This window comes from Setaria italica, chromosome III (genome assembly GCF_000263155.2).
Source record: "Setaria italica strain Yugu1 chromosome III, Setaria_italica_v2.0, whole genome shotgun sequence".
Classification (NCBI taxonomy): Eukaryota; Viridiplantae; Streptophyta; class Magnoliopsida; order Poales; family Poaceae; genus Setaria; species Setaria italica.
Genome location: NC_028452.1, coordinates 24,337,309 through 24,408,021, shown reverse-complemented (window position 1 = coordinate 24,408,021; position 70,713 = coordinate 24,337,309). Strand labels below are relative to the sequence as shown.

At 45.4% G+C, this 70,713-nt stretch overlaps 4 protein-coding genes across 7 annotated transcripts; 2 read left to right on the top strand and 2 right to left on the bottom strand.

The window, feature by feature from the left end:
• Positions 1 to 19,864: 19,864 nt before the first annotated feature.
• Positions 19,865 to 26,632, top strand: LOC101784306 (caffeoylshikimate esterase). Its single transcript, XM_004963778.2, has 8 exons — positions 19,865 to 20,115; positions 20,210 to 20,303; positions 21,163 to 21,195; positions 25,132 to 25,278; positions 25,452 to 25,582; positions 25,687 to 25,824; positions 26,018 to 26,116; positions 26,216 to 26,632. The coding sequence occupies exons 1-8, from the start codon at positions 20,095 to 20,097 to the stop codon at positions 26,630 to 26,632; spliced, it is 1,080 nt and encodes a 359-aa protein (XP_004963835.1). The 5' UTR covers positions 19,865 to 20,094.
• On the bottom strand, positions 25,870 to 30,634 carry LOC101772398. Of its 3 annotated transcripts, none has more exons than XM_022825407.1 (5): positions 29,294 to 30,634; positions 28,096 to 28,187; positions 26,759 to 26,994; positions 26,506 to 26,621; positions 25,870 to 26,435 (listed from the first exon to the last, which is right to left on the bottom strand). In XM_022825407.1, the coding sequence occupies exons 1-2, from the start codon at positions 30,411 to 30,413 to the stop codon at positions 28,117 to 28,119; spliced, it is 1,191 nt and encodes a 396-aa protein (XP_022681142.1). In that variant the 5' UTR covers positions 30,414 to 30,634; the 3' UTR covers positions 25,870 to 26,435; positions 26,506 to 26,621; positions 26,759 to 26,994; positions 28,096 to 28,116. The 3 variants fall into 3 exon arrangements, with proteins under 3 accessions (XP_022681142.1, XP_022681141.1, XP_022681140.1); XM_022825406.1 differs by having other exon boundaries at positions 25,928 to 26,435; positions 27,087 to 28,187; positions 29,294 to 30,633; XM_022825405.1 differs by having other exon boundaries at positions 25,928 to 26,435; positions 26,759 to 28,187; positions 29,294 to 30,633.
• Positions 30,635 to 33,515: 2,881 nt separating this feature from the next.
• Positions 33,516 to 39,315, top strand: LOC101771318 (caffeoylshikimate esterase). Of its 2 annotated transcripts, XM_004962263.4 has the most exons (8): positions 33,516 to 33,786; positions 34,040 to 34,133; positions 34,387 to 34,419; positions 37,216 to 37,362; positions 37,657 to 37,787; positions 37,863 to 38,000; positions 38,114 to 38,212; positions 38,735 to 39,315. In XM_004962263.4, exons 1-8 carry the CDS (start codon positions 33,766 to 33,768, stop codon positions 39,140 to 39,142), a joined length of 1,071 nt encoding a protein of 356 aa, XP_004962320.1. In that variant the 5' UTR covers positions 33,516 to 33,765; the 3' UTR covers positions 39,143 to 39,315. The 2 variants fall into 2 exon arrangements, with proteins under 2 accessions (XP_004962320.1, XP_012700245.1); XM_012844791.2 differs by lacking the exons at positions 33,516 to 33,786; positions 34,040 to 34,133; positions 34,387 to 34,419 and adding an exon at positions 34,423 to 34,555.
• Positions 39,316 to 39,362: 47 nt separating this feature from the next.
• On the bottom strand, positions 39,363 to 43,461 carry LOC101771995 (UDP-glucuronic acid decarboxylase 2). The gene is made up of 6 exons (XM_004962265.4): positions 42,650 to 43,461; positions 41,497 to 41,644; positions 40,527 to 40,606; positions 40,347 to 40,430; positions 40,167 to 40,241; positions 39,363 to 39,964 (listed from the first exon to the last, which is right to left on the bottom strand). Exons 1-6 carry the CDS (start codon positions 43,286 to 43,288, stop codon positions 39,647 to 39,649), a joined length of 1,344 nt encoding a protein of 447 aa, XP_004962322.1. The 5' UTR covers positions 43,289 to 43,461; the 3' UTR covers positions 39,363 to 39,646.
• Between the last annotated feature and the right edge of the window lie 27,252 nt (positions 43,462 to 70,713).

Here is a 70,713-nt window from a genome sequence, read left to right as displayed (position 1 = left end):
AGAAGAGGCCAAGACTCTAATGGGAGAAATCCATGAAGGGGTATGTGGAGCACACCAATCGGCACATAAGATGAAGTGGATGATCAGGAATAACGGGTACTATTGGCCGACGATCCTTGAAGACTGTTTCAAATATTATAAGGGTTGTCAGGAGTGTCAAAAGTTTGGAAATGTCCAGCGTGCACCCGCATCGGCCATGAATCCCATCATTAAACCATGGTCGTTCAGAGGATGGGGAATAGACCTTATCGGCCAAATTTACCCACCGTCTAGCAAGGGGCACAAATTTATTCTGGTGGCTACTGATTACTTTACCAAATGGGTAGAAGCTATCCCGTTAAAAACCGTGACATCGGCTATCATGGCCGACTTCGTAAGGGACCACATCGTCTACCGATTCGGTATCCCTCAAACTATAACAACCGATCAAGGAACAATGTTCACATCGGGGGAATTTGAGGAATTTACGACCGATATGGGAATCAAATTGTTAAATTCTTCTCCGTATTACGCCCAAGCCAATGGCCAAGCAGAGTCTTCCAATAAAGGGATAATCAAATTGATCAAAAGAAAAATCGAGGAACAACCGAAAAAGTGGCATCTATGTTTGACAGAAGCCTTATGGGCGTACAGGATGGCTTGTCATGGGGCAACTAAATTATCCCCCTACCAGTTGGTGTACGGCCACGATGCAGTACTGCCATGGGAATCGAGAGCGGGATCAAGGCGTATTTCGCTCCAGGACCAGTTAACGGCCGATGAGTACTCATCGCTTATGAAAAGGGAACTTGACGATTTGGCTGGCCAACGCTTGAGGGCTCTGATAAGCATTGAAGAAAATAAAAAGAGAGTAGCTAGGTGGTACGATAAGAAGGTTAAAGTCAAACAATTCTACCGCGGGGACTTGGTATGGAAGTTAGTATTGCCGATCGGGTCGAAAGATCCTAAATTCGGAAAATGGTCCCCTACCTGGGAAGGGCCGTATAAAATCGGCAGATGCGCTCCAGAAAATGCCTACATTTTGGAAACAATAGAAGGGGAGGAATTTACTAGAGCTCTGAACGGAAGGTACTTAAAAAGATACTACCCCAGTATATGGGTCGGGGCGTAGGAAATTAACCATAACACGACCACACTTAGCCGATACAAATCGGTTCAAACGCATAACCGATGCAAATCGGTTCAAATACATAGTCGACCGGATCGGCCGATTGCATTCATTCGGTACGGGCGATGGGTTACACGGCCGACAAAACATTAGTCGCCCTTAGAACAAAAAATACATAAAAAAAACTAGTTATTCTTCTTCTTGGACGCCTTCCCGTGACGCTCCAACTCGCTCATGACGCGAAGGTATTCTTCTTCTATCGCCTTCATTGAAGTCTCCGCTTCAACTTGATGAGGGAGAAAATGACTCCGATCCATGGGAGGGCGCGAAGTCCCTGCCGCCGCAAGAACGACTGGCCGAGGAAGCAGACGGCTTCTGTCGGTGGGAGGTTGCCGGCTGCCGTTCCTCTCCACGAAGTCCAAGATCGTACGGGCTGCCGTGGCGACGTCATCTTCAAGAGCGTCACAATGATGGCTCCTGACGGTTGGAGATCGACGATTACTTTCACTCACCACGAAATCCAAGACCACACGAGCCTCCGCAGTAACGTGGTCCTGGAGTTCTTCTCGGTGAGCCAGGATCAGCGCCTTGTCCTCCGACGACAACGGGTCCTCGGAGTGAATGCGCTCAATGGCGCGCACGAGCTCGGAGCTAAGACGTTGAGGCTGAAACAAAGAAGGAATAAGAAGGGACATTCTCTTCCTAGGATCTAAGGGAAGGTAGAGGTCAGGACTTCACCTGGTTAACAGAAGAAGAAGAAGCCGACGAAGCCATGACAGAGAGTCGCACCGACGAGAGGAAGAAGAAAAGTAAACCAAAAGCCAAATTGGTGCTATCGGGAGTAAGCGCCGAGGTCGGTATTTATGGAAAAAGATGCGTGGAAATTTGGTAAGGCCACGTCCCATCGGTAATAAGAAAGGCAATAAATAGAAAGGGCGTCGCGAGAGACGGTCAAAGAAGATAGTAAATATTCGTACAAAACGGTCAGTGTTTTACAGATTACCCAGAAGGGTATCGATAGCCGTGATGGCCCGACGCCGGATCTGATCGGCAGAGTCAAGAACCCATTGGTCTTCATCTGCCGATCCAGGGACTTCTGATGTACTGCGATGGAGCTTTAGGGCCTCGTGAGCAAAGCGCTGCCTCTCCCGTGTCAAATCGGCAATGACAGAGGGTAGCTCTTGGAGTTTTTTCTCTTCAGCACTGATTGCTTTAGTCACTTGCTCCATCTCCTTGGCAAGCTCCGCCCTCCGACGCTTGAGGCGGTCTATCTCACCGATGATCGCCGGGCGGGAATCTTCTAGAACATGGATACGACGATGCGCTTCTTGAGCCTGACGCTTGAAAGTGTCTTCCTCTTCACGAGTCTTGGCCAGCTTGGCGCGATCGGCCATATGACGAAGGGCCCTGAAGACTGGGATCCTCATGGACTCGATGAAGGCCGCCGGCGCCAGGGCCTCCTCCGCCTCCTCTGGTACTCGTCCGCTGACGTCATTGAAGAGCTGCCGAATCGGCGAAGCGTCTTCTACTAGTCGGCCGATGTCCCCTTGAAGGAGGGATCGGATGCTGGAAAGTTTAGCTCGGACGTCATCAGGAACGGAGCTTAGGGCGACTTGGCGAGAAGCAACTTCTTCGTCGTCGGAAAGGGCGACCGCAAAGGAAAAGAGGCTGTTGTCGGGGGTGTCTTGTTCCTGGAGAAAATAAAGAGAAAGGATAAATCGGCGGGGAGTAAGAGCAAATCGGCTGGATAGAAGCCGAAATAGAAACTTAACATTTTGAAGCGAATTTCCTCATGCTGCACTTGTGAAGCCGTCACGCCTTGCTCAGGAGCCTGCGCCATGGGTTCATCGGATGAAGAAGACTCCACGATAATCGGCGCGGTGCTTGGACCAGCTCCCTGAGAAGAGATCGGTGGTCGAGGAGCGCTTGGTGTGCCGATGGCCTGTGTCAGAGGATTGAATAAGTACATTACGCAAATACCCAAAGGAAATCGGTAAGATAAGTACTATACCTTAACGGATGGGAGCGGGGGCACGTCGATGGCTGGTTGAGTTGCTGCCGATTGTTGTATTTCCATAGGGGTGCTCTGTGCGGTCTAAAGTTAAGAAGGGTTAATATCAGAATAACAATCGGAGACAGTGAAACTCAGGTTTACCTGTATGGCTTCCAACAACAACGATGCGGCGGCCGCCCCAGCTTGCGTGATGGCTTGAGTATCGGCACCTTGAATGACCTGAGAAGGTGGTGCGGCCGAAGTTTCTGCCGATACGAGCACAGGAGGATCCGCCGATTCCGTACGAGCCCGGACTCGGCGACTGGTCTTCTTAGTGGTCCTCTTAGGAACTTGTTTTGATCGGCCAACAATCACGTCAACAGACGGGGCGTCATAGCCGATAAGAGGATAAGTGGTATATGGATGACTCTCTATTAGCCGTCCGCTGCGGCTGTGTGTTGGAGGGGTCCGATTCTTGGCCTGAAAAAATAATAAAATCATTAGTACTCAATCATGTTAAGAGGAATAAAAATCGGCTAAGTGAAGTACCTCGGCGTTCGGGTCGATGTTGGCCGGGTCCAGAAGGTTGCAGTATGCCGATGCTGAGTTGCAGAAAAGAAATTGCTTCCAATCGGCCCACCAGAGTTTGAACGGCTGGACAGCAAATGGAGCTACTAGCCAGTCGTTCAAGTTAATTGTACTGGAGTCCGGAATTCGGTCTCGCAACCGACTGTAATCCAGGCCAGATGTGAGCTCATCTCTAAACTTGATTCGGCCAGCAAAGTACACTTGAATCGGCAGCTGACCCATGCCGAATTGACGTGCTGCAGCGGAGGGGTTGTAGAACTCGTACGTAGGGGTATCCTTCCCCGAGAAGAAGTTGGCTGGTAGGAGTCCTGGCTTGATCAACTCTTCATAGAGATCTTCATCAAATCGGCCGGAAGCCGAATCGAAGCAAGTGGGGAGTTCAAAGACCGGGTCGTCTCGCTGATACGGAAACCAAATGGTTGCGTCTTCATTAAATCCATTGTAGAAGCATCGAAAGTACTCGGCTACCTTTGTAGCAGAATACGCGCAACCTGGAAAAGCTGACGCCGCTTCGTCAAAGGACATGCATCAGCGACGTTCGGTAGGGTCCTCCGCCGATTCGATATTGGGGAACGTCATACGGTCCACCGGCTGCTGGGTGATTCTGCTCATGTAAAGGTTCAACCACAGATTGACGAACCACCAAGGCCCGCCTTGATTGCCGATCGACTCTCCCTTGGATAGTCTTGTGCCGATTTGATGAAGCATATGGTACACAGCCCCTAGTAGATGTTTCCCGAGGGGGACATGGTTTCCTCTGGACAGTGCTTCAGCTAAGGCTTGGGTGTTGGTTGTTGGGCCGGCGGCTCTTCCGCAAAAGAAGTGTTTTTCTAGCCACATCATCAGGAAAGCCGTGTGCTCCCTGTTCTCAACAGTCCCGGTCCTCTTATTACTTCTGATGAAACCCTTCCATCCGCCGATTTCCCTTGTGTCCAGCCGATGTGATGTTGTGGTCAAAAGGTGGAAGGGTGTATCCGGGGAGGATATGTCAAGGCCGGTCAATAGGACCACATCGGCCAGTGTGGGGGTCATAGGACCGTGCCCAAATAAGAATGCATTAAATGCATCAAACCAAAAATAAGAAGCCGCCATCACCAACGGCTCATTTTTCTCCATCTGAGATAAGGAAAGGTTGATGCACTGGCCGATTTTGAGTTCTTCCCATGAGACGCTCTTTGATGCGGCCACCCGTTGGTACCACTCCCTCCAACCTGGGGTTTCATTTGGCCAGGATCTAAAAGTGCCTAGCCAGTGATCTAAGTTCATATTAGACAGTTTGAAGGGTATCCGATCAGTTTCCAAATTTATGAGATCTATTGGATCTGGGTTTCCCATGGGTCCGAGACAAATAAGGCTGGGATTTCCCGTGAGGTGAATGGTAATTCGATGCCTAACTGCCTAAAAAGGAAAGGGGAGTGTAGAAAAGTAAGAAACAGATCTAAGGTAAATATTGTTGCCGATAGAAAAAGGATTTGGTATTTACCTCTGGGATGAAGTTCTGGGTGATCGGCGTCGTCGCCGGTGCGGATGCGGACGATGGGGCCACGATGGGGATCGCCATTGGGATCTCCGATGAAGCTCCTTCTTCTGAGGAAGGAGCAACGGTTGTCGCCACCACCACCGGAGGTACTTCTGGGGCGTCGCGCGCGGGAGAGCTGCCGGAAGGGGCTGCCATTGGAAGAGAAGAGGGAAGAGTAACAGGAGGTGGAGCTAGAAAGCTTCGGCGGCAAGGGAAAGGTGCTGACGGAAGAAGAAGGCGCGCGCGCTGGGAAAAGAGACGTGAGCTTGAAGATGAGGTGCGGGTAAAGCACTATTTAAAGGATGCCTGAACGGGGGTAAAAATGGAATTTTCACCGCGCCGGCGCTTCGAGTTTTTCGGGAGTAGTGGCTGTCGTGGGCGCCCGTTTCGAGAAAATTGCAATGATCAGCTGGAAGACCGTGAAACGGAAGGATATTTTCACTGCGGCCGTTTCGGAGGAGAAGTTATAAAGAATTTCGAAGTAAAAGACTATGTTTTACTCCGAAACTAGGGGGCATGTGTTGACGCCAGATTTCGTCACTAGTAGAATCGGCGCCAAGAAGAGAGGGAATCGGAGAAGTACAGTTGGGAATCGGCCAAATGGTGCTACAGTGTGAGATCGGCCGGTGACCTCTGTCTTGCTTTGGGTCGAATATACCAGAGTCCCAATCGGTGACCTTTTGCCAATAAGGAATCGGCCGATTAGGAGGATGGGCTAATTGGGCCTGTATGGGCTTGGAAAGGGATAGAAGGATAAGGTGGAAATCAGCCCACGAAGCGTGGAGTAACCAACCTAGCGCGAATTGTGCTTGTAGATATTCATTTTCTGTTTGAATTAGGGATAGAGTTCTAGTCGGTTAAGAAGTTATCTGTACGGGGCTATAAATAGCTACCTTTGTAAATCTGTAATCATCAACCAATCAATACAACAAACTACTTTTTCTTCGTACTTACTTTCAAGCAGGCGACATCGCCATTACTTTTCTCTTCTCACGAGTTCGTGCGGGTTGGCAGGGCTGCATCATCTTGATCTCCGGCCGATTCTGTAAGTTCCGTTTATCGAGTAATATCTAAGCTTTAACTTCGGGCGTATCGCTGTTGTTTCGTTTAGATTTATTCACTAGTTATCGATATTTGCTAGATCCATAGGTTTTACATATTTTTCTAGCCTTTATCACCAGTTATCCAGCTAGGAATCAGTAGTCTCGGCTCTTTCCATATTCTGCTATTAAATTCATCTATTGCCGATTAGATCTGTTCCTAGTGTTGTTACCATAGCTTTGTATCAATTACTTTAGCCATTCTCTATCTACAAAGCTGCAGTGATCGGCTGCCTTATAGCCGATTTCATTACTACAGTAAATCGGCCGATTCGCTGATAAACTCTCTCGAGATCGGAAGCTTAGCCGATCGCGATTTCCGGACCTGACACGTGTTCTTCCTTGCCAATCAACAGGTCAGATTGGCTGGCACGCCACGCGAACCGCACCAGGGCATTCACCCGAACAGGAGCTAAGCATATTCTCCCGGGTCGTGTGTCGGTCGCTGGGATTCGGTTGACCAATTTCTAGCGCCAACAGTAGCTTTTTAAGCACAGAAAATCAAACACATCTTCTAAAAATAGGATATTTAACTATTTACCATCTTTATAGATGTCACCTCTCCATTTGCCATCCTTATGAATACTCCTATATATTTGCCATCGAAGAGAGAAAAATTCTTATGTATTTGCCAAATTGGCTGATGTGGCGTGCTAGCTTGGACCACCAGCGTGGCACTGGATGCTAAAAATCTATTCTGCCCACACTATCTTCTTCCTCGCATCCTCCTTTCTTCCTCACGCAAGCAGCAACAAAGCTCTACTCGAAATAGTAGCGGCGGACACTGGAACGTCAGTGACAAGTAGCAGCGGCCATCAACCATCATTGTAGTGCTCCATGTTTTCCATCGACGTTCACAGTCCGCACACAAAATGATCCGCGGTGCTGCATAGAAAAGGGGAGCCGTGGGCGCCGCTATCACCGTGGACTTCAATTCATTTCTTTCTTCATGCAGTGGAAGGGCAACGGAAGTACGGAACGAAGCCTCTTCAAACTAGCACAGGGCGCCATTAGCCCGCAGCAGGCGGTGTTCCAGCAGCACCTGCGGGGCGGCGCGGAGCCCGCGGGTAGCAGGGGCTGGAGGCTGTCGTGTCATGCGAAGGTCGAGGAGGTCGTGGAAGTGGGGCGGCAGCGGGCTGGCGGGGCCGCCGAGCAGGATCCGAGCAGGCCGGAGGAGTCCGTGCGCGGCGGGGCGCGCAAATCCGACATTGCGTCGGCGGCGGTGCGGGTGAAGGCGGCGCGGAGGAGCGGGTGAAGGTGGCGAGGGTCTCCTGCTTCACTGCTCGTGCATCTCCGGGGAGGGGTTTCCTGTGGAGGAGTGGAGGACGCGCCCATGGCTGGTACCTGGTGAGATGTCGCTGCTGTAGCGAATCGGCTGTGATGGCCTGATGGGGCAGACAGTGGCTCTGGAGCTCAACATGCTTGTGGATTGGGGCACCGGCCAGAGGTAGGGGATGACAGACCACTTGCCATAGAAGAAGGAAGGGAGAGTGTGGGGTGCCGTCGGGTGGGGGGGCGAAGTGTCAGACCATCTCCGGCCAAGACAGCTGAACAGGATGAAAGAGATAAGGGGTGACGAGGACTTTTCGCATGCCATGGACACATTGGCAATCCTAGTTGGCGTGCCACATCGGATGATTTGGCAAACATGTAAGAATCTTTCTTTTTTGATGGCAAATATGTAGAAGCATCCGTAAAAATGGCAAACGGAGAGATGACATCCGTAAGGATGACAAATAGTTAAATATCTCTCTAAAAGTTAGTGTTGGCTTTTCAGAAGTAAAAAAACACCAGCAGTTTTTTAGAAAAGCTCAAAAGTTACGGCTCAAACAAATAGATCCTAGGGGTGATGCATCAGCTTTTTGCCTTTTGGTGGGCTCTGCTCGGACAGTTCAGGGGTGTGTGGTGCTGTTGGACTGCTGGTTGGCTCCGCTCAGCCCTATTTGTCCGCATCTGCAGATTCGTTGGCATTTAATTGATTTGCGTGTCCACGTAGGCAAAATCAAGAGTTAATCCTCCTTAGAGACTGAATTAATCCAATTTCAGTAGGATGAGGGAGTAAATTAAGTCAATATTTTGGTAGATGTGGGATGGACAAAGTGAATAGGTGAGGACAGTAAAACGGACTTTTTCCTAAAATAAGAAGATAGGAATTTGCGTTTTCTTATAGAGCACATGAAATTGATAGTAGGGTTAGAGAAATTGAGCATGGAAAAAGATAAGGCAGATAAAATAATGGTTAGATATTCAAAACCTAAGTCATACATGAACACTATGGCTAAAGTTCGTGGCGGGACAAAAGCAAATGCATGAATTGTACTACTATTTTTTATGATGATTATTTCTTGAAATTGTGCCTTTTTCAGGCAATCGTTGTTATCCATGAATTAAATTATAATATGAGTGTTGGTAACGTTTATGGAGGGTCGACATTTCTCCGTTGCAACGCACATGCATAATTACTATTCCATCCATTCCAAATTGTAGGTTGTTTGGTGCAGCTCACCGGCATCAAGCTTCGGCGGTCCTCCAGCGAAGCTTCGGTGAGGTTGAGGGGCTTCAATGGTGGGGGAACCTTGGAAGCTCCTCCATGGCTTGGAGTGGAAGAGAGAGAGTGTGTGTGGGGGTGAATGAGAGGGGGGAGAGAGAGAGTTGGGAGAGGCTCTGGTCGGGCTGGGAGCGCGGACTAACGTGTTGGGTCCGCGGGGGTGACGTGGCGCAAAAAATCTGCGCATGTGACACGCACCACGATGTGCTGGCGGACCGTTCGCGTGTGAGGGGTGGACTGTCCACGGGTGACGTGGAAAAGGAGTTGACTGAGTCGTGCATGACCGAGTCAAGGTGCTGACGTGTAACGGCGAACCGTCTGGCCTATAGGGGCGGACCGTCCGCAGATCAAAAAATGACCTCAAGTTTTATTAAAAACTAATCTTTGATTAATACTTAATGATGCATATGATGACATGATTAACTTAAATGAGTTTAAGGCTGTTACAAATTCTCCCCCCCTTTGAAGAAATCTCGTCCCGAGATTTCACTAAGGACCTAACCTAGGGCAGACCGCCCGGCCAAAAATGGCGGACCGTTCGGGGTTCAAGTAGCAAAATTGTGGCGGAACCGCCCAACTTAAACTGGTTTAAATGCGCCTAATCGCTATCGGAACAGCAATTATCTGAAACGCACTTAAAACAGTACAAGTTCGGTAGTCCGTCGAGTGTCCCTAGGACTCCTCGAAAGATCCACGTCATGTCTCATAGCCATACACCAGGATCGCTTCCACGATGGGAAAGCATCAACATATATTACATTTTTACATACATACAGGGGTACGAATTATTACAGAACATAGTTTGAAATAAACTTAACAGTGCAGGTCAGAGAGATTCTAGGAGTTTAAAACATAAACTAGTCCAGGTGAGAGATGAACATTTAAGTTTTTCTTCTGAGGGTATTGCGAGACTCGTAACAATACCCTAGTTTTTCGGGGCTTCCTCCTCTGCGGACTCCTGCGGTGCTTCTGAAACAGCCACAAGGGATAACCCTGAGTACGGGGTACTCAGCAAGGCTTACCCGACTAACCAATATAATAGTTTTTCTGGAACTACATGATAGCTGTTTAGTGTACTGGCTGACGCACCTTTTGCCAAAAAAGCTTACTAAAAAGTGAGACCATAGCTTTATCTTTTAACCCAATTAAGTTATTACCTAACCAATCTAAATGATGACAAAAAGATACTCTTGCAAGCAGTGAGAAATTAAGTCATACAACAAATTAATATTGGAAAGATATTGCATTCATGAGGTTATACTACGATGCTCAACAGTGATCAAGTGCATTCATAACCGAGAATTGCGGTGATCCGGATCAATTTATATCCTGCAGGAGAGCACCCTGATCACCAGCTATGTACGACTGTCCGGGTTGTACGTAACGACCTTTCGATTAGCAAACCCAAGGATTGGGAATAAGACTACCCGAACCCAGGGACACACCCCCACATGGGACCCCACGTCTGGCCTGATCTCCATGTGAGTTTCAGGCTACGCCCCTGCCAATCTCCAGCATGTCAAGCACGGGTACGAAACATTCCCGATCAGAGAGTCTACTAACCTATCGGGCTTTACTGGTCCCATACCCAGTAAGCAATCAGATGTCAATCACTTGATCAAAGGTTAAGACAACGATCGGGCCTTAATCAAATTAAGCCGGCAGACAGAATTAACATCTCTAGCTTCTATCGGCTTTTCAAATTTCCAAGCTACCTTTCCATAATTAGCATGTATGACCCAACATTTTATCTTAAGGTTCGGTAACTAAGTTACTTTAAGCATCTAAGCATTTCTAAACTTGGGTTACTTACTAAATGCTTGAACAAGTGGCAAAGATGTCCTTAAAACAAGGTATGATTATGCACAAGAATGGGTTTCAAACAACTCCTAGACTTAATGCATTCAAATAGAAATTAACCAATAATTGGACACATGAAATAATAATTCCAAAGTAGATAGGTATAAATGCACCGGGGCTTTCCTTGATCTATAAAAATGTTAGTACTATCTGACGGATTGGCTTCGCAGGGGATCAATTCAACGATCTCCTCAAACTCCGAAGATCCTTCTGATAATTCCAAGAATTCCTCTTCAGGGGCTTCGGTGTCTACGATATAGCATATGCATGGGTTAGTGATGCAACTTTTTGAATACAAGACTATACAACTTTTCTTCATGATAAAGTTGCAAGCCAAAAAGTGACTACACAATTTATCATGATAAAGTTGCAAGCCATCACACAAAAACCCGAAAAGATTAACCCACCATTTTTATTTTCTTTACTACTCCTACCTTAGGATTTTTATTTTATTTTTTGGAAAATATGATAATTATTTTCTAGTCTCAAAACCTAATTTCCTATGGATTAATAATAATTTGTGAACATGAAAACATTATCCATATTTTATGCATTTAATAAAGGTTAAGTATGTATTTACATACCTTAATGAAAAGGCATTAAACAAATACCTAAGTTTTTATTATTTTTCCTAGGGTATAAGAATTTTAATGCATAAAGGAAAATAAAACAATCCTAACAAAATTGGTTTCACTAATTTTGGAAACTCCTAGAAATTTTTGTGATGTAAAAGGTGATACACGAATTTAATCTATTATTCTAACAAAAGAAAATCTAGTTTTTATCCCAAAACCCCCGGCCCAACTTTTTTTCACTCGCCCCCTCTCTCCCCTCTCTTACTCGCGCTGGGCCTGTGACTCAGGTCCACTTCCTCCTCCTATTCCTTTTACCCGCCGACCACTCCTTTTCTGCCGGGCCCACTGGGCCGATTTTCTTTCCCCTCCTCCTTTCCTATTCCGGTGCCGGCCCAACTGCCCAACTCCCTTTTTCTTTCTTTTTTGCGGCACCCGGCCTGCCACACCAGCCCATCGACCTGCTCGACCCCATCCCACCACGCTTCTACTGCGCCCGGCCGGTCTCTCCTCTTCCCCTTCTGACGTGCGGGCCCCCCGACGCCAGCGCCTTCTTCCTCCTCGCGCCAAAACCGAGCGCGGCAGGGGGCGGCGCGACTCGCCGGCCGGCGCCCCACCGGCGACGGGGCTGGGCTGGGGAAGCATCCCCAAGCCACAACGCACTCGTGGGCGGCGGCGGCTCCCTGGGAGATGGCCGGAGCTACCCTCTCCACAGTGGCGGGCGGCGTGACCGACAGCCGGCCGTGGCCAAGCACGACGATGGCGTAACTCACCTCCCCAACTAGCCTTATAGCTTCCTAGTACCCCAAGAGCTTACCTACGGCTGACCACAAGGAAGGAAAACAACGGCAAGGTGAAGCTCACCGTGAGCAGGAGGTCCGGCGGCGGCGGACGGAAACGGCGGCGGTTAAGGGCTCGCCGGCGGAGAAGCTGGACAACAAGTTGACACGGCTGTTGGTAAGGTGTAAGCAGAGGTGTGGACGGAAGGAATCGACGGATGAGGCGTTGTGGCGGTGGAAATTTTGGCCGGTAAAAATGGTGGCGCGGTGAAACAGACGAGCCCGGCGGCGGGAAGAGTAATTATACGAAAGATTCACCGCGCGCATGGGTGACACCATGGCCTAGCGGTAGGCTGGCGTGGTGAAGAGGTGGCCCTAGGTGTTGAGCTGGCGGACGGGCGAGCGGCCGGCGGTGACACGTCCCTGCTCTGCTTCTGCCCCCCCTCCATTTTCTATCACCCGAAGTTCAGACCTTAACCATGGTCGATTTTGAATCCGATGGTGCCAAAGTCCCTTAGGCAAACTTGGAGATAATCTTAAGCCCTTTGATTTATATTTAAACTTCTTCCTGAGATAAACATCCCAAAGTGGCCCATTTTGAATTCCTTTCTCGGTCCAACTGAAATGCCCTGAAATTTTTGGATTCAGTTCGACAATCACTGTACATGGCCATTTACCCTTCTTTTAATTCATTTTCAGTGGCCCAAACTCATTCTTCTTAGTCCAACTACTAACCATTCATGCTCTACAACTATCAGAGATTCCATTTTGCTCATAAACACCTATACCTCTTGCACTACATTTCTCTAAATCTTGCTCCAAACACAGGCACTTGCTGCTGTTTCAGACTTAGAGAAAAAGACAGTTTCAGCAGCTAGGCCGAACGTGGCAAAGTGCTGACTTTGGGTCTCAATTTGAATTTGATCCCTTTACTGTTCTTGACCAACAACACCCTATTATACTTGTCCAAAGTTCATACTTCATTGTTGTGTAGTTGTTTTTACCCACTTATTTGGAAAATTTGGTAGAAATCAATTTCCAGGTTGGGTACTTGCACTGTTTTCTGAAATTCTATTTTCGGACACTGAATAGTACCTTTCTGATTTGATTTTTCAATTGCATTTCTTGAGAGGTTTAAAACTACGATTAGTATCCAATCTTAATTCCTGGAGTTTTGAACACTCTCAAGCCTTCTTTTTATATTTTTGCCCAATTTTCCGAATTTAGATTCAAAAATTCAAATTTTGATCAAATTTGACTTGAATTTGACTTTTAGTCAATTTCTTCTCTTTTTTTCCACAATACATCTTTAACCTTTCTTGGTCATCTTTGATTATTGAAACACCAGGTGTTACAGCCTCTCCCCCTTAACAGAATCTCGTCCCGAGATTCCCGATGTTAAACTCTCAGTTTGGAAAGGAAACTGCCTCAGACAAAACATTTTTCTCTTTTCTGTATAGAGAAGGTGGGGTGGCTGCTCTGTGCTTAGCTGTTTATCTGATTTCGACAGTGTTAAGTGTTAAACACCTTTTACTAAAGCACTTGGAAAGCAAATAAAAATTAATTTTATATAAGAACTCAACTTTAGGTCAATATGAAAGTTATAGAATATTTCAAAACAAACAACTTTTGTTATTACCACTTCTTTTGATTTTGAGAAGAGGAAGTTCAAAATTGAAGTTATGCATGTTAAATTCACATAATTGTTGTTTATCGTTAAAAATTCAAACTTGTGAAGAAACCCTAATTTTTTCTTTACAACTATGCCTCATTTTATTCTATTGAAATACTAGATACTATTTAGTGATTTTAAAATATTTTTACCAAATTTTTCAGAGATGTTTGCTTATGCCAAAAATTCATTTAAAGTTCAAATTTAGCTGTTTTGTTTTGTCAATTTCATAAAAACCATAGCATCTCTTCAATTGATTTTTGTGGAATTTGAATATTTGCGATTTTATCTTTCCAACAAGTATTTTTGGAGAATTTTTGAACACCGGTAGCTAGGTCATTTAAGGGTCAAAGTTGGCACGTTGTATTTCTTGGTCGGGCCTACTCATCAGACCACCTTCTCCCTCCTTGTCACCTGCATGTGCGTGCGTTGGCCTACAGAGCTTCGGCACCACCTGGCCAGTGCCCACGGGAGCTCCCCTCCCCTCCAATGGCTCCACCCCATGGTAAGTCACTCTGCCTGTCCTTATCCTCGCCGTTCCCCTCTTATTTAAGGATCGGTTCCCCTCTCCTCCAATCCTCTATGTACAGACTGCAAAGCTCCATTGTTTCCCTAAGTTTCGCTGCCCAAATTCGTTGCCGTGGTGAGCTCCCAGCTCGATTGCTCGCAACCACACCTTCTTCTCGATGTCCCGCATTCGTTTTGCCCCTTCCCGGGCTCTCTCCCTCACCGTGCGCTACACCCCACGGCGAGCTCCTCCGCTGCCCATTCTACCGCTCCAAGAACTCTCTGCACGCCACCCCTCCTCGTCGCCAGACCCTGCTGGTGAGGCTCTCGTGCCCCGTGTGCCGCCCCTCTCCCTCCCCAAGCCGTGCTCCCTCTTTCTCCCTACCGCTGGCCAAGGGCCATGGCCGGTCGTGCCTGTTTGTTACGGTGCGCGTGATCTGTTAGGCGTGAGGGACTTGTGTGGAGAAGATGAGAGAAGTATAGGGGGGTATGGGAGAAATCTAGGGACCTTTGCACGATTAAACTGTAGATCTGGGGGCTAGTTCGCAAGTTGACCTCGGTTTTGTTTATTTTTCCTAGATCTAAAAGCTGAGAACTTTGAAAGGGCATAGAAAAATATAGAAAAATGGGAAAAATGTGATTCTTATTTTGATAGATTTCTGGTGATGTCTAGTTTCTTCCAAAAATACTCATATGCATGTTTCTAATCTGTTTTTAGCACTAGATTTTATTTGGTGTTTAAGCCTTTAAATGCTTGGTAAATCACAAACAAATGGTAAAATAACAAAACCACCTCTATTAGCTTTGTCACACTGAGCTTGTGCTAGGAAAAACATTTGTAACCCTAGTTTAGATGTTTTACACACTATTTTAGATTTATCTTTGAAATCTACTGAAAGATTTTACTTTTTGCATAAGTAATAGAATATGTCAGAGAAAAATATGAAACCACCTCTGTTAGATCACCCATGAAACATGCTTGCTAGGAAAAGTAAAGTTCACTGGATGAAATATGATGAAACGTGTTCTCCTTTTTATGCAAAGTTAAATACTAGAAAAATATGGAAAATAGATCTTCATCACCAAAAATCGTGGAAAATTCATTGTAACATCTGTTGCACTTGTATAACACACTGTTGAAATTTCAAAAACAAATTCTCTGTAGATTTTGAGATAAAAATAGTTAAGTGCTTTCAACCATAGGATCTTGGTGTAATTTTATTTTTTTTTGTCGAAGTCCAGTGAGCTCCAAATTTTTACAGTAACTTAGTAATGACATGCTTGAGTTCCTGTTGAATTTTCAATGTCATACCTCACTGTTTGCATGCTGAAACGAAATTTGGAAGTTAAACCCGATTAAATGAATAAAAGAACATTAAGTAGTAGTAAGGGTAAAATGGTAATGTTGGAAGAGGTACAACAAAACTTTCGGAAATAGGAGAACCTTCCGATCTAAAGTTAATAAACTTGTTGTATGTGTACACAGTCACCATCAAACTAGAACTAAGTGTCTAAATCGTGAAAATGCACTAAACCGTGAAGAAAGATAGTACAGGTGCTTGTCTAAATAAGTTTGGTCTTGAATTAGCTATGCTTTGTAATAATATATTAAATGCCATTCATACCATGAAAGGTGGAATTATTGAATTATTGCATATGCATCTCGTGTAGAAGCTAACCTCGTGGACGGAACGTACGAGCTCGGCCTAGAACATGAAGAAAGACACTCCCTCGCTGAGCTGAACGTGATCGAGATGAACCAAGGCCCGGACCAAAGTTCGGAAGAGCCCAAGGCTAACTTAGATCAAGAAGGCAAGCCCCGGAGCATAACCCTAGTTTCTAAAATTATGCACTACTTATGCTAGTTATGTTTGTGCATTAAGTTTATAGGAGTTGCTTGAAACCCTAGTTGCATGATCCTAGGTACCTATGTACTGAATACTAGTATGTTAAGGCGAGTAGTTGCAATGCTAAATAGGAACACAGTAAAAGTCGAGTGATTTCCTGTCACTCGCGAGCTATAGGAGAAGCTTGATTTCTTATGTTGCAACCTTAAGGATTGACGAGCGGGGCTGGGCTATATGTTCTTTTTGGTGGATGTTGGATTGCCCCGCCTATCTAGTGGAAAACTGCTTAGGTCGAGGTGTGTTAGAACAATGGTCAATTGTTTGAAAGTACTAATCTCATACCTAGTATGGGATGGAAAAGCCTAGTACCTGATTGAACCGACATGGACCTTTACCCCGCTCTCTTTGGAACCGAGTTCCCATGAGGCCTCATGTGGGTACAAGTGCAGCCTCGGTACGGCATCATTCCAGGAACGTTGGGGCATTGTATGCCAAGGGAAGTGGGCTCTAGACAAACATCCCGAATTGATGGGGACGGCTGATATATGTGAACCCGGCGCGACAGTAGCATATATTGTGGGGTTAGGTTCACCTTGCAAGGTTAAGAAACTCGATTCGAATCGTCTACCTCTCACAGTTTGAGACTACTTGACTGTGCTTCTGCACTGAGTAAGAAGTGGAACAAAGGATGATTATTTAATACTGATGCTTGAATTAATTGCTTATTCACCATGCTTGTTTAGAATAGGTGCTTACCTAGAATTGTTAATCAACTAGAACCTAATGCTAAAACCTGAAAATAAGGACCTACTTTAGATGCTTTTGGTAAAACAAACCACTCAGCCAAAAGTCTTGCATGTCTAGAAGTCGGTGGAGTAGTTACCACCTGACGGGTAAGTCTTGTTGAGTATTAGTATACTCAGCCTTGCTTGTGGCTTTACTTTCAGGTAACTTAGATGTTGAGGAGTTTGCTGCTTGTGTAACTTGGCCGACCCAGCTACCTTCGGGTTGGACGGTCGAGTGGGACCCATCCTCGGACGGTGAGGATCGCGGTTATTGATATCATGGTTGGCTTCGTCGTGATATTTTGTCTTGACGTGTAGTTGTTATCATTTTTCCGCTGCTTTGAAACTCTGAACGTTTTACTTCTGAACTTTTGAACAATGGATGTGTAATAACTTAATTCGGATCTATGCTTTAAGTACTGAAATGTTGTAATCTCTATACTCGCCTTCGTGTGAGATGCTTTTCGTTCGATCCGAAACAAGTGGTTTATCAAGTATAACCCGACGGACTGCCGAATTGACTTGATTAAAGTGTGGTTCGCATATGAGGCGACATTGAGAACACTTTAACCGGGTTAATTTGGGTGGTTCCGCTACAAGATGTCACCGTGTACACATAAAGCCCATATCTAGTAGAGAAAACCATCTTTGGAGTTCCTCTTGGATTTTTAGCTCTGGCGGCAAAGCTATGCTGTGCTAGAGGTGGGTGATGGGATCCCACACGACAGCCTCAAGCTTCCTCCGGTTGAAGAGAAGGGCAAGGCCGTGGTGACATCCGAAGAAGAACAAAACCTCACAAGGGTGATTCGGGAAGAAGAAGCGCATGGGTGGGATGTGGTCGGGGGCGGCCAGCGTGGGGGCGAAGACGGGTATGGGCCCATCTTCGTTGTGGAAGTCCACGGAGAAGAATCCCAGCATCGGACGTTTCCGGTGGTAGGCCCGGAAGCGGCGAAGGAACTGGGGGTCGGAAAGGAGGCGGCGCTAGCACTTACAGACGAGGGAGGCGCGGGGAAGCAACGACAGGAGCGGTAGGAGGCGGAGCAGGATCTCCAGGAGGAGGTCCTCGTTGTCCGCCAAGAACGCCGGTGCCGGCGAGGCGCGGGGCTTGCCCATCCGATCGGCGGATGCGGGTGGCCTGCTCCGATTCGAGGAAAGACCAGCGATGGGGCGGCTGGGATTAGCTACTAGTACACTGTGCATCCACGAGAAAAGTATACCAGCATTGGAGGAAACACCCACTCGCCACCACTGTTAGAGCTGAGGAAGTCAGCAGCGGCGGCCCCGCGTGGGCGGGCGCCCTTATGAAGCCGCCGATCACCTAACGCATTGTCGTGTTGGGGAGGGGAGGAAGCCCAGAAGAGATAGGTCTCACCGGCTAGTGGCGAGCTAGGTCTCATTTGGGGAAGGGTCGAAGGAAGGGGAAGGGTGGCAGCGCAGCGCAGCGCAGTGCGTGGAGCAGACTGACAATCTCCCTCTTTCTTCAGCCGTGGGCCCACTTGTCAGAACAGGAAGTGGAAAAATTGGACCTCAAAGTAGTGTTGGTGTGTGTGCATGGATGGACATTCAGCCCAAAACTTGGTGATTTCTTTGGGCTTCTAGCAGAGTTACTAATAATTTCCAAGCCCTAAAGCTGAAGGATATTTGTCTCAAAACAGAGGTAAAGGATATCAACAAGTCAAAGGCAAACACAACTACAATTAAATCCTAAGCCATAATTTTCGCAACACATCAGGGATCCCATATACACCACATTTTGCTGCCTCATTTGAAATTATTCAAAAGCTTAACATTATTCTAATATCCAAAATTATTTGAATTTCTATTATAAACTTAATGCTTAAAATCGAGAGTATAGCGGCTACGTCTTTCACCCATAAGAATGGTTGCATCATATGGAATTCCTCATTTTAGTAAAATTAAGATGTATGTGAAAAGTACTGAGTAAATTGGATCATTGTTTCCTAAACTTTTCTAATGCTTAACGATAGGGGCGGAGCCAAGGGGGTTTAGGGGGCTTGGCCCCCTATGCTTTATCACCTCATTAGATCATATACATTTTCACCTTGTATTTGAGATAAAAATATTGATTTAACCCCTCTAATTAACAATTTTGCTACACTTTGACACCCCCCCTCTTAAGGAAGAGGTGGAGGTGACCGCGGTGAACGCTCCCGTGTCGATCCCCGGCAAAACCCAAGCACAGAAACGTGATGGACTGATGGAGGGTGGATCTTGGGCGCTTGAGCTCTCTCCCACTTTTCTACTTGTTCCTGGATCCTGAGCTTGGGGAGAGGTGGAGAATGGGAGAGGGAAGTATGGGATGGAGTGAGAGGAGATGAATCTTAGTTGAGGGGTCTTATTGAGGTGGTTTCCTGTGTTAATATAAAAAATAGACTATGCGTGGGTTCAAGGGACAAACACACTATGCTAAGAAGATATTAACAGAAATAATTTAGAGGTCACCTCTTTTTTTAATATAGTGGCAGCTCCGCAGCATGTTTGTTTTAAAAAAAAAGGCCGTTTCAAGAAAAAAAAAAGAACAGTTTTACGACATTAACAAAAACAATGCCATATTTGATTGTACGAAGAACGACCTTTGTACAATCTCGTCTCCCAAATCTTCTCCATAAGTAATCACCGGTTTGGCCAGCAATACTGCGGTTTTGGCATTCATTTCCCTATATAACAAGGGTTCAAGAATACTTGTAGTTCTACAACTCGTAGACGACTTTAGTTTATTTTTCCCAGTCTTAGCTCCTCTACAACTTCTTTCTGCACGGCACATACACACACTTTATAGAATACATTAATCAAGGGCAAGATATGGTCATCATGTTACTCCTTAATTCTTGTGCCCAACTCTAAAAACAACAAGCATTATGAATCGGATGTAGCACCAAAATAAACAAAGATACTCCTCATCTGATCTGTATCAAACCATAAACTATACCTGCTGTCCAACACCCCGAGGTGGAATTGAAAAAGATCCTCCAGATCGGCAAGACTGTACAGACGTGCTGCGCCTCCTCCCACTCCCACACGACTCCCGTCTTCCTCGACGACCAAGCAACCAGCATCCGGCTGCTCGTAGCTGCGCGTGCTTGTGTTCTCTGTAACGTTGCTCCCTCTACGGATTTTTTCTCCTCCTCCTGTCTCCTGATTCAAAAAAATCTCTTTGCTTCTTCGTGCGTGTGATAGAGCAACCATATCTAGAAGATGGACATAGAGTACCATGAGGTGAGCAGTTCGTCGAGTTCCAAGAAAGATGTTTGCCTTTTCTGCTTGGGTCATTTTCGACGAACTTTGTAATCGATTATGGCGGTCGATGCAGGAGTATGTGAGCAATCCGAGTGGCGTGCAGCTCTTCACGTGCCGGTGGCTGCCAGCGTCCTCCTCGCCCAAGGCGCTCGTCTTCCTCTGCCATGGTAGGAGCTCTTGTAGCCACCGGCACAAACTCTTTCTCTGTCTCATAAGTGTGATTTCTAAGACTTTTGTCACTCTCTTAATGTAATATAATCAGTAGGGGCTTACCACTACTGTTTCATTGCTAGGAAAGCGTCTTTAGGACCGGATCAAATAACCGGTACTAAAGGGTATTAAAAAAAGAAATCCCACCGGCTTGAGCCTGAGCCGCACCCTGCCCGAGACCGAGCTCGGACTGCCGTCGCACCCCTCCGCCCCTTCGCTCTCGGCCGCGCCCGCTGTCGTGGCCTTGCAACCCGCGCCGCTGAACCTCACCTTGCGCCCCGCTGCTGCTCCTCACTACCGGTGAGGGGCGAGCGGAGGGGGAGGGGAGGGAAGGCAGAGGAGGTGCCGGCCAACCTCGAGAGTGAGAAGTGGAGGGAGGGAGGGAGGAAGGTGGCGGCCATCACCAGGGAGGGAGGGGTTGGCCACCGTCGCCGGGGGGAGCTGAGAGTAAAGGGGAGAGGGAGAGGGCTGAGAGGAGAGGGAGAGGGTGAGGGAGAGGGGAGGGGGTCGGGAAGATAAGGTTAGGAGCTCCACCCGGTACTAAAGGCCCTCAGGCACATTAGTAATAAATGACCTTTAGTACCGGGTGGAGCTCCCAACCAGTACTAAAGGGGGTCACAGGGGCTCCTAGAGAACTAGACGTTAGACTCGGTACTAATGCTAGTACTGAGTCAAAAAACAACCGGTATTAAGAGTTAGGACTAATACTCAGTTTTTCAGTAGTGTTTCATAAAAAAACAAACTCAACCCGTTCTAAGCTTTGAATTTTTCTCATTCGAAGATATTGACTTTTCCCCCTTCTTCTTCGATCTTCAGGTTACGGTGCGGAGTGCAGCGAGTTCATGAGAGGTACGGTACTCCCGGGCTTTCGTGCTCGCGCTATCCCTCTTGTTCTTTCCTTTAATTTTCGACCTGGAAATTATTTGAAGACGGGCGTACATGTAAAAAAGCTAAATGATGTTTCAGTTTCAGTCACTTGTTATTTTTGTTTATCTTACGTCAACCATGACTTCACATTCGTGCATATCTATCAGAAATTTAATGAGGCTTCGCGCTGTAGTTAAAAGAAGTAAAATGCAGAACCTCACAAGATATTGATTACAAGAGAGGAGTGGTTGGCATAAAAGAGAGAGGCATGGGGAGCTGTTAATTACCACAGAAGAATAAAGCCACTTTGTGTTCTTAGGTGAATTCTAAAGTAGAAGAGATTGCCTTATTTTCGAATGTGAAACTATGAATGCTAGATGACTAGATGCATTGCTCTGATGAATTAGAACTATTCCATGTGTTTTTATACCAGCCGCTACGGTTCTATGGCCAGGCTTCTATTAAAGCAGCTGTTTTCTGGTCTGTTGAATTGAATTTACCCATGCATATTTCTGGAAGCATGTGCACCCAACCCATCACCCATATTTTCTAGAGATACCTTGAGAAGGCAATACCTGGTTGAGAAGCACAGTTAAGGTTACTTAGTTCGTTAACATTGCCCTAAATTTGGTGTTAATACCTTGCTTGGTAGATTATGATTTAGAGAAGTTTTCGCAGGAATTTGAATTTCATGTCCGTCATATTTGCTCTTATGTGTATACGATTTCATTTTTTTTAATTAAGGAAATTATCCGATCTTGAACATTTGCAAGTGTCTACGATCGTAAAGAAATAAATCCGACCATATAATCAGAAGATACATGAGTACTTAGACTCCACTCCTTAAAACGAGAAACAAGGAAAACAAGAAAGAAAGAGACTAAGGGCCTGTTTGGTTTCTCCTGCTTATGCATAAGCAACTTAAAAATAAGCAAATAAGTTGCTTACGAACCAATCAGTCTTGCTTATAGAGTTGCTTATGGGGTTGCTTCTTATAAGCAAATAAGCAACACAAGATCTGCTTATTTTGCTTATGAGATGCTCTTTACCTCCCTACCCTCATTTACTCCCCCTTTCTCTCTCCCCTCGTCCGCACTCTCTCCCCTAGATCCGCGCGCCGGACCGCCGCTCGCGCCCCGCTGCCGCCGCCAGCCTCGGCGCGCCGCTCCCGCCGCCAGCCTCCGCTCCCGCTCCGGACCGCCGCTCGCGCCCCGCCGCCGCCGCCGGCCTCCGCGCGCCGCTCGCACCCCACCGGCGGCGGCGGCCTCCGCGCGCCACTCCCGCCCCGGCCCGCTTCTTCTGGCGCCAAGGGCCAGGAGCTGGGTAATTTTTAGGGGTAGAGGGAAATGGGATGGCAGGGGCAAATATGTCAATAGCAGTCTCATTTAATGCATATAAGCAACCCAAACCAAACACCTAGAGCTAAAAATAAGAAACTACAATAAGCAACTTTAAGTTGAAGCAATTGAAACCAAACAGGCCCTAAGAAAGAAAACTAGAAAGACTAAGGGCCTGTTTGGTTTGAGTTGCTTATTATAAGCAACTTAAAGTTGCTTATTTGGAGTTGCTTATTTTTAGCTAGACTGTTTGGATACCCTTGCTTATGAGCATTGAATGAGATGGACATTATCATATTTGCCCCTTTGTTGCTACCCCTCCAATTTGCCTCCCCACCCTTCTTCTTCCTGCACACGCCCGATCCCGACGTTCCAGGTCCCTGTGCGCGGCGAGCCAGAGATCGGCGGCGTAGGAGAGCACCCAGCGGAGCGTGGGGTGGCAGGCGGCGGGCGGGAGCGGCGGCGGGTGGTGCGGAGGCGGGCGGGCGGGAGCGGCGGCGGCGGGCGGGAGTGGCAGCGAGCGGGCGGGAGCAGTGGTGGGCGGCGGGGAGGCGGGCGGTGGGCGGGCAGCGCGGAGGCGGGCGGGAGCGGCGGTGGGCGGCGCGGAGGCGTGCGGGCGGGAGCGAAAGCGGCGCCATGCCTGAGTGGTTACGGGAGAGAGGAGAGAGAGAAAGGGATAGGGTGCATTGAATAATGGTAGGAGGTGTAAAGTGCACCTTTTAGTCCCCATAAGCAACCCAAGAGTTGCTTATTTGCTTATGCAGAAGCAACTTATAAGCAACTCTATAAGCAAGAGTGATTGGTTCATAAGCAACTTATTTGCTTATTTTGTACTCTTGCTTCAACTTTGCATCGAGCCTTGTGCAGCAACTAATCCTTCACATATGCTATTTTGCTATTTTCTTAGAAACTTTAAAAGTTAGATCATCATGCTTGACAACCCCTACTTCCTGATGCTCTATAGTCGTGTAGCAACTGCACGTCAATCTCTATCGTACGCTCTAGCATCCCTGCAAGTGCACTAAAACAAACCCGAGCACCGCCACCCCTCCAAGCTGATCTTGCACCTCAAGAGGAACGTAACGTCGCGGCGGAGAGAGCCGCCTGCCCCGGTCGCCGCCAAGGCTCAACCACGGGAACCCGCCGGGAACCGCGAGCTGCACGCAGATCCGGCGTCCCCGCGCGCAGATCTGGCCGCCCATGGAGTGGATCTGGTCGGGAGCCAAGTGAACGCCGCCAGGACAAGTAGCAAGGATGGGGGGAGAAGAGGTTTGAGAGGAAGGGGAAGAGCGAGATGGCCCCGCCGCCACCTTCCCCGCTGCTGGCCAGACTTCTGGCGAGCAACTCTAGCGGCGGCGGAGGACGGACGAGGGAGACAGGAAGGTTGAGACGGGGCCGGGGGAGCCACCCAGAGCGGACCGAATTCCTGCATACGATTTCATAATGCCACTTCACCTGTTCAAGGTTCAAACCATCTGTCTTAAGTTTAGACGAACTTTGGCAAAAGATAGTTAAAAATGAACCACAATTGGAAGATACTTTTGAGTCTTGATAAAGAAAGCTGATGATGGCAATGCAACACCTTTGAGGTGTTTACCTCTACATTTTTTTCCCAGTAGCCAGTCAGATCTCAAAGCTACGCAACAACAGAGTTGACAGTTACCTGAAAATGAGAGATACACCATCCATTATCTAAAAAATGATAATGAGATTGTAAGGATCTAGAAACTATTAACCGATGCTCGGGATACCATTTGGCAGTTAATAATGAGAGATGGTACTATTGCTTGACTTAAAAGGTTTTGTTGTTCTTGGTTTCATTTAGCTCAGAGAATTTCAATAAGCAGGAACTGGGAGATGCTCGACCTTATTTTGAGTTGGAGGAGTTGCCATTGTTTGCTATAGCCCACAGATATCCAGAAACTTTGGTCCTGATTTGGCTTTGAGGTGTCTTGTACTCCTTCCTATTACCTGCAAATCAAAAGCTAGTAGAAAGGTTTCATATTCGCAGATATGTAGTTTACAGTGTGCCACCGATTTAGTTTCGGTGTTAGGGCAATCCGTCCTGGAACTGGGCTAGATAAGGTTTTGCTTGGTCATAATTTTGATTTGGGACCTATATATCATATGCCAAAGTTTTCAATGCAATTCAGCTTCATGCTCAAAATAAAGATAAGGATATGCAATGTTCTGAATTTACAAGAATATATGACAGTATACGGGATTTTTTTAATTAAGATTTAAGAACTAAAAGTGAGCCTTGACAACACACAAATAATGGTGGTCAAGGCTCAGTATTTTTAGTTTTTATTACGTACATAATAGTATAATAAGAGTATAAAGCACTCAAATCCTTGTGTCGCAGGAATCTTTCATTTTAAATGCTGCTAGTTGCAGTTGCATGTATTGTTGATGAGAATAAGATCACTTGAATTGATGTCTTTTTCTCAAAAGTTATTTATGAACTGATGTATTGACCATTGAGCATCAATGTTCATGAATGTTGGTGTCTGGTTACTTGAAAAATGTGTGTTACCATGATCCCTTCTGTCTAATGGTGGGGAACACTGTTGCCTGGCAGAATGTGGGATCAAGATGGCCACAGCAGGGTATGGTGTGTTCGGGATCGATTATGAGGGCCACGGCAAGTCCATGGGTGCCAGATGCTACATCCAGAAGTTCGACAACCTTGTGACTGACTGCGACCAGTTCTTCAAATCCATCTGCGGTAAAAACATATTTCACTTTAATCGCTGCCAAGACCTTGTAATGCAACATATGATCTCTACATATATTTTGCTTGACTCAGAATAGCAACTTAGTTTCGTGTCTCACATTTTAATGTGTCCTCAAATTCTTATGGATATCAAAGTATTCATGGGTGGAGCCGTCGTTCTGCAGAGATGGAGGATTACAGGAACAAAAGCCGGTTCCTGTACGGAGAGTCCATGGGTGGAGCTGTCGTTCTACTGTTGCATAGGAAGGATCCAGCATTCTGGGATGGAGCAGTCCTTGTGGCGCCAATGTGCAAGGTCTGTCCTAAGTCCTATGCTGCTATCCTTAGGCTCAATCCCCATGAATCTGAACTTGCTGCTTGGTTGCTCAAGTCAAGTGTGGACTGTTTGCGTGATTGCAGATATCAGAGAAGGTGAAACCGCACCCTCTTGTGGTCTCCTTCCTGACTAAGGTGGAGGAGATAATCCCAAAATGGAAGATTGTCCCGACCAAAGATATCATCAACTCCACATTCAAGGACCCCATCAAGCGTGAAAAGGTAACTAAAATCTTGGAGCAACTCTGTTGATGGCTGCAGTATGTATTTTGATGGTGTTTCACATGATCTTGTGTCATCTGAAGAAAACATGAATGTTATCTCATCAATAGTTTTTGGAAAACTATACTCACTCGAAACATATAGCAAGTTCAGACATTATCGCTGAATTAAGTTCTTCTGTAACCATGAGCAGGTCAGGAAGAACAAGCTCATCTACCAGGACAGGCCCCGGCTGAAGTCTGCGCTGGAGCTGCTCAGGACCAGCATGGATGTGGAAGATAATCTGTCAGAGGTCCTCTAACAACCTCTATCTGCTAGCAATATACAGAATGTGTTAGCTTTCTCAATCCAGATTTTTATAATTTGTAATTTATGGATATGTTTCTGCCAGGTGAGGGTGCCATTTCTGGTCCTGCACGGCGAGGCCGACACGGTGACCGACCCGGAGGTCAGCCGCACCCTCTACGAGCGCTCAGCCAGCACCGACAAGACCATCAAGCTCTACCCAGGGATGTGGCACGGCCTCACCGCCGGTGAGCCTGACGAGAACGTGGAGCTGGTGTTCTCTGACATTCTCGCATGGCTCGACCAGCGCAGTCGCCATTGGAAACCTGAAGAACGGGTCAGACCTCCACTAGAGCCCGAAAACAAGCACCACCAAGAGGCGTCCAAGAAAATCACCTGTGCTACCAGCAGCAATGGTGCAGAGAGTCCGGTGCCCGTGTCACCACACGGCCAGCCTCAGTGTGGCTGCAGCTTCCTCTGCGGGCTCGGTGGCCAACCAAACCAGCACCAATCTAGGATGTAGATATTCAGAACAATCCACCCATCAGCATAAAAGGTTTCGGTGACTAACGACATGATGATCATCGTGATTAACATGTACTCCAAAGGAACACTGGAAGTCAAGTCACAACGATGGCATTTGAGATACCTGAATTTCAAGTATTTCAGTCTTCCATAGTTGATACCCGAATTGGTGACTGAAAAATTCAGGTACCCAACTTTTTTTTTTGGTCATCGGCCTTGGTCTTCTTGGGGGACAAGAGGCCAAGCTCGCTGACCATCTCGTCGCGGCACCGCAGAAGGCAGGTGATCCCCTTGCGGGTTCCTTCCTCGTTTGGTTTGCTTGCAGCTCCCTTTTTTTTCCCTCCATACCTTTTCTCCATCCTAAAGCATATTCCACATGGAACATGTAGGACATCATGGATCCACAGGTAGAACTGAGGTGGAAAAACACTGACAAGCAACACAATATACACCTATACGCATAGTAGAAGATCAATTCACATCCATGGTTCAACCAGCACAACACTTCACAATGGGGCAACAATCATCTCATGTATGGTTTGACATTTCAGCTCTATCATCTCCACCACCAATCCCAAGCCTAAAAGAAACACAAATCCAACGAACCAACTAAAACCAAGGAAAGCCCAAACCTTAAGATCTATTCAGGTCAACCTTCCATCATATATTCTTGTGAATTCACAAAATTGCTGAATTTTATCAAAAGATTAGAAACAGGTAAATAAATCGAATCTATTGGCAATAACGAGAAAAGTATGCAGAACAATAATGGTCATACAGCCACAAATAACCTAGTAATGAAGGACATGTTTTGCACTAATGAGCCCATCACACAAAATAAAGTTATCCACAACTGCTCTGGAGAAATTTATTTCACTTATCCCAATGAAATTATTTCAAATAATCTCAAATTGAGAATCTTCAGTGAAAAATATGACCATAAATGCTTAGAAAGAAATAAAAATTAGCCTTGTGAAATATAAAACAAGCACCATTTAGCTCTAATCCAGTAAAAGTACAAACATCACTTGCAGCGTGAATCTTTCACAAAAGTTTTAATGAGGCTACTGTTATTTCATAAGATATATGCAATCGCCTTTACAGATTTACGATTTAGTAGTAAGAACAATAGAGATACATATTATCTTGGAGAAGGTAATGATCAATGAATAAAACAAAACAGAAAGTTGCAATGCCAATTGAGCTATTCATTTCCTATTAGGATGTTCACACTGGAAAAACAATAAAAGAAAGCACCACAGAATATTTTCATACATCAATGGCCAAGCAATGACCAAATAATTTGACTACTAAACACATTAAAATGCAGCCTGTTTACAACTGAAAGACAGTGATCTAAATTACAAAATAGGTGATGGATTTCCTAAACATTTTGAGCATATATTCAACCAAGATGGTGACAAGAGAACATACACATAGAAGAAGATAAATTTACATCACCTATTAATCAAACACCTCAGCTTACAAGATATATTGGGACAATGTATTGTTCAACATTTCAGCTCTACTATCTCCACCACCAATGCCCAAGCCTATGAGAAAAAAAATGTCCAGTGAATCAATAGAAAAGAAGTAAAGCCAAATTGATACAGTAGATCAAAGGTGTGATAATCAGATTCAGGTTATCCTTACTGTAATGTAACCATGTAAACTGAGAAAATTATTAGCTTTTATTATTATGTTATAAATGGGCAAGAAAAAGAGCCAAATCTAATGCCAAGTACACAGCAAATCACTGAGCAACAATAATCACCCGCCTAGTGTTGAGCAACATGTTTAGATTCCTTAGACAAAGAGACAACATTGTTCTACCTATCCCAAATGAACCTTATAAAAATGAGTTAAAATTGAGAAACTTCAGTGAGAAAATAAAATGAGCACAGCCACTTAGATGCAGCATGTTATTTTTACTTCAAGTAAAATTTGATCCTGTAGATGAAAACATTATTTAGTTCTAACCCAGTACAAGTGAACACATCACCTACAGAAGTATTAGTCCACAAGCTAACATTGATGCCATTGGCTCAGATTTTTTTACTTAATAACAAGATCAATATTCAATAGAGATAAACAATATCTTGCAAAAAAACATAATGAATTCCAAGTGTCCCAATCGAGCTACTTATTTAGTATACTGGATGGTTTAAGTTTACTTAAATCGAAGTATTGCCATTTTCTTAATGCTTTTGGAAGCTGATGCTGAAAGGCTGAAAGCAGGTGTTCAAGAAGCACCATTGAATATCTTTTGCATACATCAATAGCCCGGCAATAACAATAAGAAATTTCTACTAGGTTCATGTATTCAAGATTAACGACTGTATGAAAAATTACTTTGCCATGAGTTCACCAACTTGAGAAACAGATAATAAAATTAAAACGCATATGTTTAAACTGCTAGTCAACGCTTGAGCATATGAACAATATTTCAATTATCATATAGAAAAAATAGTTGGATTTGATTACTTCTGCAACTAGGGATGCAAGTTTGTCTTTTTGTAGGTCATTGGGTCGACACAAAACTCATTTGAGTGAACTAATCCAGACTTCAAAGCAAAGAAAGTGGGATAAAATCAACTAGCTAACTAACCACTACTAACCCATTTGCATTGCTACTTGCAACTGAAGACAAAGCTATTACCTGCTGTATAGAAACTTGTGTAGGGATAATAGGCAGTAAAACAATCACCGTCAAAAAGTTTTGTGAACTGCAATGACTCAAGCTGTATCATGTAGATGCCCATATTCGTACAAATAAAAAAGGCATTGCTATCCTCATCAAACCCCAAAATCGTTGCTGACCGTATCCTTATTGATGGACTTATGGAAAGGAGTTTGTCTAGTTCAACAGTTTTCAATGGCACCCATCTGCCAAAACCATCTGAGTTGGTCTTCCTCTCCCACAATTGGATGCCTAGTTTTGACACAGTTGCAAGACCAAGCTTGTTATCTTGTGTCCTCAAGGCCTGAAGGCCTGAATTGTTGGTAACATGTGCGTCCTCTGGCTTCTGAATTACAGATAGACTCTGGCCATCCAAATCAAACTCAAGTATGTCGCTAGTCCCCGATAGCATCCAGTAAATTTGATTCCCAACTAGGACGCCAGGCTGATGTAGAGACAAGCGTGGAATAGCTGTTGAGCAGACATTACCCCATTCACGAGACTCCGATTCATATAGGCAGGCGGTCGCAACCGAGCCGTGGAGCTCAGCATGATGCACCAGTACCAATTTGAAGGGGATCAGGCGGCAATCACCGTGCACGTGGCCGTCGCCGGAGGAGCTCAGCACGGCGCCTTTGTAGACGTGTCCTTGGTTGAACCCCGGCGGGAAAGGCACGCGGCGCCGGGTGCCGGTGACGGGGTTCCACACGACGGCCTCGAGCTGCGCGCGGTCGACGAGGAGGGCGAGACCGTGGCGGCATCCGAGGAAGCTCAGGTGGTCGCCGTCATCTTTCCGCGGCGCGGAGAAGCGCGCGGCGGGGATGCGATCGGGCCGGCGCAGCGTGGGCACGAACTCGATGTCGCCGTCCTCGTCGGCGAAGAAGCCGAGGAGGGGGGGCGCACGGTGGTGGGCACGGAAGCGGCGGAGGAAGGCGGGGTCGGAGAGGAGGCGGCGCCAGCGCTTGCAGACGAGTGAGGCGCGGGGGACGGAGGACGGGAGCGGCGGGAGGCGGAGGAAGATCTCCCGGTGGATGTCGTCGTTGTCCGGCAGAGGCGCTGGCTCCGGCTCCAGCGCCGGCGAGGTGGTACCCTCGCTCATGTGGACAGCGCCTGCTCTGCGGCGCTGAGTGAGTCCTGAGTTGGCCGGCTGGCCGGCGCGTCGGCGTCGAACGGCGGCGGCGACGGGCGAGGAATGTGGTGGACGTGGACTGCGAGCTGGCGTGTTGGGTTGGGCTCCAAAGTGTGAGGTTGATTTCCTCTTTTCTTTTTACATGATGAGATTGGTTTTTCTGGCCTCTCATGATCTTTTCTTCCGGACACAGCAGCAACCACTTCATGCTTCTATAGCTCTACTAGCACTATCAACTGAACAGGAAGTGTCAATATTTCACCAGCACACTAACCAAAACGAGCGGCAGTTTCAGATTGTACATCACTGAACATAGCTCCAATCCAATCCAGTAGATTAGAAAATTTCAGAACAGTCAGCAAAAGATTTAGGTACAAGTTGTAGAGCCAGGTAACATTTGTGTCCATATGTCCATTCCACAGCTCAGGGACAGAAAGCGGAAGATGACTAGATGACCATATTCCACACCTAAGCACAGCTCAGCTCCAGGGGTAACAGTGCAGTAGAAAACACTGACAAGTGAAACACGTGCATATATCAGAGGATAGATTTGCACCAATTGTTCAACCAACATTTCAGAGTATATCGTCTCCACCGCCATTTCCAAGCCTGAAAGACAAACGTTAACAATAATCATATTCGGACAAATTATTCTTGTGCAAATTGCTAGCTTATATTTATAAGTTGGGCGTAGGTAAAAGAAACCAAATCAAACCCCAGTAATTATAGCAGGTAACACATGGATTCTTGAGCAGGAGAGCACCACCCACCCGTGGTCGCTATCACGTACCAAGGAGCAAGGAAGTCGCCGGTGTCGTGTGGCGAGATCCCTTCCGATGCCGCCGGTGGCCTAGCGCGTCGCCATATCAGGGGAGGTAGTCACCGCGGGAGCACGAAGATAAATTTCGAAGGTAGGTGGGTTGGGGTAGCCGGGTAGGGTCAAGGAGGAGGAGCCTTGTCGTCCGCCGTCGCCGGAGAAGAGTGGCCGATCGACAGCGGGTGGGAGAAGTGCGGCGGTGTGAGTGGAGCAAGCCAGGGGTGGGCCGTGGGCCGTGGGCCGTGGGCGAGCCGCGAGGAGCTTCCCCATTGAGGGCCCATATGTCAGAGAGCATGAACGAATAGCAATCGATCTGGCTCGTTTGGGCCTCAAGGATCTGCTTTCGCCTTAAAGTTTTGATATTAGAGCCTTTTTCGTCTGTTTTGGGCAGGGCCTCAAGCACCTGCTTCCAGGAAAAAGGCCCAATAATTCCACGCTCAAAGGGGAATTTCCAAAGGAATCTTTATTTATTTCAAGACGAAATATTGTTCCGGTCTCTGCACTGAAATTGTGCACTCAGCCAATACAGATCCAACAAAAGAAAGAGGAAAGAACTTTGCGCTCGCGGCGGTGACGAGTGGAGGCACATCGCATTCGAGTCGGAGATGGATCGTCTTCTTCCACTCCGGTCGCCCTGGTTACCATACGGCTGGTTGCCCCGCATCGAGAAATGGAAGTCTGCCTCATCGTTATCTGCAGGAGCATGATGCGAACCACGCATATTGAGACGGTGCGGTTGTGCCTGTCGTTGTCGACATGGAGAGATGGATCGCGTATGGACACGCTCAAGTGATGCTTCCTGTGGTTTTCCTTTTCTTTTTGCACAGGGGTGACTTCAGGCCTATTCGCTTCAGCTTATAAGCCGGCTGAAAAGCTGAAATGACTGTTCATTCAGGGATGGACCTCCCAGCCTCCCTGGTATGCTGCCTAGTTGCACAAAAAGGGTCGCCCGGCATAGGTGAGGGTGGTATGGTGACTTTTTATACGCGCATGACATGTTTAGTTACTTAATCTACATAATCAATACATTTTCAATAAGGTTACTTCCCATGTACTACTATACATTTTCAATAAGGTTACTTCACATGTACTACTATGTATTCTCAGGAAAATATATAGTATCGGTAGTAACTTAGTCAAGATGGTACTAGTTTATTTGCTATATTATCTTGTAACGGAAGTTTGCATAGTGTGAGAAATGCAACTGTGCAATTAACTAATCATGTAGTATACACTAAAGAGTCATGTGGATTTGTTTATCTTACAAATATTCTAATACAATTCATCCATGTGCTACCAAATTACGTAAATTTGCAAAAGAACAGCCGAAAGAAAAACATTTATATGCATGCAATTGCCTTTCTTAGCAAATGTGTTTTGAAACAAAAAAAAACTGCAAATAGTCATGTTCTAGTATCATGTATATGCAGGGAATGATTTAAGATGACCATTAGGAATACCAGAAAGAATATTTTCCCTTCCCATACATATGGATTAGATATAATCAACGCTCTAAAATCTACACGAGTCTTACTCTATGTTCAAATGCGTCGGACCATATAACAATAAAGGAAGTAAGGTAAGATCGTTGGAGTATTAGTATGTTCAACTTAACAAAGTACATGAGCCCCATGTATGGCAATAGAAACTAAAAGCTTAAGCTGCAAATCACAACTAACATTTGGTAGATACAAGTGCCGTAATTAGAGTTGTAATTTGTCATATCATAGTTTAGGTTAATTCCGACTCTTTCTTACCATATAAATTCTAACATGTTACAATAAAAAAGAGATGTATAACAATATTTTTTCCAGAAATATCACCTAACCGTTGCTGATTCTATTAGAAGCACTTTTTAAACTCCCACAACTTCTCTGCAAGGCTAGACCACCAGCTGCAAAAACGCTTTACTTGGCATGCCGTTTCCCGTTGCAGCAACGATCTCCAACAGTACAGCACTAAAATAAGCCAAGATAATCGCCATCTCATTCTCATCTGTTTCTCAAGCCATAAACTATTCCAACAGTCCTGCATCCAGAGAAGAGAAGGTAGATGGCGATGATGCCAGATGATTGACCAGATCAGATCGGCGAACACCACCTACTACCCACCCCGTATTACCGTTGCAGAGAGGGTGGTGCTCTGCTCTGTTCTTCCCGCAACCGCAACGCAACGGCTGAGGCCAGCGCTGACCGCAGAGGATCTGGCGATCCCTTCAGCCACGTCCCGCCTCGCCTCCCCTGGGCCCTGCCTATAGCCCTATACCCAGCCGCACCGTGTTCATACGGCACGTGTTGCGCCTCCTCCACACGCTTCCCCGTCTCCCACCGCTTCGTCCTCCTCCTCCTCCTCCTCCTCCTCCCTGTCCCCTCGCCTGCCTGCTCGATCGCCTCCCTCTTTCTGCACATGCAGGTGCTCTCTCTAACATTGCTCCCTGCGTATAGTTGATTCTTCTTCCACCGAGCTCTGGTTCGGGAAGGCGTTACGGATTAGCTGATTCTGAAGATGGACGTACAATACCATGAGGTGAGCAAAGTCGGCTTCTTTTTTCCTTTTCTCTGTTCTTGCTCTTTGGTCGGATTGCGTCGATGGCGTTTCAATCTGGTTTCCTTGTCTAGCTCCAAAAACGAAGCGTTTGTTGCTCGTCATTAAGTCTGCTAGGTTCTTCCTCAATTAATTGCTTCCTGCGCTCCTGTTCGATGATTATTCCCTCTCTGACGGTCTTCTTGATCGAGCATCGTCTGATGGTCGCCTCGTCGACGATGTCTGCCGCGCGCAGGAGTACGTGAGGAATCCGCGGGGCGTGCAGCTCTTCACGTGCGGCTGGCTGCCGGCGTCCTCCTCGCCCAAGGCGCTCGTCTTCCTCTGCCATGGTAAGTGCCCATCGATACACTTGGATTCCTCTGACCATCAGCTCTTGTCCAACGCGTTCTAATAAGCTCTGAATCTTATTGTTTTGGCTAAAGTCACCAACGCAAGAATGCGTTGTTTGTTATGTTCAGTTTTCGTACTAGTAGAATCATCAAAGCAAAAGGGGTTTGATCGAACATTTCTTTGAGTGGTTTATTCATGGATAGATATTGACCTTTAATTTTCTCTTCCTGCTTGTGTGTTCATTTGCTTCAGGTTACGGAATGGAGTGCAGCGACTTCATGAGAGGTGCGCTCCAGCTCTCGTGCTCATGCCGCCATTTTCTCATGCTCTTTCCTTATCGGTGCGCAAACCAAAGAGGATCATCAGGTCATGCATGATTGGTTGAAAAAGCGAAACGATGTCTCAGTTTCACTAACTCTTGGTGCGTCTAGCATATATCGGATTTAACTTTGCTTCTTTTTATCTTGCATCATCTCCAAGACTTGACATTCATGCTTATCTATCAGAAATGGTTCTAGTACCATTTAGACTAATAAACTCTTCTAGATGTGCAGTACGCGTTAATTTTACCAGTTAGCCAAGCACGGGAATAGCATGGGACACAACCAAACCGTCTTCTTTCCAAGCACCTAAAGCATTTGCCCCGACATGTTGGTAGAATTATCCATCTTCATGTGTCATCTAGAATAAAACTACTAGCAGGGGCCAAAGAGCATTGCAAGTACACACTCTTCCTGGCCTTAGGATTCGTGGGCAGTCCAGAAGTAAGGCTTTTTTGAATTTATTGTCGGCGACATAGTGTAAATGATAGTAAAAGACAGAACGTTAGAAGACGTCTAGAACAGACGCGGAGCGGGTAGAAAAAAGAGAATGAGACACTAGGAGTTGTTAATGAGCACCCAAAAAGCATGAAACCACTTTGTGCTCTTTAGTAAATTCTCCAAGTATAGAGGTTGTTTTGTGCTTTCAGAAAGGGGTATGATTGAAACTATGAACGCCGATAAGAACTGAAATGATAAGAAATCGCTAGAAGTAGCTGTAGTTCTTGGATGAACTGAACTATTTAATGTGATGATATTAGTTGCTGCTACGATTCTAGGAGTGAGCAGGCTTCTATTAAAGGAGCTGCTGTCTACTAAATGGTATGCATACACCCATATTTCTGGAAACATGGGCACCCACTGTCAACATCCCTAAATTTGCTCATGATACCTTGTCGGATAGGTTCTGATTCAGAGCACTTTCCCCAATTGTAAGAATTTTTTATCTACTTTTGTTTTCCATCTTTGGTCTCTTTGTAGATACGAGTTAAAAGTGCTGCTAAACCTGCTCAGGATTTTACCCTGTGTTAAATTTCGAAGAACTCCACAAAAAATATAGTAAAGAAAGTTAGGTGGTAGTTATCGATACTCCTCTGGCTTGTAGCACTTGTGGTGTGTTTTTGTTTAACCACAATGGGGAGATACATTTTATAAAGAAGTCTGATGATGGCAACGTGACACCTTTGAGTTATTTACCTCTAATATTTTTTTCAAGTAGTCAAAGCCACGCAACAATGAAGTGACAGTTAATTATACAATATTGAGATATAATTTTAGGCTCCTGCCACAGTTATTGCCTGTCTTAGAAGCCTTACCGATATTCTTGGTATAATTTGGCTCACATGAAGTTTCAGTAAGTACGAACTAGAATGTTTCCTTTAGAGTTTTCATGATTCGGATCTGTAAAAATAAACCTACGTTCTATATAATCCAAATAAACATAGATGACATAAACATCTCGAATCTTTGGTCCTGCTTATGCTTGAAGCTGTTCTGGTTTCTAGTTCTTCTGCAAAGAGAAAATTGAAGGTTTCATTTTGATAGTTATAGACTTATGCAGTTTGCAATGCTGCATCAATTTACTTTCGGTGTTACGGAACTGGATAAGGTACGGGGTACGCATGACACATGCTTGGTCATAATTTTGATCTAGAAATAGGAACCCATTATTATCTGCCTTTGTTTTCAATGCAAGTCGCTTTCGTGCTCAAAAGAAAGGCAAGAACAATTTAGACTAGTGAGCTACCATCCAACAGCCTTTGTTTCCCTGATCACTTCAATAAACAGGCATCTCGTTTTTAAATGTTGACGTGGTCCTTTCTTCATGATCTCTCTTACCTTACGTCAACTTCACAAATTTCAAACCCCAGAATCCATCCATCACTATCCTTGCATTGCTGAGACTTGTACATCGTCGCTTCTGATTACGGAAAAGCTAGTTGTCTGTTGCGTGTGTACAGTGACCAAAAGATTGTGGGGCTTCATGTCTGAATCAATATTTCACCAAATTAAGCCACTTTTATTCTATATTTCCATGGACCATCAAGCAGGTGGCCAGTGGATCCTCTGAAACACGCTGTTCCAGTCAGGGGTTTGGGTTCGCAATAGAACAGGTGCATAGAAACAAGACACTTTTATACTAATTAGAACTGACACCAATTGGTCCCCATGTAAGGTTCACTTGGCAGCTAGTTTTGTAACATGAAGCTTTATTGAACCGGGGGTTGCAGTTGCAGGTGTAGCACATGTAGCCCAAACATATTACTCGAACCTATTTATTCATATCCTTTGGCAATGCCATAGGTCCCATACGATTCTTGAATGTAACTTGGGACCCGGCCTGAACTCTCAGAACTTAACAAGTTAGTCGTGTACAAAACGGCTTACTAGCTTATTAACCTGGTGAAAGTATACATCATTTTTGAACGAACCAAGGTAAACATCATAATGTATCCACATTCCAAACACTGAGCAATTAATGTGCTCGAAGCTTGATTTGTTTATACTAGAATTTTATGACAGACATAAGAGGATCATACTTCCAATTCCATATCATGTATCAGGATATGTGAAATTCTGTGGTGTTTCATGTTCAAAATACTGTCAGTGTCAAACTGATCAATTTTTTTCCGTTCAAAATATGATCTATTGACTATTGATCATTGATGTTCATGAATCACTGCTGCCTGACTACTTTCACTTAAAAATGTTGGATGGCATGATGCCATGTCTAATGGTGGGGAACATTGGTTACTGGCAGCATGTGGGATCAAGCTTGCCACAGCAGGGTATGGTGTGTTTGGGATTGATTATGAGGGCCACGGCAAGTCCATGGGTGCCAGGTGCTACATCCAGAAGTTTGAAAATCTTGTGGCTGACTGCGACAGGTTCTTCAAGTCCATCTGTGGTAAAAACATATTTCTAGCATTCTCTTTAACTGCAAAAGCTTAAAAAGTTTCTAACAAATTTCTAGCATTACTGACTTTTACTTCAATTGCCGCCGCAACTTTGAACTCAATTGAAAAATGTCATCACAAGTATATAGTTTAAGAGTTTACAAAGTTTCATTTCGTTCTAGATATATCATTCTCTACTTAGATAATAGCTAAGTTTGGCATAATTCTTTTAAAAAACTCAGTTTGGCACAGCACAATTTGAAGTCTACTAATTCATGGGAAACATTGGGTAAACTCTTTTGCAGCCATGGAGGATTACAGAAACAAAAGCCGATTCTTGTACGGCGAGTCCATGGGAGGAGCCGTGGCTCTACTGCTGCACAGGAAGGATCCGATCTTCTGGGACGGTGCAGTCCTTGTAGCGCCAATGTGCAAGGTGCCGTATCATACTGAACTGCCATGAACTATGATTGCTTGGTTGCTGAGGTGTGGGTTGTCCGCAAAACTGCAGATATCAGAGAAAGTGAAACCACACCCCGTCGTGATCACCCTCCTGACGCAGGTGGAAGAGATCATCCCGAAGTGGAAGATAGTCCCCACCAAAGACGTCATCGACTCTGCGTTCAAGGACCCTGTGAAGCGCGAAAAGGTCAGTAAACATGAACTTTCTGAATTATTGTTTGCGGAACAACCATTGGTGATCTGAAACATTAGGAAGATTGAGACTGTCCCTGAATTGAGTTCTCGTGCAACCATTTGCAGATCAGGAAGAACAAGCTCATCTACCAGGACAAGCCCCGGCTTAAGACAGCACTGGAGCTGCTCAGAACCAGCATGGATGTGGAAGATAGCCTGTCAGAGGTACTATAACCTAGACTAAATTTTTCGGGGGGGTGTTTGGTTCCTTGAGCTAAAGTTTAGTCCGTGTCACATCGAATATTCGGAGGCTAATTAGGAGAACTAAATATGAGTTAATTATAAAACTAATTGCGCAAATGGAGACTAAACGACGAGGCGAATCTATTAAGCCTAATTAATCCATCATTAGCAAATGTTTACTGTAGCAAAATGACGAGACGAATCTATTAAGTCTAATTAATCCATCATTAGCAAATGTTTACTGTAGCAGCACATTGTCAAATCATGGACTAATTAGGCTTAATAGATTCGTCTCGTCGTTTAGCCTCCATCTGTGTAATAGGTTTTGTAAATCGTCTACATTTAATACTCCTAATTAGTATTTAAACATTCGATGTGACATGTGCTAAAAATAAGCAAAACCCCCTTCAAACCGATTTGTTTCCATAAGATGGGTTAGCTCTGTCAATCCAGAGATGTGACTACTGTTGGCTGTCCTTGAATTTCTTGCTATGTTTCCACCAGGTGAGGATGCCATTCTTCATCCTGCACGGCGAGGCCGACATGGTGACCGACCCAGAGGTCAGCCGAGCCCTGTATGAGAGGGCAGCCAGCACTGACAAGACCATCAAGCTCTACCCAGGGATGTGGCACGGCCTCACCGCCGGTGAGCCCGATGAGAATGTGGAGCTAGTGTTCTCCGACATTGTTGCGTGGCTTGATGAGCGGAGTCGCCATTGGAAACCTGAAGAGCGGGTAAGGCCTCCATCTGAGCCCGAGATGTTCCACCAGGTGGCGCCCACGAAAATCACCCGCGTCGCCAGCAGCGGTGGCACAGAGGGTCCGGTGCCGGCACAAGGCCGGCCTCAACGGCGCGGCAGCTTCCTCTGTGGACTAGGTGGCCGACCACACCAGCAGCAATGTAGGATGTAGATAGAAAAAACACTTCCATTGATCTGTTGTTCACTATGAACTGTACATGGCATAAGAAACAGGTCTGATGGTGATGTAAACAGTGTACTGAACTTGATGCTCAATAAAATCTTGTTGCATCACCAGAACTGCTGTTTGTTTCAGAGTAGTTTCTGAGTTCAGGAGAGTCATCATCTGCATCTCAACAAAAGAACTAGACACATCAAAGCAGGGCATACACTTGCAAAAACATGTGATTTATATCTTATAATGCTATGCTCTCAACAAAGAATTAGATCATCCAGGTTTATCTCCAACAATTCAACTGACATTTTTTTGTATAGCTGATGACTGAGAGAACTGAAAACAATTACAGGAAAAAAGAATAGCATTACAGCAGCAACCAAGGTATTTCAGTAACACATTCCCAATGAACTACGCGGCCATAGCTTTGTCAGTAAGGAGAGTAACCAAGCAGCTAGAAGCAGGCCACCAAAATTTTCCTGAGTCTCATGCTCCTTCGTCCTAACCTTGCTGGTTTCCGGTGGTGGCGGCACTGTCTTGGTCGCCGAAGATGCGCTTCCGGAAGTCAGTGACCATGAGGGGAAGTCCCTCGCGGAGGGGGATCTTCGGCTCCCACCCGAGGAGCTCCTTGGCGCGGCTGATGTCAGGCTTGCGCTTGTGTGGGTCGTCCTGGGTGTTTTGACGGAACTCAATCCGTGCATTCGGGTCAATAGTGTCCTGAACAACCTTGGCAAGCTCAAGCATGGTGAACTCGCCGGGGTTTCCAAGGTTGAATGGGCCAATGTGCTCACCTTCCATCAGCTTCATCAGACCCTCAACCTGGGAGAAGACCCAAATCAGCACAACGAATGCAATGGCATGCTGTATTACTAACCGTACCATAGTTTCTTGTTACAAATAATTCAACCAGCCCACTTCTTTCAACAGTGGGCTAATCCACTAGAAAGCCAAACTTGCGACTATTGTTCTACCAAGTCTTTTTTCAATAATCTGATAATGTTGGGAGTAGAAATAGACTTACCAGATCAGAAACGTATTGGAAGCTCCTGGTTTGCTTACCATCACCATAAACCGTCAATGGCTCCTTCCTCAGGGCCTGTAGCCACATAATTGCATATAGTCAATTTTTCCATGCAACAAGATCAACTGTAAAATATTTTGGGTCCTGTAACTAGTATAATAACAATAGTTCTTGTATTACCTGAGCAACAAAGTTGCTGACAACACGGCCATCATCAATGCACATGCGAGGGCCATATGTGTTGAAGATACGTGCAATCCTAACCTGGAAACAGCAAGAAATCACCAAGATGAACATCTATTTCCACACAGATGAAATGGAATTCCAACCAACTAAACCAACAATTTGATGGCAAATTACCTCAAGGTTGGCACCACGGTGGTAGTCCATGGTCAATGTTTCAGCAGTACGCTTACCCTCGTCGTAACAGCTCCTGACACCTGTTATCCAGAAATAATACCCATCAGTAAAACTCACAAAGAGCAGCTAAGACCTTCCCTACTTAGTAAAGCATCCAAACAGTATCCAACAGCCAACAAATACTACGTAAATAGTTCAAGTGCTCAACAAACTTCCATCATTTCTGTGGTCTGCTCTCTTGATTATTTTAGGTGCCTTGGTTGGTAGATGTTTGGTTAGGCCTAATTGGCGAAGTATAGTTGTGTTCCCCTCTTGCTCTATTGAAAAGGGATCCACAAAGTGGCCCTCTTGGAGAAAATTCCACCTACCAACATTGACCCTTTCCACCAAAAAGAATCAAAGCATGCAAGAGCACACGCAGCTAAGATTCCGTAGCCAGCATCTCCAGAGGGTAAGATCCCAAGATTCCTCTCTGTCTATTGCTTATACAAGACTTCTTTCATGCAACAGTATGCTTCAAGTCGGGACCATCACATCACTATTTACTGAATAAGGCTCATTTCTGCTTTCTACTGCTTGGGGTAAAAAAGAAGAGCAAAGATCTGGCAACGCGGAGCTTTCCTCTTTGCAACAGTAAAATTGTCCAAATGGCATCTCTCCCACCCTTTTTCTAGGTTAGTTCATTCCCAAACCATATCACTAAATTGCTGCTGAGTAACAAGGTTCAGGACAACCCTGCAGTACTCTCTCAAATGAAATACAAAACCATGACAAAGAAGGAATGCGCATGAGAGATCATTCATTTCACGGCTCCCGGTTCCCCGCTAAAAGCAAAGATCCGGCTATTTGTTGCCATATGCATGATCCAACTAACAACAAGCGAACCTCATCATGCTAGATCCCAAACAAAACACAAAACATCAAGCGTCAACAAGGAATTAATTTAACAGAGTATAGAAATAGTTATTACCGATGGGATTGACATTGCCCCAGTAAGTCTCCACCTGGGGGTGCTGGAGGGGATCACCATAGACCTCGCTGGTGCTGGTGAGGAGGAACCTGGCATTGATCCTCTTCGCCAATCCAAGCATGTTGAGTGTTCCAACCACATTGGTCTTGTGCCATCACAAAGGTTAAGGCTAACACAAACCATATCCGGAAAGTAATTACAGGCAAAACACTGGATCAGTCACCCTTTTGACTTTACGACATTGTTACTCCTCAATCAATTGCAAAACAAGTAAAAGCACAAGGAAGTTTCGTGAAGTGAACAGTAAGCAAAGTCGCTTGGAAAGTGGAAAGGGCAAAAGCCATTCTCAACTTTTGTGTTGTTGAAATGCACCCTTTATGTCAGAAATAAGCAAACTCCAACTAACCCAGATCCAGACACAACTTGCGCTTACTTTCTGCTTCCATTAACAGATCATGAAGCAAAGTAAAATGGATCCCAACAGCAACTATTGCTAGTACTTTTTCCTATTTCAAACGCGCCGAAAATGCAGTTAGCATTCAGAAGGAGACAAAACCCTGTTTCTTTAATGCAAAAAATAAATGGTTTGGATAAAGAAATGATCTGAGCACTCGAGATCTTGAGTTTTTATCTCAATTATCTTAGTTTAACTGAACATTTGACGCCAGATTCAGAGATGCAAACGAAGAGAAGAAAAGTCTTCGTCCGTGAACGAAAAGAACGGATTTTTATCATACGGCAGCGTAGCAGACAGAGATCTGAAACGGCCAAGCTCTGCCTGTGCTTTCCTTCAATTGAGCAGAAAACTCCAAAATTCACTGCAAAACGTGGCACAAATCCCGAGCTCGGACAAATTCCCCTTCCGTCCCATATTCCTATTTCAGGGACGGAAACGGAATCTCAGGAAGGTATTAAATCAGTGCTCGCCAGATGCATTGCGGGAGTAACTGATAAACCCGCGTAAAACGAACAAATTCCCCCAGCAAAAAGCAATATACTAGAAATCAAATCTCAACCACGCAAAAATCCAAGAACAATAAAATCCTTTTGTTTGGCACGAAAAGAAAAAAAAAGACGCGATCGCGATCCAAGCATCAATGAATCATCATGAACGAAAGGAACGGAGCGTAAGGAATTCATGGCGAAAGGATATGATTGTCTTGACGGGGTTGTACTTGTAGTGGACGGGTGACGCCGGGCACGCGAGGTGGTAGATCTGGTCGACCTCGAGCAGGATGGGCTCGACGACGTCGTGTCGGATCATCTCGAAGTTGGGGTTGCCGAAGTGGTGCACGACGTTGTCCTTGCGGCCCGTGAAGAGGTTGTCGACGACGATGACGCTGTCGCCGCGCTCGAGGAGGCGGTCCACGAGGTGGCTCCCGACGAAGCCGGCGCCGCCGGTGACGAGCACGCGCAGCGCCTTGCGCTTGAGGCCCAGCGGGACCTTGCCGCCCACGAAGTGCCTCGTGGACGCCAGGTCGCGGTGGTGCGCCGGCTCGACGGAGAAGCGGGCGAGCGGGTTGCTGTTGTGGTGGCTGTTGGAGGAGGAGTAGGAGGCGACGGCGGCGCCGGTGGATGAGGAGGTGGACGGGGACGCGATGGTGATGACGGCGGCGGCGATGAGCATCCCGGCGAGCGCGAAGACGGGGCGGTGCTCGGCGGCGGCGTAGCGCGCGGCGCGGGGCAGCCACGCGAGCGGCTTGGACGGCTTCGCGGAGTAGCCCCCCGAGCTGGCGCCGGCGCCGGCGACCGGGGACGCCCCGCCGCCGCGGTAGGTGAGCTCGGACGCCATCCCCCCTTCCCTCGTAGTAGCAAATCTAGGCGCCCCCCGCTCGGCGAAACTCCTAGGGAACGTGGCCGGGACCGGGCGCGATTCGGACAGGGCGGGCGGGGGTGGCAGCGGTGGCCGCGGCAGGAGCCGAGGTATTTATGGGCGGGGGAGCGGTGGCTCGCCGGAGGAGGGAGCCGGGGACCTGGGCCGTTGGATCCGCGGTGGGCGGCGGGGGATGGAGTCTTCGGGTGGGTGGGGCGCGATTGCGAGTGGCGGACGGGAGGGTTTGACTGGCCGGGGTGTGTGTGTGTGATCAGGTGCGGAAGGGAAGCCGCCGTGGCATGTGCGCCGTGGCGTGCGTGTCAGCCAGTCGAGACTCTAGACAACAACCGCGGGTGGGGCTCGTCGGTGGCTATCTCCGACTCTCCGTAGCTGGACCGACGGTGGGGACATGCCGCATGCGCCACGGATTGCGACTATGTTTGGAATTTTAGGTGGGGTTTGGCTCAAAATTTGTACTGAGGCAGAGATGTACATACTTTCGTAACAGTGCACGGCAAATGGAATGTGGACATAAATAACGGTGTCACGGCAAGTAGAATATGAGCATGAATAGTAGAAGCACACATGGAGTTAAGGGTTTCTATAAATGTATACAAGTCACTTAGTCTAATACCTTATGGTATCAAATGTTTATAGTATCTCATACGCCTTATTATTACTAAACTATGTAATTGTGGTATACTTCCTCCATAAAAAAATAAGCCAGCTAAGAAATTTTAGGACCTATTAATGAGGAGGTAAAATCTTTCACTACAGCATAGATGGTGATTTGACTTGTCCCAAATAAGCTTGCAAAAGAGTAATTAGGTTTGCAATTGATCATTGCACAACGTGCTTCTTTCTACTCAGATGAATTTTAGTATAATTGCTGGAATTGTTTATACATGGAGCATTTCTTGCAACTCCTCATGGTACATGAGATTAGTCGTGCAACACCGAAGGCTAGACGATAGTTGCATCAGGTACTCAAAAAAGGTATATGTAGGGTAATATAAAACACATATAAATTTGTAGGTATTAGACTGTAAGGAAGTAGCTTTCGGGTGGGTATTTGAAAACCCCTTTTAACCTTACAAGTGTTTTTCAAACATAAGTTCTCTTACAGCTTCTAATAATCAGAAGTTGCCTATGGCATTGTTCAAATCAACCATAACTCCAGCTAACGGAAATGGAAGGTGGCTAGGGCTTTTTCTCAAGCTAGATGCCTAGCATCTTCTTAGGGTTTGTGCAAGTCTAGCTAGCTATGGGGTCCAACGTTGAGAAGGTGGCCATGAGAACATAGGGTAGGTTGCCCATGGAAGGTGGTGAGTAGTGATTGATTTTTCGATGGGTGTCACGTAAGCAAATGAAATCTATACTTGCTCCTTGGTGAAATGAGTGTAAGGTAATCATAGATATCTAGCTATGCCTAATCGAGGTAAATGCGGTATTTTTTATGATATTCCTCATTATGTGTAGTTCTAACCAAAAACACTTTCTTAGAAATTTCACCATAATCTTCCAAATACTTGATAGAAAAAAAGTATTGTTACTGAAAGATTTAGGTAGGTCTCTAAATGGAAAAAAAATGCTTCGATAGGTGAACGTTCAATTATGATAAAAATATATAGCTCTCTTGGTCTTTAAATGTAGTATAAATCTTTTTGTTTTATAAAATGTATGCCGGAAATTCAAGATGTACTCCATCCTAGAATATAACATTTGTAGATTTGTTCTAAGTTCAGTTATATAGATTTGACCAAACTTATACTATATAAGATTATCAACATCTACCACACCAAAGAAGTAAAATATGGAATCTCAATAGATCCAATAATATTAATTTGATATAGTAATTTTATTACTTTTACATAACCTTAGTCAAAAAAGATAATTTGATTTAAATAAAAACTTTTAAATACTTATATTTTAGGACAGACGGAGAAATAGGCGTTGTTCATCTGTCTAACTTATCTGAAATGAGGATGATGAACAAGGTGATCTGCATGCACAAGAGTTGTCTACTAAATTTAGGGGAGGATAGATAACCGTTGAATTGCACAGTTCAGTATTTGCAGGTAGTTAAGTTGAGGGTAGCAGCCTGCGAAAAACTTGAAAATGAACGGAATGCATACCATTCTATGTCTCGCTTTTCGATCCCATTCCGAGCTTTGTTCAACCAACTTGTCTATAAACAAGAGAGTTTTTGGCGGATTCTATTGAAAAGTACATAGAGAAAGAGAAGCAACCATAAAATTGTTGTTGTTAATAGGCATGTTGCTTATTACGGAAAGAATATACGGGTTAAGTCTAAGAAGAGTTGAAATAAGTAAAATTTTCTTTTAAGATATCACAAGGATCGACGGAGCAGGAGTTCCGTGAAGGATAATCAAGGATCTGTTTGGTGAAGTTCCATCTGATCTGATTCTTCATGGAAGCTAATTCTTTTAGAGAAGTGATTATGTAGCTGAAAGTGATTCTCTTTGATTATCTAGTATAAACTCTTAAAATTAGGATAGAGAATCACTTCACAGAATCAAGAGAAGGAACTTTTTCCAGCTCCCAACCTCTTAGTTCATTTCAGAGAATCACTTCACAGAATCAGCGAGAATCATTTCTCTCTAAAAAATTGTTTGACAGAGCTCATGAATTCAATAGAGAATCAGCTTAGGAAGCATCTAGAGGAAATAACTGTATACTTAATATTCACGTTGCTTTTTCGCATGCCGCAAATAATTTGAATCGACAGCAAGCAATAGGCACTACTACAATATATTGGTCCTCCTTCGGAATCCCAGGTAGATTCCTCTCCCGAAATTTGCCAGGCCATCTATTTCAAAAAAAAATCTGCCAGGCCTCAAATCCTACGAAGCAAAGCCTACAAAGGGAAATCCGCGTTATTCACGTGAAATCATGGGGTGTTTGGGAGGAGGGGGTTAAATTTTAGCCCCCGTCACATCGAATGTTTGGACACTAATTAGAAGTATTAAACCTAGACTAATTACAAAACTAATTACACAACTCTTAGGCTAAATCGCGAGACGAATCTATTAAGCCTAATTAGTCCATGATTTAACAATGTGGTGCTACAGTAACCATTCACTAATGATGGATTAATTAGGCTTAATAGATTCGTCTCGTGATTTAGCCTAGGGGTTCTACAATTAGTTTTATAATTAGTTTATATTTAGTCCTCCTAATTAGTATCCGAGTATCCGAACATCCGATGTGATAGGTTATCCCGAACACCCAGCAAGGCAGCAACAAGTTCGTCCCTCCTCTTCTCTGCGGTGTTGAGCGTCTGTGTGTGTGAGGATCCCAGGGAGGAGAACCGGCACCACAGAGGGAGCCACTGTACGACGGGCCCGCCCCGGCGCGCGCGTCGCGGTGCGCAGGTGCTTGGGCCGGCACGTGGGCACGTGGACTTATTCCGGCTCGCGTGTCCCGCGCTTGCTTGCCTTCCATTATTGGCGTTTTTAATGCGTTTATTTTTCCGGCAACGTTGGACTCGGTCGGTTGCCGTTGCAGCCTTGCAGGCTGGAGCTGGATCCATTCCACCACCACCACCGCCGCCGCATCATCCTTCCCTGCACGACGCCTTCGCGGAAGCCGCCGCCGCTGACGAGGGACGGCGACGGCTCTTCCCTTGCACGCTGAATGCTCTTTTGTCTCCGTATATCCTCTTCTCGTACTCCTCTACCATGCAGCAGGCAGGCCATAACAGAAGTGGAAAGGGCAACCGCGTTCCCATCCGCTGCCGGTCAATTCGGTCTCCCTCGTCTTGGTTCGTGTGCGCGCGCGCGCTGGACTCTGGGAGTAGCTAGTAGTTAGCTGGAGTACGTGACGGACCTGACCATCTATACTAAACTTTAGCAGTGTCATATTGGATGTTCAGATTTTTGAGGATTAAACATGAGCTAATTATAAAACTAATTGCAGAACCCTGTGCTAATTCGCAAGATAAATCTATTAAGCCTAATTAATCCGTCATTAGCAAATGGTTACTGTAGCATCACTTGTCAAATCATAGACTAATTAGGCTTAATAGATTCATCTCACGAATTGGACTCCATCTGTGCAATTAGTTTTATAATTAGCCTATGTTTAATATTTCTAATTAACATCCAAACATCTGATGTGACAAGTGCTAAAATTTAGTGGGGTGTATCTAGACCATCCGTCATCGACAAAAGGTAGGATTCTGCCCGGTGGGCCCTTCTTTATTTAAATTCACCATGCTGGGTCAACCGATCAATAGCGGGGATTGGGTAACGTGGACAAAAGCCGCGAATGACTTTTTGATTCGTGGGATATACACGAACTAAGGCCAATAATCAAGATTAAGAACTCAGCGACATGTCTCGTACGATGAAACTCCTCTATTTTCTCTCATAACTACTTTGTCAAGTCAGAAAAATTGATAATATGACATAAAACTTCTAAAAAACTTCCTTTTAAGACTGGTAAACCATACAGTACTATTACTGCATATGTGTTTATACATGTATTTTGGCATCTTAATTTTCACGAGCAGCAAAAGTTAGGGCCAGTTTGGTAGAGTTCCATCTGATTCTGATTCTCTAGGAGAAGTGATTCTGTGACTCTTTGATTCTCTAGCATAAACTCTTAAAATCAAAATGAAAACTAGCTTCACAGAATTAGGAAGCTATTTTTTTAAACTCCCAACCTCTTAGTTCATTTCATAGAATCACTTCACTGAATCAATAGAGAATCACTTCTCTCTAACAAAACTATTTAACAAAGCTCTTGCAGGATCCATCAGAGAATCAATGCAACAGGACCTTTGGGGCGCTATAGCGACGGTTGACGCCACCCTTGTAATAACAGCTAGCTAGCGTTCGCGACGCCGTCCGTGTGACGGTGCGTGAGCAAGCAGCAGCTAGCAAACTAACGGTTCCTTACCGTCCAAATAAAATCTACCCATCCTATATACTCTTTGCGTGGTTTACTAGCTAGCTACAGTTCCATTAGTCACTCCACCTACGCGTTATTTTTCAACTAACTCCATCGGCGTGTTGACGCTACTTGCTTGATGACCCGCTTCCTTTTCGTTAGTATTCATCAGCACAGCTCAAGCTTGGCGTCCACCACTTAGGGCCTATTTGTTTGACCTTCTTGATAGCTTGTAGTGTGAAAAATTAGAAACTTAAACAAACAACAAACTTCTCATGAAGCTTCAGAAAGCTGAAAGCTGGAAGCCTAGAAAAACTGAGTTTATATAGAAAGTTGGAAAGCTCAATTTTATGAGATTTTCATAGTTTTTTTTTTGAGTTCAGAAAGCTAAACTCATTTTTCTAAAAGTTAGTGTTAATTTTTCAGAAAAAAAGCTAACAACAACTTTGCAGAAAACTAAAAAGCTGCAGCTCAAACAGTCAGTTCGCTCTGATCGCAATTAAGCTACTTGTTTTCCAAAGAGCGCGATTAAACTGCTATACGTGCATGCTGTATAGCACTGGGTGTTCCAACCGCGTGTATACATGCGCGTTTTTGCTCTGCGTGGGCATGGGCATGTGGGAGACAGCTGCACGAAGGCGAGGGATTTGACTTGCCTGATTCTCTGGTTGATAATATATTGTACAGTATGTAGTACATGCTCCGGACGATTTATGAGTAATAAACAGTTGGAAGAAGCAGTTGCATCTGGAAACATGTGTGTGTGCTAAGTACAAGTGGCTCTGCCTTCTGTCTCGTAGTTTATTAGCTGCGTCTGCGTCTATATAACCGGTCGGATTCAGCCAACCATTAAGGACTTAAGGCCGACATGGAAACTATATTTATACATATAATTTGCCGGTGCGAGAGCAGCCACAGAGACGACGGAACGTGTTTCTTTTTTCCCCTGACGAAGGGAGTTTCACTATACTACAAACCTTTCGTGTCGTGATTGCTCCGAAAATTCTCTTTAGGTCAATTTCACTGGGTTCTATGTCACGTCAGCATAAATGCTAACTTAGATTTCGTTTGGCAGGGCTGTGGCTGTGGTTGAAACAGCTCCGGTTGTGGCTTCTCTAATGAAGCAGCTTCTCCGGTGAAGCTGAATCAGTTCTGAAAAGTGTTTGACAAAATGATTTCTCCTGTATTTCTAAGGACAGATATAGTATTTTTAAGGACAGATGTAAGAGGTCAAATGTCCTATATACCCTTAGCTGTGTGGTTGTGTCAAATGTCCAGATGAGATTTCATAATGAAATTAAAAAAAATTAATAAAAAGATTAATAAATATAATTATAAATTAACACTTTCTTTTTATTTACATAGGTACCCTCTTTTTCTTTTTTTTTCACCGCCTCCTTTTCCATTGAATCTTTGATTTTTTACTGGTCTTCTCTCATCACCAACCCTCCTGTATTTCTTCCTATCACCATCCTTATCTAAGCAGGGGCCCTCTCGTTGACCCGCTGTATACCGAGACGTGTCAGACATAGAGACTACGACGCAGAACAGTGTGGTATGCGTGGAGGACAAGAACTAGTCGAGGATTAGGAAACTACTCGTAGCAGTTAGAGTAGGACTATCTAGTTGAATCCGACTAACAACCGACCTGTAACCCTACTCTCGGCAATATAAGGTGAGACAGGGACCCCTCTAAACAAGTTCAATCAATACAATCCACACCAACACACAGAACATAGGGTATTACGCAACATAAGCGGCCCGAACCTATCTAAATTGTGTGTTCAAGTTCACCTTCGAGTTCCTAATCTCGGCAAGCCCCACACATAAAACACTACCTCAGATACCCCCTCGGTAGGTTGTTAGGTCTAAACACCGACAGCTGGTGCGCTAGGTAGGGGATCTCGCTAAAGATCCGTTGGCGAATTCGATGGCTCAAGTCATCATCAAGCCCACCGTCACGTTCGAAGCGGGCGCGACATCCATCTTCGGCTCTTAGGTTTGCATCGTAGACGATGCTGGAAACTTCCACTGCCACATCGTGTCGGCCCCGGAGGAGAAGTAGTATGATGTCAACCTTCATCGCCAAGCTTTGGAGGATTTCATTGAAAAATTCAATGAAATGTTTGACCTATTCCGGAGCTCGGGGGACGAGTTCGAGTACAACTCGACTTCTTCCGCTAGTTAGATTGGTTCCTATGAGCTGGCGCTTAAGCCATCGTGCGAATCGGTCTATGATGCAAGTCGATTCCCGTTCGGACTCCGAAACTTAGGTGTTGTCTACCAAGAAACCCTGTCCAGATCACAATTCAACTCGAATTTGATTGAGGACCTCGACTACTACTCGGATTCGGACGAGGAGACTCCATTATCAGATCCACAATAGGGCCTAGTCATCACATCTACTCCACAAGGCAGATTCGTCTACTGGCCCAACAAAAATCCACCTGCTCTTACCATGGACGATGAGTCATGCCTTGTCACCTAGCTTGACAACCTCCCGTACCAGGAGGGAACCCCTCTGCCACCCATCTATGAAGAAGATGGCTCCACAGAGGTCATCACATCAAGTTCGGGTACTTTTTCTTCAAAGCGGGAACTCCTCGCCATCGTTGGTGCACAAGAAGGTGAAGGTAAAGAGCCACCAGAAAGGAATCCGTGACACAAACGTCACCCAGACAACGTCTCACAGGATGAACTCACCACCAACGTAGAAGGAGAAGAAACTGAAGCTCAAAGGAATCAACGACGAGCAAAAAGCACTGCAAGAGCAGATCGTCGCTGCCGCCTTGCAGCTGACCTACCCATCATGAACTTGGATCACACGTTTGAAGCAGTTCAGACACGTCAACACTATACTCCTCTCGCCACCATCGCATCCATCGATCTGATTACTCGGGCAATGCCACAAAATAAATACACCAGACAACTGGTTCAGCTGGCGGAACACGCGTACGAGAAACTCGATCAACAAAGCCCGATCCACTCGGTTCGACACACCTCATCCCAGCATGGCAGCAGCCATAGACCAAGGCAAAATAGGGTAGAGGGTAGTCGGGTGGAACACTCGGGAGGCCGTGGCTATCATGGGCCCCACCTAGAGCCTGAACCTCCAGTACGTGACTTCCGTCAGAAGATCAACAACAGCTGTGACGCCCGTACAATCGTTGAAGGGTGCCACCGCGAGCGAGAGAAGTCGTGTACCTCGAAGAAGATTCTGACGGATTCCCTGCTTTCTCAAAATGTGTACGGAAGACGGTTCTACCCGACAGGTTCAAACCTTCGGGTATCACCAAGTACAACGGCAAGCAGGACCCAGTCCAATGGTTACGGTGCTACTCGTTGTCAGTACATGCGACGGGAGGAAACGGCGACACCAATGTCATCTACTTTCCCATCTGCATAGAGGTAGGGCCACTTACATGGCTCGAGTCTCTAGAAAGGAAGTCCATTGAGACGTGGGGTCATCTCAAGGCAGCGTTCACAAACAACTTTGTAGGGGCACTGCAGCGTCCTGGTAACAGGATCGACTTTTCCCAAGTCAAATAGCAACAAGGCAAGACCCTGCATAGCTATCTACGCCATTTCTTTAACAAGAAAGCCACTATCGTGGACATCACGAAGCGGGATGCTATAGATTGCTTCCAGAACGGTCTCTATGACCGCCGGATGTTCCAAGATTTTGGCAGGAGACGTTTGGAAGATATCAAATCTCTCAAGATCATGATACAAGCTTGGGCGGATGAAAAAGACAAGGAGATCGAGAGGTTCCAGTCTAGTCGTAATGGCCAGAACAACAATAATCAAAGTAATGGCCAACGCAACGACAAGAACCGCAATGATCAACCTAACAGTGACAACCGAGGCAACTACTCGGGTGGTCAAAATCGTAAGAGAAAGCCAGAAAATACTGTCGCGCAATGTCCCAGACTTCCAAAAAAGACAGTGAAAATCAAGAAAGGGCTCCACTCAAAGAGCTCCTAAAAAAGCAGTGCCCGTGGCATCCACACTCTAAACACTCTGCGATGGATTGTTATAGTCTACGCAAAGTCATGAAAGATCTACTGAAACCTTTTGAAGCAAAGGGCAAGGGCAAGGTCAAAGAAAATGAAGACGATGACGACAACGGAAAATTCCAGAACCCGTCCAACACCATCAACGTCATCTTCGGTGGCACATTGGGTATCGCTACTAGGCGGTTCTAGAAACTAGCTCTCCGAGAAATTATGTCCATTGAATCAGCAACGTCTACATTTCTCAAGTGGTCCAAGGTGCCAATCACCTTTTCCAAGAAGGATCAGTGGACTAATTTCTCCAACCCAAGACGCTATCCTCTCGTCTTGGACCTAGTAGTTGCAAGCTCTCGACTCACCAAAATCCTCATCGATGGTGGTAGTAGCCTCAACGTACTCTTCATCAAGACTTTGACGAAGATGGGCCTCGACGTTACGGATATAATCACCCCAATGAACTCTCCATTTTACGGGATTGTTCTAGGCAACGTGGCTATACTCTTGGTTAGGTGGTTTTGCCAGTTACCTTCGGGACTAAAGAACATTACCGGACAGAGTATATCCGGTTCGAGGTAGTTGATTTTGAGACTTTGTATCACGCTATCCTTGGAAGACCTACACTGGTCAAATTCATGGCCATCCCGCATTACGTGTACTTAGTACTCAAAATACCAGGACCCAAGGGAGTACTCTCCCTACGTGGAGACATGAAAAGATCATACGACTGCAACATAGAAGCCGTAGAGCTGGTAGCGACTACTCAAGTTCCAAATTCAATGATGCAAGTCCTCGCCGCCTCCAAGAAACTGTCACCGGCAGAACTCGAGATTCCAGAGAAGAAATCGAGAGCAACCAAGGTCAAACCGGCAAGTGAAGTCAATATCAAAAACATTGACCTTGAAACTGGCGATAGCTCCAAGACAGCCCTGATTGGCTCAGGGCTAGATCCTAAATAGGAAGACACGCTCGTCAGCTTCCTTTGGGCTAACCGAGACATCTTTGTATGGAAGCCATCAGACATGCCGGGGGTGCTCAGGGAGTTGATCGAGCACTCACTAAATGTGGATCCTAAATCTACGCCAAAGCGACAATGACTAGGCCAATTTGCCCAAGACAGAAGAGAAGCAATCAAAAAAGAATTGGCCAAACTACTCGTGCTGGCTTCATAAAGGAAGTCTATCATCCAGAGTGGTTGGCCAATCCTGCCTTAGTGCGAAAGAAGAACAACAATGAGTGGAGGATGTGTGTCGACTACACGAACCTCAACAAGCACTATCCAAAGGATCCCTTCAGGCTCCCAAGATTGATCAAGTCATTGACTCGATGGCTGGATGCGCTCTACTTTGTTTCCTTGATTGCTACTCAGGGTATCACCACATAACCCTCAAGGAAGAAGACCAAATCAAGATCGTGTTCATCACCCTATATGGAGCTTTCTACTACACTACTATGTTCTTCGGGTTGAAGAACGTAGGTGCCACCTATCAACGGGCCATCCAAGAGTGTTTCAAGAAACAACTACACCACAACGTAGAGGCGTACGTGGATGACGTGGTTGTAAAAATCAGAAATCCCGATGACTTGATTGCAGATCTGGAAGAAACTTTCACAAGCTTGCGAGAGTTCTGGTGGAAGCTGAACCCAACAAAATGCCTGTTCGGTATTCCCTCCGAAAAATTACTTGGTTTCATCATCAGTCACCGAGGAATTGAGTCTAACCCCGAGAAGATCGCCGCCAGCACAAATTTGCACGCTCCATCGTGCATCAAGGACATCCAGAAGCTGACTGGGTGTATGGCGGCTCTCAATAGATTCATCTCAAGACTAACCCTTTTTCAAACTATTCAACTGGCAAGATAAATTCTAGTGGACCGAGGAGGCAGATCAAGCCCTTCAACAGTTAAAGGACTTCCTATTGAATCCACCAATCCTCACGACGCCTAATCCCAATGAAGACTTGCTGCTCTATATCACCGAGACTACTAATGTCGTCAGCAGGACGATCGTGGTCGAAACATCAAGAACAGGCAATGTATACAAAGTACAAAAGCGCATCTACTTCATCAATGAGGTGTTATCAGATTCCAAATCCAGGTACCCGCTAGTTCAAAAAATGCTATACACAATACTACTCACCTCGCGAAAGCTAGACACTACTTCCAGGAACACAATATCTCCGTCGTTACAGACTTCCTCTTGGGAGAAATCCTCCACAATTGAGATGCAACAGAAAGAATCTCCAAGTGAGTAGTAGAACTCAGAGCTCTGTCCCTAGAATTCAAATCAAGAACTACCATCAAATCACAAGCACTAGTCGATTTTATGGTAGAGTGGTTGGAAAATCAAGTACCAACACTAGTAGACAACCAGAGCATTGAGTCATGTACTTCGACAGATCACTCAAGCTCGAGGGTTCCTGCGCAGGGGTACTCTTAATCTCTCCCAAAGGTGAACAACTTAAATATGTCTTGCAGATCTTCTGAGAGGTATCCAACAATGAAGCTAAATATGAAGCACTTCTGCACCGGTTTCGCCTGGCAGTCTCACTGGTAATCAAGCAATTTTTGGTCTACGACGACTCTCTCATGGTAACCAATCAAGTCAAGGACGAGTTGGATGGCCAAAAGGATAACATGGATGCATACTACCTTGAAGTTCGCAAGCTAGAAAACAAGTTCTCTGGTCTAGAGTTCCATCATGTGGTCCGCGACAACAACGTAGCCGTGGACGTCTTATCAAAGCTTGGATCTACTCGTGCTCAAGTTCTAGCAGAGGTCTTCATCCATGAACTACACAAGCCATCCATCACGAAGCTAGCACCTTCAAAAACCACCAATCGAGGCCACGATGCGCCAGACTAGGAGGTTCTAATGATCGACATAGACTGGAGAAACCTCTTCATCGACTACATCAAAGAGCAGAAGTTACCTCCAGATAAGACAAAAGCAGAGAAAGTCTCTAGGTGCGGCAAGAACTATGTTCTAGTCGGAGACAAGCTCTACAAACGGGGCACGTCATCAGGAGTACTCATGAAGTGTGTTTCACAATAAGATGGCAAGGACATATTGGAGGAAATCCACAAAGGCATCTGCGGTAACCACACAACTTCGAGAATGATCGTGGGCAAAGCTTTCAGAGCCGGATTCTATTGGCCTATAGCTCTCGCTGACGCCGAAGCACTAGTCTGCCGATGCCAAGGGTGTCAGTTCTTCACCAAGCAACAACACGTCCCTGCCTACAAATTGATTACCATACCACCTTCTTGGCCCTTCGCATGCTGAGGGCTAGATATGATTGGCCCATTACCTATGGTGCCTGGAGGGTTCAACTGAGTACTCGTGGCGATCGACAAGTTTACCAAGTGGATCGAGGTGAAGCCAGTGACTTGCCCTAAGGCAAACAGAGTACTTGACTTCCTCGATGAAATTGTCCATCGCTATAGTTTCCCTAATCGCATCATCACAAACCTGGGCTCAAATTTCAACAACCACGAGTTCTGGGAATACTATGAGAATAGCGGGATAGACGTCCGATACGTTTCTGTCGCTCATCCGCGGGCCAACGGCCAGGTTGAGCGCCAATGGGATGTTACTAGAGGCTGTCAAGAAAAGACTACATGACATTGGAAGTACCAAAAGAGGCAAGTGGCTCAAGGAGCTACCCAACATCCTCTGGGGGCTTCGCACCCAGCCGTGTAAGCCTAAAGGGTACTCGCCCTACTTCCTGATCTATGGATCAGAAGCTGTCCTTACCGCCGACATCATGTGGAAATCTCCAGTAGTCGAACAGTATGAGGAGGGCGCAACTGAAGAAATAAGGTGTCTAGACTTAGATAGCCTCGAAGAAGCCCGCTGTGCAACACTCGTCCCATCAGTAAGGTACCTTGAAGGAATCCGCTGCTATCATGATCGCAACATCAAGGAACGTTCGTTCAGCACAGGCGATATGTTGCTCAAGTGTATCCAAGACACCAAGGGGCTGCACAAGCTAAATTGGCCATGGAAGGGTCCTTTCATCATCTCCAAGGTCACTGGGCCTTGGTCGTATATACTACAAACTCTCTTTGGTGAAGAAGTCGACAACTTGTGGAACATTGAATACCTATGTTGATTCTACCCATAGTTTACATATTCATGTAAATTGTCCATCAGCCTTAGTTGTACAATTACAATTTAATAAAGTAGAGTTATTTTTTGTTGTAAAACAACTAGTCTCTGCTTCATTGCAGCTTGCAAAACCAACTGCCCGGGTACTATCACCCAATTTGCAGCTTGTAATAACAAGTCCGCACACATATTTTTTGAGTTATTCAAACTCGTAGGACGAAGTTATCTAGCTGTACTTGCAAAGGCAAGCTTGCACACAGAATCATGAGCTAGTCAGCTCCTTGGACAAGTCTGTCCATCAACGGCCTCTTGAAAAAAAGAAGTTGTTAGCATACCGGGAGTTATCTATACTACCCAAGTTCCTATCTAGACAAATTTGTGTAGTCGCAACTTGTAATAACAAGTCTGTAGTTCCAGACCTTCGAAGCACAACACCCGAACAACCCAGAAAGGTTGCAAAGGTAGGCTCTAACTGACGAAGTCCTAAAGAGTCCTACACTCCTAAGGAGTTCAACTACCCAGATACCAGAGTACTTGAGCTCCGCTGAAAGGGGTTGCATCCTAGAGGTACTCAACATCGTGTATCTGAAGAGGCTCATAAGAGTAGCCTTGTGCACAGACACTCACGACTACCGCACGAGCAACTATCAGGGTAGTTCGCGAGATGCACTAAACCAAAGAATTCAAACAAGTCAACAAGCAATGAAATTTGTGATAATAATTTACATTTCATTCATGACATGTTTATGTTAGAATGACTTCACATTTTTACATACAAACTACTCAAGATCTATCTGACCGGCTACCTCCTTAGGGACCCATCTCTTGCAGGTACTGTTGAAAATACTCATTAGAGCAGTCTTGGCAATCCCCTCCGCAACTGAAGACAGGTCTGCTTATGGATAAAAGGACTTCACTATCACCAACAGCTGCTTGGAGATGGATTCTGCCATCTTCTGGATGTAGCCGGTTATCTTCACGGGAACCTCCTTGAGTATGTCCAACCAGTGGGCGGGGCTCCACGCCTTCCACCGGGGGCTCTACCATGTCAGCAATAGGCTTAGCGGCCTCTATCAGCTCTTTTAGAGAAAGCTTGGTCACCTCTAGGTCAGCCTCACGCTCCCAAATGGACATCATAGCATTTAAAAGGTCAACTTCTCCATCAGTGCGCATCTTCCGCTCCTTCTCCAGCCGGTGCTCCAGAGCGGACAACTTTTCATGTTGCTCCGTCACTCTGTAATATAAGTTCTGCCAGTCCATGATGTGGCCTTAGAGATCTTCTTTTTCTTTCATGAGCGCTACAAGAACAATACAAAGAGTAACTCAGAATCATGAAGTGCAACTTAGTACTTGAAGACCAGCAGGAGGTGACAAGTTACCTTCCAATCAATGCTTCATCACCTTGTTGCACTTTCGAAGGTGGTCCTTCCCCTTCGTGGCTTGCTTGACAAGGTTGCAGTACTCAGCAGCATTGCGCCCGCATTATGGTGTCTCCATAACCGTGGATCATCTAGGACTTCTAGCGGGAGCGCTCGATCAATTTCTGCAAAACAGAGCAAGTACTCGTATAAGGAACGAGTACCAATTTCAAGTTAAAGATAACCGCAGAGGAGAAGCTTACCACTGTGTATTCGCCTACACGGTGATGCATCTCCATGATCATGGCCTCCATCTCTATGGTGGTCAGTGGGTCTGCTAGGAACTGGATATCCTCCAAATTCACCCCTTCAACTACCCAAGGCTCCTTGTGCTCTTCTGAGATTGGCATACCAAGAGGAACCAGAGCTCGGCTAGTTGATGGACCAGCTTCCGAAGACAAGAGGGAGGCCACACCTCAGCTAGAAGATGGTCCTGTTGCAGAAGGCGAGATGGACGCCAATACTTCGAGAGCTTTGGTGGTTTCAGTTTCAACTCCTGACTCAGGGGCTACAAGTGTAACCTTAGCTCCAGAGGTAGTCGCCACATCAGTCTTGGTCTCCGGCTCCAGCTCGGGGGCTACCAATGTAGCCATCACAGCAGAGGTAGTCGCCGCGATGGGCTCGGCTACTAGCAGCTCGGGGGCTGGCACTACAATGACATTAAGTGATGCACTTACATCATGCATAAGTGCAGTGACAAGGGATACAACACTTGGAGCTATTTCTGGTGCACGTTGCTCCTGTGGCGGCGGAATTTAAGGTTTCGGGACAGGGTATTTGGTTGAGCGGCCACTGCCATCAGTTGCAGACTTCGGGCTCGGGCCTCCGATATCCACGCTGGCGGATTTCCTGCAAAAAGAAAAGTTTTTCAAGACACACTACACGACAACATCAAGTCACAATCAGCACTCGGATAATAATCTAGTACTTACTTTGTGGATCGCCTTATCTTCAAGGAGGGCTCTCCCCCCCAGGCGCAGAGACTTGATAATGGGCGCCGCTTTCTTTGGCGCGGCTTGCTGGATTGCAGTTTGATCTTCGCCAACCTTGGAGGTCGTCTCCACCATTTGAGTAGTCTGCGAAAGGATGGGGTTGGCCCTGGTGACAGGAGGCTCCCTATCATCTTCTAGACCGATGACCTCCTTGATCACGGCAGCTCCTGTTGCACAAATTCTGCAGTCATCTTCTCTGCCTTTGTCTCCTCTCCGACTACTTGCAAATCATCAATGTCAGAATCAAGTTAGGCATGGCGATAAGGGAAATAACTTACGAGTACTTGATCATCAGGATCTTGTCCTTCTTCGTATGTGATTACCGGAGGAGGGATTTCATCGGCGGTGGGCGGCTTCTTCACCACGCGCTTGATGGCAACAGTGCACCTCTTCTTCGGCGGTGGTGCTAGCCTAGCCTCCAGGTCATCTTTAGCTTCGCGCTTGGATGTCCCGGAGGAATACCCACCTTGTCAGACGGCCGAGTCTTGATGACAAATTTTTTAGCAGACTCTGAATCAGAGATGCTGAAAGAAGAAAAACCCTCCTCCTCCTCCTCCTTGACTACCTTCTATGCTTCAATAGTCATGTGCACTCGAGGAGCAGCATTAGAGCCATCCGAGCCGGGTGGAGGCGGATCGGAGCAAAACAAGTGAATTTTTTCCTGCAAGAGAAGACAAGTCGGAAAATCAACAAGTACAAAATTGGTACTCGGGGGCTGAGGCCACGGGTACTTACACTGCTTGGCGGGTTGGCGACGCAGTGTTCTCATACGAGGATTGCTCTTGCATGCTTGAAGAGGCGCCTCAATTGTGCCATAACCTCATCCACGAACAAGTCATCCGATGTTATCCGGGGTGGGTCGTTGGGGCCTAAATAGTTGTATCCCTAGGTGCAGCGTAGTTGCAGGGGTTGAACTCGCTTCCTCATGAAACTAAAGGCTACGCCTACTCCTGTCAGACCCTCCCGTTTGAGTACGGCGATTTTCGCTAGGAGCTCAGGTAGTTGAAAGCTATCTAAGTGAGAAGGCTCATTCAACAACCGGTTATTCCAAACTGGGTGGTGGCATGTCACCTTGGGTAGTCTAGGCTCATAATTTCCAATATAAAACCACCTCCTTCCAGCCAGAGTGAGAGTTGATCAGCTCGTAATCCAAAGTACAAGCTTTTCACTTTCTCCCGCAATTGAATACCTGTGTGTCGAACTACTTCTGTATGGTCTAACCGGGGTTGAGATTTAACTCTAAAGAATTTGCGAAAAAGTTGAAAGTGTGGCTGGATTCCAAGGAAAACTTTGCACAGATGCACGAAGATGGCAATATGTAGGATGGAGTTCAGGTTGAGGTGCACTAACTCCAACTTGTAGTAACTCAGCAACCCGCGGAAGAAATTAGATGCATGCAAAGCCAAATCTCGCTCGATGAAGTGTGTGAAGATCACTGTTTTGTGGGTGTAGGCTTCCATCGGCCATAGGTTGCCGTAGGCTTCTCTCCAGTTGATGGACTCTTGGTCTTGGAGCAGATTAGCATCCACCAATGCCGGGATGCCCGCCTCCTTCATTACGGATTTCTTCCAGGTGCACGCTTGTGTTGGCAGAGTAGTCTAGTCCGTCTTACCATACTTCAGAGCCGGCAATTGGAGTTCTTTCTTCACGGCCTTTCTCTTCTTGCTCTCCGCCGCCTTGCTGGAAGTTGCCTTCTTCCCCATTCATGCTGCCATGAGTTGTGCGTATGCTCGGGGGCTAAGTGGTTCGGGATGGTGGCACTTGAGCTCAAGGATCAGTGAGTAGCGACGCTCGGGTTACAGTGAGAAAGATGAACAGGCAGAATGGCTCGGGTGAAAATGGAAGGGATGATTTCCTCTGTTATTTATAACCACATCGCAGTTAAAACCGTGGTGAGATTAACGGGAATATTCCATTTTTAAAATATCCGAGGATTATGCAACGGTCTGCAGTTTTCAAATTTATCGGAAGAAGATAACGTTACTGTTGGTGAACGGTCACAATGACTAGTGGTTGACCCTTATACCCAAACTAGTCATGTAACAGCTCGGGGACCATGTGCCACGTGCCCATTGGCTAAAAAGTGTTTTCTTTAGGTTATTAAGGAAAAGAGATGTGAAATTACAAGATTAACCCTCAACCTGATTCTTCGATTCAACCTAAGGCTCGGGGGCTATTCCTTATGGAGTGCGATTTTCATCGCACTTCCATATAAAATTCAAGACTGAAGATTCAAGACAAAGTTAAATGAGGCTTGAGCACATTCTAGCCGTATGAGATTACTCGAGTACGTTTGAAGACTTAGATCCGATGGAGTACTTGAAGAGTACCACAAACTAGTCGGAGAAGCCTGCAAAACTACTCGGGACTGCTGCATTTGACTAAAAAGTACTCGGGGGCTTGTCGTCCATACATCTATGGGTCCACCAGAAGGATTGGACAGTCCTAGATACAGGGTTGTACACTAAGACGTGTCAGACATGGACACTACAGTGCAGGACGGCGTGGTCTGCGTGGAGGACAAGAACTAGTCGAGGATTAGGAAACTACTCATAGCAATCAGAGTATGACTTTCTAGTCGAATCCGACTAGTATTCTTGTAAACAACCGACTGTAACCCTGCCTCCAGCAATATATAAGGCGAGGCAGGGACCCCCTTTAAACAAGTTCAATCAATACAATCCAACCAACACACAAGATGTAGGGTATTACGTGACATAAGCGGTCCGATCCTGTCTAAATCGTGTGTTCGAGCTCACCTTTGAGTTCCTGATCTCGACGAGCCCCACACATAAAACACGACCTCGGGTACCCCTTCGGTAGGTTGCCGGGTCTAAACACCGACACACCATGGTTCGGTCTGGTGAGTGGCTTTTTGATTGCAGTATCTATGAGTTTAAGGGGGCAATCGGCCCTTATGCATGCGGGGATTGGGGAGAAGCTGCGGGGAGCCAATTTTTTCGGCTCCCGCACGCGCGATGGCTCCTCTCAGCGGGATTTGGGGGGCTTCTCTCCCGAAGCCATTTTTGCTGCTACCATTTGGCAAGGCTTCGGGTGGAGTGGATGGACAACCACCTCCCAGAGCCCTGCTCAAAAGGGCCTTAGCAAGATCATTATAAAAAGATAGGAGGAGTATTTCATTAGATAAGACAGAAGTTTCATCCCCATAACATCCAGTAGGCTCAATTTGCTTTTGCCCCCTCAGGCCTCTCAATAAATTAAATGGCTCCTTTTTCTATAGTGTTAGTGGTGGGGTATTCATGGTTTGGATGGTTTTGGGGGGACAAAACCCTCTTTTTGCTATCGGTGATAATGGACCCAGAAATGGAATAGACGATGACTCTAGCTCAAATGGGATGCTTTCTCTATCATATATTAATATCATCCTCTCCATTATGTCGTATCTTTGCTCAACACATAATTGAGAAATCCATTGCAAGTTGTCACCTCGGTTGCCATAGCTCTAAACCTGGGAATTTTTTAACAAGTACTACAATAGATATGCAACTCTCTAAACCTGTGGAGTGCATGTGGTATACTCAGAGGATTTTTTCCTCTTTTATTCATTTCTAATATATATGCAGTTCTCCTGCATGTTCGAGAATAAAAATATTATAATTATAAATAGAAAAAGAAATAGAAATTACCTCTAGCTTTAAGAGTTAAGATCATATTTGCATCTGATGCTAACCATTAGTACTAACAGACCCATAAACATGCCTAAAATTCCCGGGGAACAGACAAGAAATAATTCCTCTAAATTTAATACAAGAGTTGGTATAGTTAGCACTCCATACCTGCACGCAGCTACATCTCACGTAAGGTGCATGCCGGGGTTGTTGGATGATTGATCGGGACAAATTAGTGTGACCTACTTGAAAGTCTTAGTCGTTTATCGACTAGCAACCGAAAATGGTGGAAAAATTAGTTGTCTCACTCGGATGATCTACTCCCTCCGTTCTAAATTGTAGATCATTTTGACTTTTCTAAGTGCATAATTTTGCTATGCACTTAGATATAGTATATGTCTAGATGCATAATAATATCTATGAACCTAGAAAAGCTAAAATGACCTACAATTTGAAATGGAGGAAGTACTACTGTAGTGCGCGGTAGTACATAGCACATCATCCTTCCAGCCCAAAATAAAGTGGCGTCGGTTCATATTAGAAACTACACATTCAGATGACGCAATTCGACATCACTTTTCTGGATGGCATTTGCAGCAAATAATGAAAAATGCTTCTGCCACTAGTTTATATGGTGGTTCAATAAACTTTCAGAAACTAGAGTATTGACTTCCCAAAAACTTAGCTAGATTTGATTCTTGGTACCATGGCTTTCTAAAGCGATGGGGTTAAATAGACCTTAAGGACTCCTTTGGGAATAGAAAATCCCGTCGGGTCCCCTATGATTTCCCTAGGTGGGCTCTCCACGCAAATTCCGTTCCCAGCTAAATTTCCCTTGCATTCGAGAGCCCACGAGCACGAGGTGGCAAGCCCAATCCGCGACTTTTCTTGGGTGAGAACACCCCACCTCTCGGGTCTAGATGCCACAACTCGGCATCGTCGCGACTCGTGAGGGCAGCGATGCCGTCTTCATCCGCTCCTCCGCGCTGCCTCTCCGACCAAGCGTTGCCGCCCCTCCGTGTCGTCGTCCAAGCGCTTCCCTTCCTCCGCGTCCTCATCCTCGTCCCCGACCAGCAGCCGCCGCTGCCGCCTCCGGTGCTCTCCGCAACGAATATCTCGATCTACACCGAAACCACCTCGGCCGGCGACCAAGCGCTGCCACCTCTTCTCGTCCCTGTCCAGGTTTTGCCGCCCCCCTTCGCGTCCTCGTCCATGTCCAGGAGCACTGCTGCCATCTCAATCTACAATGACAAGACTCTCTTCCTCCTCGACCAGCATATGTGAGTTTTCCCCCTCCCCCTCCCCGTCTCCTTCTCTTTCTTGATTCCTTGTAGATCTTGGTGTATTAGCTCCAAGATCCACTCCTTGCTTGTCAACAGCCTCTGCATCCAAGATGTGCCTATCTGCTGAATGAAATTGTGATGCTATATGGCTAATCAGAGTAGCAGTTTCTTGTAGTCTATATTTAGTGATCATGAACTAGCAGTCTTGTAGTCACAAAAAATGATTGGATTTAATTGTTAGATTAATGATTCCTGAAATTTCTGAATGGCTCTGTTCTTGTGACTGAGATATGCCATATGCTCCATGCCATTCCTGAAATGTGGTCTACTTGTATGAGCGCTACATTGATTTTGGCTAGACAACAAGATGGTAGGAACAGCTTTGTGAGTTGAACCTACACCCCAAAGAATTGAGCTGCGAGCTGAACCCACATCCCAAAGAAGTATCTCAGAGCAAAGCAATCATAGCACAACACCTAGCTTTGGATATAATGGCATGGCTTCTGTTGATAGAAATCCACTTATTTTTGGTCTTGGTGGTGTAGAAAGCGCTGAAGTTCAATATGCTCTAGCGAGTCGTAATTCAGAGGACCAAGATGTTACCAGTGGAAAGAAACATAAGCAAAATCAGATGGCATCAAAACTTGGGGATCACATTGACTTTAGAATGGATCAGATTGAAAAAAACTCTGGAAAAGTTAGAAGAGAAGAAGAGACGAGAAGAAGATTACTCAGTGGAGAAATGTATTGACATAGTGGATGCCATGGAAGGGCTATCGGATAAGTAGAAAGCTAATGCAAATGAGATTTTCCAAAGTGAAATTAACAAAAAAATATTGGTGGGCACAAAAAATCCAAGTGTCCGGCTGATTTGATTGAAGAAAAAGATTGCTCGGGTACGTTCTCTTTCTCAGTTTTGTACCCTTGCTCAGCTGTCATAATTGATCTAGAGTTTCTACAATGTGTTATCTATCTTTGTCGGTTGAATCCTCTATTTGCATATATAAAACATAAAATTATGTCTCCTGGTGTCAATGATTTTACATGTTTTTGTGCTACAGGTGTCTACCTCCAGTGCTGCTACAAATGAAAACTAAGAAGCCCCTTGTGTCTGCCTCCAGTTATGATATAAGGTATGTCCATCAACTTGCTCTGATTTGGTTCTGTAGCTACCATTACTAACTTAATTATCTCCATCAACTTGGTTGAAGAAAAAATTTATCAGATATGTGCAGAAAAAGGCTTGGTTATCAGATATGTCCATCAACTTCCTCATTTATCTAAATCTTTATGTGTAAAGCTTCCTTATTCTAGTTTCCATTTTAATAGAAGTCAGACTTGTTTTCCATTTTAGTAACCCAAAGTTAAAAGAGAATAATTACTAACATATTACTCATGAAGCCTTATGTGATTGTGTTGCCAAAGCGCCATGCATTGAGCCTTGAACTAGCTTAGCTGATGAACTGTAACTCGCATGTCAATCAAGTTCTGCATAATTAACCTTTTCAAAAAAAAGGTTCTGCATAATTAGTCAGCTTTTCCTTCCTATTGCACCAATCAGACCATTTTAAATTCACATCCTTGTTGTCCTGAGCTTGTTCTGTTTTTTTAGCACTCTTATATTCTTCCATTGGCTCATCAGATTGTACACAGCAGCTGTTAGATCAGTCGTACCATTTATGGTATGTCTTTGCTTTTGCTTTGTTGGCCAGTCAACAATTTCCCTATGTAACTGAATGTATCTTTCTTTTACCTAAACTTGTGGTGTGCAAGAGAGGTTTTGCATCCAGAACATTCAATATGACAAGTTATTCTGATTAAAATACCAGATTGTATTTTTTTAATTCTCTTGACTAACTTGTGCTCTAAATCTCTGATTTATAGGTTTCCTCGGGCAAGTCTCTGACAATGGTGGTATGAAGAAAACGCCATGTGCTTCACCATATGATATTATGTAGTGTAGTAGCCATCAATGCTTATGCATCATCCAAAGCAAGAAGGGTTACGTAGGACTGAAGTTCTGTATGATAACTCTTTGGAGGCAACGTTGTGCTCATTTGACTTCCAGTCATGGAAATGTTTTTTTTTTCAATTTGTGGTCAAATAACTTGCTATAGACATACGGTGTACCACTACCATTGCAATGGCCTGATGATTTGGTGGTAGATATTGCTTCGCATGCCATCACAAATGAGCTGCTCATGTACATTGCTATCTGATAGCTTGCTCATGTGCAAGATAAAAGTGATGCTCTATATGGCATGTATTATTGGTTGGTAATTTTTTCAAAAAAAAAGAGAGCATGTGTTGGTATTGGCGGAGACAACCGAACTGCGCAAGTTTCTTCCCACCAGGCTACCCTGCGTCAGGAACTCGGGACTGCCCTGCCATGCCCTCTCTCCAAACAGCGATGGGGGAGGGGCCAGCACTACCCTGCTGGTGGAGGGAGATTGCGAAGTCCAGATAATCCTTCCTTCCCGGAGCTAATCAGCCATGAGCTTCCAAATTAGCCCTAGGAATGCGGAAGATTTAAATCCCAAGGCAGACACGGAGCGCTAAATTAAAACTGACTGCACTTTTGCATGTATGTAATAATTAAGTATTGTGGAAAGGTACAGATGCGAAGTCGTTTTCCCATGTCCGCTTTACAGCTCTCTCATGATGAGAGGCACTTGCACCAGAAAACTAAAGAAAAAGAGGGGCAAAAGGAGGACGACGTGGGCATCTCATCTCACCACGTGCTGCGCTCATGGGGTGGTGGCTGACACTTTCACTAATCCACGTTAGCGTCTAGCAGTCTAAAATGTAATTATAATGTATGAATGGTATGCAAAGCAAGGTATAAATAAATATATTATTGTTCCTTAGTCCATAAATGCCAGTCGTTGTTGCAGGTTTTTTATTGGCCAGTAGTCCAAGGTTTAATTTGGTAACATGATGCCACCAAAGGCATCTCGTCAAAGTTTCATAATATATAAGTGTTTTCTTTTTGCGAAATATATAATACGTGATTTTAAATGACACGGTTTTGTACAAACTTAGATCAAATGCAACATACATATTGTTGCTTTTGTGTATTGAACTGGAAGAGGGTTTATTAATTTGGTGGTTGGTAACCCTTTTATTCACGGATCCCTAGTTTTGTCTGGCAATCATATCGTTGTCGGAGCAATATATGTTAGGTTCATCACGCTGAACCACACGACGACAAGCAAAGAAAAACGTCTCATCACTTGCACCTTCTTCTTTTCTTTTTGACAAGTGCCTCATCACACTTGCATTATTCCCATCTATAATAACAAACTTGCTCCATGACACGAAGGATGTACTGTTCTGGGCTTCTGGCATTGACATTTTGGTACACTTCAACTTTCAGAGCACAGGATTTCAATAGAAACTCTTCAGACACGCACGCCAGATCGACCTGACCGAACCGAATATGCCGCAACGTGCTGTGTGGCTCTTTCTTCGACGGAGCTAGCACCGATGTGTTACGTTGATACTCGTAGGAAAGTCAGCAGGTTCGTTCCTAAATCTGCCGAACCACCACACACCAATTTCAGCACATCATCATCAGTTTGGTAGCGGTGCTGATACGTACTGTTCGTTAAGTTGCTGGTACATTCTTTGACTTGAGCTGCGTCGTGATCGCACCCCTGCACCCGGACGGAATTGTTCGGCACAAGTGTGTGTACGTCCCGGATTCCCGGCGGACGGGCGGGGCGTGCCTGCTGCCGTGCTGCGTCGTCGTGGAATGTTGGCCCCTCGCTTGCTGACCCCAAAGAAAATGGAGGACCTGACATGCAAGTCAGCAGAAGTGACTGAGTGACAGAGCAAGTCAGGCCAAACAAAAGAGACCTTTCTTTTCTTTTCTTTTTTTGCTTGGCAGTAGATTTTTCACTCTCGTGTCCGATCACGTTGCCGGCTCTCAGACTCAGAGAACGAGTCAGCATCGCAATGACATCGGCCCGTCTGTGCCTCAGTGCCTCCTTGATGTTCACAGGGAGGAAAAGGGAAAGAATGTGTTGACAATCAAAATTGGTAGATTGTTCAGATCGGTCTCCCAAACCGGTTGGACCGGTTTGATAAAAGTTCTCAAAATACAAATTAGACTTCACCATTGTATACCTCTCGTCAAGTAGGTCAAGATGCATACGTACAACGTCCGATTCGGAATTCGGATGAGAGAGTTATGACTTCGGAAAGTTCTGCACCCAAGAAAACGGGTCAGACTGGTTTGCCAGGGCGGTCAGACCAGTTCGATCTGTGTAGTCCGAGTTAGGAGTTGTACTTTGACATGAAATTATTAAGGGTTTCGAATCCTAAAGGGCAAGACCTCCCCTCCCTATAAATATAAAAGGCCACGGCCGATTGAGAGGTATCCAATCGATCAAACATAAATACATCTACTATTTTTTGCCTTTTACTTTTTCCTCTTTGCTCTAGCTTTCCTAACCCCATCTTCCTATTCTTCCTTCGTCTCTACGGCGTCTGAGGACGTTCTAGGTGGCTTGCCAATCCTAGAATAACCCAATGTGCGCTTGCCTCGATGGGGTCCCTCCCGGGCGAGCGTTGCTTGGTTCACCACCGGGCTCACCGGCAAACCAATCTGACTGGTCACCCATACCGGTCTGACCGACCTGTGTAGAGGCGATGCAAGGAGCCCCTCCGTATACTGCACATTCGAGTGCTAGAGTAATTGGCGCGGCACGTTTCTGCGTCAACATACTTTTCGGCGACTCCACGGGGGGAGAAGAGTAAATCAGATGCCATGGCTGGTTCAAACTCTCAAAGCGCTGATATCAACCCATCCAACATCGTCAGGTCTGACTTCGAGCAAATTACAACCGACAAATAGAAGATCCTTGATAAAGAGTACAAGCGGATTGAAGAAGAGTTAGAAAGAGAAGCGAAACACAAGGAAGAAGCAATAGAGAAATTCTTATCACACTATTCGAAAGATCATCAAGGTAGGGTCACAAAGATCAAGGATGTCACCTTCGATGCTCCACCACCTAAGTCCAATGTGAGTGCTGCATCACCACCCATTACCCTTGAAAAAATTAGTGGTTTAATCTTTGAAAATCAAAAACAGATGCATAATAGTTTCAGGGTATGATTAATAGATCTTTAGAAAAATTGAAAAAACAATCTATGGTTAGTGATAGCATTGCTCTGAATTCTAATAATGTTAGTATTTATCAACATGAAACTGCACCTCATGATTCATCAGCTACAGTACCACCTAAGGAACCTCCTTATGGCATGCTGTTGAACTACTTTCCGGGACAAACTCCTCTAGGGCAACACAATCCGACCAGACCAGTCGAACCGGTTTCACAAGCCGGTCAGATCGGTGTAGGCCCCATGGTTGTATATCAACTGTCCCCCGAGCCATTAGCCAGTATACTTCCTGTTCAAGCTAATCCTAGCCGAAGTAATGGTATTTCTGGTTATGTTCCTCTTGTTATTCTAGTAACACATAATGCATATTCTATTCCTTCCCAAGGTTCAGGTTTTACATGTGGTTCAATGCCAGGTGGTACTTTTAGTAATTACTTGCAGCATTCATTGCATACACAACCGAACCATACACCACATCAAATGCCGAATGCTAGTATTTCTAATATGCAAAAGCCACGTGACCCTTATTATGAGCGTGTTCTTGAAAGACATAAAAGGGAATTGGCTACTATGCTTAAAGAATATTTCGGCATAGAGGTTAAGGATAAAACTCTAGTATGTCAAAAGCCTTATCCTGAAAATTTTAATACTATACCATATCCTCAAGGTTTTAAAGTTCCAGAGTTCACCAAATTTACTAGGGAGAATAGTAGAACTACGTGGGAACACATTAGTCAATTTAATGCACAATTGGACATTTTTGGTAGCATTGATCATTTAAAAATTAAAATGTTCCCTTTGTCATTATCTGGTACTACTTTCTCATGGTTTTTAGCATTATCCCCAAATTCTATCCATGCATGGTCTCAATTAGAGTATAAATTTCATGAGCACTTTTATAGAGGCGATAATGAATTGAGACTATCTCACTTGACTTCGGTTAGTCAAAAGCATGATGAACCTGTTGCCGAGTATATTAGAAGATTTAGAGATAAAAAAAAACCAATGTTGAATTATTTATGAAAAGGATCATGCTGAATTAGCTCTTAATGGTTTGAGATCTCGTATTAAGAAAAAATTAGAAGGATATGAATTTCTAACCATTGGGCAAGTGCTACCAAGAGCTTTAGCTCAATAAAGCCGAACTAAAGATAGTCGGCTCAAATCTGATCGTCCTAATATGCATATGTTAAATTATGACTCCTCGGATGATGAGAGCAAAGAAGTTTATGCTGTTGAATTTGCATGGTCATCTAAAGATAAAGCAAACACTTGTGCTTCTCTCAAGCCGGTTCATAAAAATCGGTAAGAAGAGGTGAAATTCACTTTTAATGTATCTAAGTGTGATAGACTCTTTATGAACTAGCAAAGGAAGGGAAGATTAAATTTTCTCATATATACCATCACCTGATAAGTTGAAGCGACATGCTTATTGTAAATGGTATCATTCTTTCTCTCATGCTACTAATGATTGCAATGTCTCCCGCAAACAAATACAATCGGCCATCAATGAAGGACGATTGGTTTTTACTGCAATGCAAATTGATCAAAACCCTTTCCCTATACATACTTTGGAATTAACAAATCCTAAAGTGCTCATTCGGCCGGATCAAGCTGAAAAAGCTAAAGGGAAGAATGTGGTCATTGGTGAAGAGAGGCATAAGAAGAAGGTGCTACAGAAGAAGACCCCTCAAGTTGCAACAAGCACTTCGACGCTCGGGGGCAAGAGAAAAGCGAGATGGCAGGTTGTGCACCGACCGGTCTGATCGGTTCTCAGACCGATCTGACCGATGTATCCAGGAAGCCTGGAAATTCTTCCAAGGCTACGAAGAAATTGAGGCCGAACTTCAAGGAACTTCTAGCCAAGTATAAGAAGAAAAAAAGCTGCTCAGAAGCAAAAGAGTTAGCCAGATAACACTAAGGAT

Coding starts and splice junctions, on each gene's coding strand:
- LOC101784306 (XM_004963778.2), top strand. CDS start 20,095: ATGGACATAGAGTACCATGAG. Junction 25,279..25,451: donor GTTCTTCAAATCCATCTGCG/GTAAAAACATAT, acceptor GTCGTTCTGCAG/AGATGGAGGATTACAGGAAC. Junction 26,117..26,215: donor TGGAAGATAATCTGTCAGAG/GTCCTCTAACAA, acceptor TGTTTCTGCCAG/GTGAGGGTGCCATTTCTGGT.
- LOC101772398 (XM_022825407.1), bottom strand. CDS start 30,413: ATGAGCGAGGGTACCACCTCGCCGGCGCTGGAGCCGGAGCCAGCGCCT. Junction 28,188..29,293: donor CACAAGTTTCTATACAGCAG/GTAATAGCTTTG, acceptor TTTTTCTCATAG/GCTTGGGCATTGGTGGTGGA.
- LOC101771995 (XM_004962265.4), bottom strand. CDS start 43,288: ATGGCGTCCGAGCTCACCTACCGCGGCGGCGGGGCGTCCCCGGTCGCC. Junction 40,431..40,526: donor ACCGTGGTGCCAACCTTGAG/GTAATTTGCCAT, acceptor TGCTGTTTCCAG/GTTAGGATTGCACGTATCTT. Junction 39,965..40,166: donor TCCAATACGTTTCTGATCTG/GTAAGTCTATTT, acceptor GTCTTCTCCCAG/GTTGAGGGTCTGATGAAGCT.
- LOC101771318 (XM_004962263.4), top strand. CDS start 33,766: ATGGACGTACAATACCATGAG. Junction 33,787..34,039: donor TGGACGTACAATACCATGAG/GTGAGCAAAGTC, acceptor TGCCGCGCGCAG/GAGTACGTGAGGAATCCGCG. Junction 38,001..38,113: donor ACCCTGTGAAGCGCGAAAAG/GTCAGTAAACAT, acceptor AACCATTTGCAG/ATCAGGAAGAACAAGCTCAT.